At 39.3% G+C, this 72,089-nt stretch overlaps 1 protein-coding gene across 1 annotated transcript; it reads left to right on the forward strand.

The window, feature by feature from the left end:
• The first annotated feature begins 25,272 nt into the window (after positions 1–25,272).
• LOC114892956 (zinc finger protein 474-like) lies at positions 25,273–60,181 on the forward strand. Its single transcript, XM_029218342.1, is given in 4 exon segments — positions 25,273–26,106; positions 26,108–26,296; positions 56,644–56,824; positions 60,015–60,181. Coding segments are annotated over 4 exon segments (1,356 nt in total). The 3' UTR covers positions 60,167–60,181.
• The last annotated feature ends 11,908 nt before the right edge of the window (positions 60,182–72,089 follow it).

Raw genomic sequence — 72,089 nt, forward strand, 5'->3', positions numbered from 1 at the left:
GTAAATATTTTCTCCCATTCTGAGGGTTGTCTATTCGTCTTGTTTATGGTTTCCTTTGCTGTGCAAAAGCTTTGAAGTTTCATTAGGTCCCATTTGTTTATTTTTGTTTTTATTTCCATTACTCTAGGAGGTGGGTCAAAAAGGATCTTGCTGTGATTTATGTCATAGAGTGTTCTTCCTATGTTTTCCTCTAAGAGTTTTATAGTGTCCAGTCTTATATTTAGGTCTCGAATCCATTTTGAGTTTATTGTTGTGTATGGTATTAGGGAGTGTTCTAATTTTATTCTTTTACATATAGCTGTCCAGTTTTCCCAGGACCACTTATTGAAGAGACTATCTTTTCTCCCTTGTATATCCTTGCCTCCTTTGTCATAGATTAGTTGACCATAGGTGTGTGGGTTTATCTCTGGGCTTTCTATCTTGATCCATTGATCTATGTTTCTGTTTTTGTGCCAGTACTATATTGTCTTGATTACTGTGGCCTTGTAGTATACTCTGAAATCAGGGAGTCTGATTCCTCCTGCTCCATTTTTTTCCCTCAAGACTGCTTTGGCTATTCGGAGTCTTTTGTGTCTCTATACAAATTTTAAGATTTTTTGTTCTAGTTCTGTAAAAAATGCCATTGGTAATTTGATAGGGATTGCATTGAATCTGTAGATTGCTTTGGGTAGTATAGTCATTTTCACAATATTGATTCTTCCAATCCAAGAAAATGGTATATCTCTCCATCTGTTTTTATCATCTTTAATTTCTTTCATCAGTGTCTTATAGTTTTCTGCATACAGGTCTTTTGTCTGCCTAGGTAGGTTTATTCCTACGTTTTTTATTCATTTTGTTGTAATGGTAAATGGAAGTGTTTTCGTAATTTCTCTTTCAGATTTTTCATCATCAGTGTATAGGAATGCAAGAGATTTCTGTGCATTAATTTTGTATCCTGCAACTTTACCAGCTTTATTGATTAGCTCTAGTAGTTTTCTGGTGGCATTTTTAGGATTCTCTATGTATAGTATCATGTCATCTGCAAACAGTGACAGTTTTACTTCTTCTTTTCCAATTTGTATTTCTTTTATTTCTTTTTCATCTCTGATTGCCGTGGCTCGGACTTCCAAAACTATGTTGAATAACAGTGGTAAGATTGGACATCCTTGTCTTGTTCCTGATCTTAGAGGAAATGCTTTCAGATTTTCACCATTGAGAATGATGTTTGCTGTGGGTTTGTCATATATGGCCTTTATTATGTTGAGGTAATTTCCCTCTATGCACACTTTCTAGAGAGTTTTTATCATAAGTGGGTGTTGAATTTTGTCGAAAGCTTTCTCTGCATCTATTGAGATGATCATATGGTTTTCATTCTTCAATTTGTTAATATAGTGTATCACATTGATTGATTTGCGTATATTGAAGAATCGTTGCATCCCTGGGATAAATCCCACTTGATCATGCTGTATGATCCTTTTAATGTGCTGTTGGATTCTGTTTGCTAGTACTTTGTTGAGGATTTTTGCATCTATATTCATCAGTAATATTGGTCTGTAATTTTCTTTTTTTGTAGTATCTTTGTCTGGTTTTGGTATCAGGGTGATGGTGGCCTCATAGAATGAGTTTGGGAGTGTTCCTTCCTCTGCAATTTTTTGGAAGAGTTTGAGAAGGATGGGTGTTAACTCTTCTCTAAATGTTTGATAGAATTCACCTGTGAAGCCATCTGGCCCTGGATTTTTGTTTGTTGGAAGATTTTTAATCACAGTTTCAATTTCATTACTTGTGATTGGTCTGTTCATATTTTTCTGTTTCTTCCTGGTTCAGTCTTGGAAGGTTATACCTTTCTAAGAATTTGTCCATTTCTTCCAGGTTATCCATTTTATTGGCATAGAGCTGCTTGTAGTAGTCTCTTAGGATGCTTTGTATTTCTGTGGTGTCTGTTGTAACTTCTCCTTTTTCATTTCTAATTTTATTGATTTGAGTCCTCTCCCTTTTTTTCTTGTTGAGTCTGGCTAATGGTTTATCAATTTTGTTTATATTTTCAAAGACCAGCTTTTAGTTTTACTGAACTTTGCTATTGTTTTCTTTGTTTCTATTTCATTTATTTCTGCTCTGATCTTTATGATTTATTTCCTTCTGCTACTTTGGGTTTTGTTTGTTCTTCTTTCTCTAGTTCCTTTAGGTGTAAGGTTAGATTGTTTATTTGAGGTTTTTATTGGTTCTTGAGGTAGGCTTATATAGCTATAAACTTCCCTCTTAGAATGCTTACACTGCATCCCATAGCTTTTGGATCATCGTGTTTTCATTGTCATCTGTCTCTAGGTATTTTTTCATTTCCTCTTTGATTTCTTCAGTGGTCTCTTGGTTATTTAGTAACGTATTGTTTAGCCTTCATGTGTTTGTGTTTTTTACGGGTTTTTTCCCTGTAATTTATTTCTAATCTCATAGCGTTGTGGTCAGAAAAGATGCTTGATATGATTTCAATTTTCTTAAATTTACTGAGGCTTGATTTGTGACCCAAGATGTGATCTGTCCTGGAGAATGTTCCATGCGCATTTGAGAAGAAAGTGTAATCTGCTGTTTTTGGATGGAATGTCCTCTAAATATCAATTAAATCTATCTGGTCTATTGTGTCATTTAAAGCTTCTGTTTCCTTATTTATTTTCATTTTGGATGATCTGTCCATTGGTGTAAGTGAGGTGTTAATGTCCCCCACTATTATTGTGTTACTGTCGATTTGCTCTTTTATAGCTGTTAGTAGTTGCCTTATGTATCGAGGTGTTCCTGTGTTGGGTGCATATATATTTATAATTGTTATATCTTCTTCTTGGACTGATCCCTTGATCATTATGTAGTGTCCTTCCTTGTCTCTTATAACATTCTTTATTTCAAAGTCTATGTTATCTGATATGAGTATTGCTACTCCAGCTTTCTTTTGATTTCCATTTGCATGGAATATCTTTTCCATCCCCTAATTTTCAGTCTGCATGTGTCCCCAGGTCTGAAGTGGTTCTCTTGTAAACAGCATATAAGTGGTATGTTGTTTTTGTATCCATTCAGCAAGCCTGTGTCTTTTGGTTGGAGCATTTAATCCATTCACATTTAAAGTAATTATCAATATGTATGTTCCTATGACCATTTTCTTAATTGTTTTGGGTTTGTTTTTGTAGGTCCTTTTCTTCTCTTGTGTTTCCCACTTAGAGAAGTTCGTTTAGCATTTGTTGTGGAGCTGATTGGTGGTGCTGAATTCTCTTAGCTTTTGCTTCTCTGTAAAGCTTTTATTTCTCCATCGAATCTGAATGAGATCCTTGCTGGGTAGAGTAATCCTGGTTGTAGGTTCTTCCCTTTCATCACTTTAAGTATATCATGGCACTCCCTTCTGGCTTGTAGAGTTTCTGCTGAGAAATCAGCTGTTAACCTTACGGGGGTTCCTTTGTATGTTATTTGTCGTTTTTCCCTTGCTGCTTTCAATAATTTTTCTTTGTCTTTAATTTTTGCCAATTTGATTCCTATGTGTCTTTACATGTTTCTCCTTGGGTTTATCCTGTATGGGACTCTCTGTGCTCCCTGGACTTGGGTGGTTATTTCCTTTCCCATGTTAGGGAAGTTTTCAACTATAATCTCTCCAAATATTTTCTCGGGTCCTTTCTCTCTCTCTTCTCCTACTGGGACCCCTATAATACTAATGTTGTTGTGTTTAATGTTGTCCCAGAGGTCTCTCGGGCTGTCTTCATTCTTTTTTCTTTATTCTGTTCCGCAGCAGTGAATTCCACCATTCTGTCTTCCAGGTCACTTATCTGTTCTTCTGCCTCAGTTATTCTGCTATTGATTCCTTCTAGTGTAGTTTTCATTTCAGTTATTGTATTTTTCATCTCTGTTTGTTTGTTCTTTAATTCTTCTAGGTCTTTGTTAAACATTTCTTGCATCTTCTCAATCTTTGGCTCCATTCTTTTTCCGAGGTCCTGGATCATCTTCACTATCATTATTCTGAATTCTTTTTCTGGAAGGTTGCCTATCTCCACTTCATTAGTTGTTTTTCTGGGGCTTTATCTTGTTCCTTCATCTGGTATATAGCCCTCTGCCATTTCATCTTGCCTATCTTTCTGTGAATGTAGTTTTTCATCCACAGGCTGCGGGATTGTAGTTCTTCTTGCTTCTGCTGTCTGCCCTCTGGTGGATGAGGCTATCTAAGAGGCTTGTGTAGATTTTCTGATCAGTATTATTTTTTTAAGTAATTTCCCCAAACTCTCTGGTGAATGAAACATTTTCAGGCATATATGCAATTCAAGAAATAAGCTGTGAGTGGTGAAGAATGTGAATGATTCCAGAGCACCCTTCCTGAGGCAGCAGTGGAGATTCCCATGGAGTCTTAAAAACATAGAGAAAGCTTTTCTAAATAGTACAGTATACAAGTACAGCATGAGGCACACACAGTGTTGGGGGCAACAGGAAAGGAAAATGTAAAGGAGGCAAGTTGCTAACAGTTCAAAAGTGATGACAAACTGCAAATAGAATTTCCACAGTGCAGTGCAACCAAACATTTATTTCAGAGAAGCCTCTAAGAGGAGGCTAATGGAGTTCTCTGCAAACAAAATTTAGTAGGATTCTGGTTGCGCTGAGTGCTATTTTGTAGATTCACATTGATTAATAATTGGATGTTTCACTGTTAAAATAAAATGGAGTCTCATTTGTATGCTCTAATTCAGGGGTTAGGAAACTTTTCCTATAAATGGCCACGTAGTAAATAATTTAGCCCTCATAGGCAAAAGCAGTCAAGACAAATACATAAATGAACAAGCATGGCTCTGTTCCAGTAAAACCTGATTTACAAAAAGAGGTGGGCGGCTGGCCAGGTTTGACCAGTGAGCCCTAGTTTGTTGACACTTGTTCTAATCTTCAAGGAATTCTGATAAAATATCTTCCAAAATTATACATTGACATTTAAAGAACTGTGGCCTTGAAACTGTTCTTCCTCAGAGTGCCCAGTACTTTGGGGGGCTCTCTTCAGAAGAAATATGACTTCAAAGGAGAATTAAACTTTGAAAGTAATATGTATTCAAAATGCATGTGGGCAAGAAAGACAATATATGAATAAGCTCAGCTCAGGAAAGCCTAACTCTGTGTTTTTCCTTCAGTTTTCTACCTAGTCATACAGCACCCGATACATGTGTCTACCTAATCATAAGGCTACCTCTGGTGTGCTTGTCTAGCTTTGTTCTTGGGGGGAGCTCTATGCCGTAGATGCTCGTTGCTCATTACTTGATGAGCAGTCTTTACCATAAGGTCCAGGGCTTGGTCCAAGCCAATGACTGGATTCTCTTTTCTCTTAGATTTGGTAAATAGAGAGTCTTCCTTCAGTATCCTTGGGCGTTTGGATCCAGGACCTCCTGTGGGAACCAAAATTCATGGATGCTCAAGTCCCTTATACAAAATGGTGTAATATTTGCATATGGCCTATGCATATCCTCCAGTATACTTTTAAATCCTCTCTAGATTACTTGTTATACCTAATACAAAGTAAATGCTATATAAATAGTTGTAAATACAATGTAAATAATATGTAAATAGTTCCCAGTGTATGGAAAATTCAAGTGTTTTTTTTTTTAACTTTCTGGACATTTAAAAAATATTTTTGATCTGATGTTGGTTGATTCTGCAGATGCAAAACCCACAGATATGAGTGACTGTAGTTATGCTTCTAAATCTAGAATGATAATCCCTTTTTTAAAAATTATTGTAATATAGTTTATTTATAATGTTGTGTTAGTTTCAAGTGTACAGCAACGTGATTCAGTTATACATATATTCATTCTTTTTCAAATTCTTTACCCATATAGGTTATTACAAAATATTGGGTAGAGTTCCCTGTGCTATACAGTAGGTTCTTGTTGGTTATCTATTTCATATATATTAGGTGTATATGTTAATGCCAAGCTCCTAGTTTATTCCTCACCCCACCCCAGCGTTTCCCCTTTGGTAACCGTGACTTTGTTTTCGAAATCTGTTAATCTGTTTCTGTTTTATAAATGAGTGCATTTGTATCATTTTTTAAAATTAGATTCCACATATGAGTGATATATTTGTCTTTCTCTGTCTGACATACTTCACTTAGTATGATAATCACTAGGTCCATCCATGTTGCTGCAAATGGCATTGTCTCATTCTTTTATATGTCTGAGTAATATTCCGTTGTATATATGTACCACATTGGCTTTATCTATTCATCTGTCAATAGTCATTTAGGTTGCTTGCATGTCTTGACTATTGTAAATAGTGCTGCTATGAACATTGGGGTACACGTATCTTTTCAAAGCATGGTTTTCTCCAGATGTGTGCCCAGGGTTGGGATTGCTGTATCATATGGTAACTCTATTTTTAGTTTTTTAAGGAACCTGCATACTGTTCTCTATAGTGGTTGTACCAGTTTACATTCCCACCAATGGTGTAGCTGGAGTCCCTTTTCTCCACACCCTCTCCAGCATTTATTGTTTGTAGACTATTTGATGATGGCCATTCTGACCAGGGTGAGGTGGTACCTCATTGTAGTTTTGATTTGCATTTCTCTGATAATTAGTGATGTTGAGCATCTTTTCATGTGTTTTTTGGCCATCGTATGTCTTCTTTGGAGAAATGTCTATTTAGATCTTCTGCCCATTTTTTGATTGGGTTGTTTGTTTTTTTGATATTGAGCTGCATGAGCTGTTTGTATATTTTGGTGATTAAACCCTTTCACTCACTTCGTTTGCAAATATTTTCTCCCATTCTGTTGGTTGTCTTTTCATTTTGTTTGTTATTTCCTTTGCTGTGCAAAAGCTTTTAATTTCATTAGGTCCCATTTGTTTATTTTTCTTTTAATTTTCATTACTCTAGAAGGTGGATCCAAAAAGATATTGCTGCAGATTACTAATCCCTTGAGTTAATATTGTTAGGAATATTAAACAAGGGTTAGATGGTCAGATATTCCTAAGACTTGAGAAAATACCACAAAACTAGCTTTGAATCCTTTCTTTCCAAAAGTCCTTTTCTGTTTTTATTCATCTATTTAATTAATGAGCTTGATTCTTGTTTAAAAATTTAGGTTAAAATTAAGCTAATCTTACTCAGCTCATTCAACATTCAACATATTTTGTCAGTGCCTACAAAGTGCCTGGCACTGGACTAGGTGCTGGGCATCTAACTATGTAGAGAGCAAATGAGCCCCTAATATTCATGGAGGTTACATCCAAGTGAAGGAAAAGAATACTACACAAGTAAACAAACAAACAAGGTAAAAACATGCTGTAAGAGCTGTGAAGAAAATAAACAGCATTGTCATAACTGTGCACATAACTGTGATAGTGGTGGTGGCAGTGGTACATGTGTGCATGTGTATGTTCATGTGTGTGCATGTGTTCACACACATGTTTCTGTATGTTGCATGTGTATGTGTGTGTTTCTGTGTTTTAGGAAGAAACAAAGAAATTACTTGAGAAAGAGTAGTCAGGAAGGGTCTGTCTGTTTGAGTCAATGATACTTTAACAGAGGTCTGGAAAATGAAATGAGAAAGCTATGCAAAGACGGGGAAGATTCTAGGCAGTGGCAAGAGCATGTGCAAAGCTCCTTTTCATTCACCCCCTTAACCTACCCCAGAGTGAGAACGAGTTCGGTTTATTTGAGGAACCAAAAGGTGAACATGGATGAAGCACAGTACAGGTGGGAGAGAGTAAATGGAGACCAAAGCAGAGGCTTAGGGACACACCAGTTTACAGAAGTTCAAGAGTTTGGATTTTATTTTGAGAATAGTGTAACAACCACGGAACATTTAGTCAGGGGAGGTATGGGATTTGTTTTATAACTTAAGTAGGTGAATATGACTGCTCTGAAAAAAAGAAAGATTAGGCAGTGGGAGTGGTTATTCACCCATTATGCCTGAAACAGCACGTGGATGGCGAGGCACCCCCATTCACCTGCGTGGCAGTACACTTAGGAGGGCAGGCAAAACATCACAAGAAGTTTTCCAACATCACTGGAAGAATGGAGACAGGTGTGAAAGAATATGGGAAAGGAGAGGCATTAAGATGCAAAAAGCAAAAAAGATAGGAGAGGAGAAAGTGAGCAGAAAGAAAATATAAGAAGATGACTAGGGTAAAATAAAATGTTTACTTTTCTGTGAAATCATTCAAATGCACTTATACAGGGATTAAAAAATACTAAATCCTTTTTTTAGACTGTCTACTAGTCCCTTTTACCTTTTGCTCTCCTCTCCCAACCCCACATCTCCCATGCAAGCCCACAAGAAGATCAAGAACTTAGTTGGAGAGCTGGGGCAAAGGAAGGCATCCTCGTGATCATCTCACCTGCCTTCACTATCAGTATGACTTCTCCCAAGTTGAAAGATGTGGTCAAAGTTTATTTTAGTAAAATTACCGTGAAATGAACAAAGAACAAAGTGAAAAGTATTGAGGATTGGAGATAGAAGAAATACATGGCTGGAGAAAGACTCAGAATTCAATGTTTAGCCAACAATTGTCCTTATTAGTACCATCTGACCTAGTTACAATCCAGCATATCATTACCAAATACATGCTAGATGGACTGGAATCTTGGCATGGATTCACTGCCAAATGAAGATTTTGACAATGATTATCAGTCTGTTCTCTTGTCCTAGAAGGAATTTGGAGAGAAATGTATGGAGGGGTGTGTGTGTGCACGCAACTAGAAGCAGAGTGCTCACCAAAGTGATAATAAATATAACTAATAAGATTCCAGCTTCTCGCCAAGTGTATATATTCATTGAAAGGATGGAAATACATATAGTTTGTGAAAAATTATTTATATTGTGGCTCTTTTTAAAATCAGAAATGTGTAGTAAGTAATTAGTTTTCATATTATTTGAATCACTTCAAGGCATTTTCTCTCAAAAATACCAAATGATTGTGCAATATTAAAATAAGATAAATCTTGGATTGCTTTATCTGTTCAGTTCCAAGTGAACCATATTATATATGAAACACATAACATTTCAATCAACAAAAATTAAAATCACATTTTCCTCTTCAGTTAGCCTATTTCCTATGTCAAATACCATGTCAAGTGGAGTTTAATTATTTTAACTATTGGGGTGGTTATGGGTAACAAGAAGTTTCCAAATAAACTTTTCAACAGAGACTCTCAGGAAATGCTTACTGATAAGTAGCACAGGAACACTGTTCTAGCTGTAATTACTGAAATGGACACTATCCATTGTGTGACTAAATAAAATAGGTTAGGTTGTGATTCACCAACAATTTAATAACATATAGTGTAACTGAATCTATTTCAATCTTAATTTTGTAACTGGAATTTTATAATTAATCAAGAGAGACAAAAATTTGTAGCCTAAAATTGTGTCATCCTTCCATATGATATTTACAAGACAGATTTAAAATCTATACATTTTCAAATAGTGATTTCATAATGTCTTAAGATAGTTCAGCTTATTCTACTTCTCCCATATAATTGTGGTATTATAAGATTCTGGTATTCAAAAAATCAGAAAACTAGAAAAGCTATGAACAAATAGTTACAACACTTAAATGGAAGCTTCAGAAGACAGCTGTGAGAAAAGAACAGTGAACAGAAAAAGTGAAAACAAGAAATTTATAAAGCCCACTGAAAGTAAATGCGGACTTACTAAATGCATCTCATCTACACCTTCCCACCCTGGGATCCAAAATAATGAAATAATTCTCAAGACAGAGAGAAAGGAAAAGCCTTTTTAGTCCCCTAGGAGTTAATTGCCATATATGTCTTTTAGTGGAGTAGTAGCCTTTGCAAATGGGACTTCTGGGCCTAAAAGGACAGGAAAGGTAAAGGAGGAGATGAAAGGAAGAGGATGCTCACAATGACTCTTGTTGGTGTCCCATGGACCTTGGCTGATGGCATTCTCTGAAAAGTTCACCTGGAGGCTAGGATAACCACAAACCTTTACAGAAAAACTACAAAGGAAAAGAGCTCTGCTAGACCCTAGGATTGGTCCATCTGTCCTATATAAAGATAGTAGAATCACATAATTCAAATAATGCCATAGTAATAGTACAGTAGTTGCATCCATGAAGGAAAGGCCAAGACCATCACTGAAGCATTGGTATTATTGAGAATCTGATTGCTTCTTTTCAAAAAACACTTCTTACTTTGATAAAAAGATATGCCTCTCTTTCTTTAAGTGACTAGAGTAGGATTCTTTTTATTTGTAGTGACACACAATCCTAACAGATACATACGTGAAGTAAACGTACTGTAATAGCCTATTAACTCATAGATGGAAGGGTTGGATTATTTGGAAATATCTCTAATGGTGGTCGTGGTAATGGGAACTCAAAAATTATGTCCAAAATATCTGTTCCAGGCCCCACTGCCAGAGGCAGCATTCTGGGCTGAATGAATTATTAAATAAATCCAGCTCCAGCCAGGCCTTCTTAGTGGACTCAAGTGTACTTAGGGCATTTATTATAAGGATACTTGTGCATGGAAACACAGGGGAATCAAACAGCCAGGCCTCAGGAAGCTCAAGAACTACCTGTTCCAGGGGAATTCCTAGCCAAAGAGTTGAGTGGACTCTGTTCTCCAGACCAAACACCAAAATAATGAATAGGTAATTTTTATAAAAACTTCAGAATTCTAGAGGGAAATCAAAGGAATTTTCAACCAAGTTCTTTTTATTTCTGCTGATTATTCAGTGTTAATAATCAGGTATTATCCCCACTGGCTTTTCAGTTCTATACTCATTAGGTCTCTTTCTTGAATTGTTTCAAAAGCCTGCATAGAACTAGAGACCCGACCCTGCTTTCCTTTTTAGGAGAGGTGAAGAAAGAGCCCTATCCACAATCAAGCTCTGCAAGCCTGACCTGGTCACTGCTTTTCCACCTGTGAGGTGGCCCACTTCCTCTTTTATATTTGACATTACAGACATTAGTAACATCTGAATATAATTTCTCATTTCTTATTTGGAACATTGTGACAAGCTTCTTCCATTTTCTAATAGAATTATCACAAATCTCCAGGAGTGCAGATATTCTCTAGAAATAGTGCAAGATATAAAGACTAAAGAACATTGTATGTCTTCTGCACCCAGGCAGTAGTGACAGCCCCTCATGGTTGCTCACCTGAGTGTTCCAACATTGGCCTGTTCCCATGCTCTACCCTGTTTCACCCACAGTCACTCCATCTCCTTCTTTACTATCTTCTTTTTTTTCTAATTTTTAAAAATTGAAGTATAGCTGATTTACAATGTTGTGTTAGTTTCAGGTGTACAGCAAGGTGATGTGTGTGTGTGTGTGTGTGTGTGTGTGTGTGTGTATATATATACACACACACACATATATATATATATATACACACAAGTATATATATTCTTTTTCAGATACTTTTCCATTAGGTTATTATAAGATATTGAATATAGTTCTCTGTGCTATGCAGTAGGTCCTTACTGTTTATCTATTTTATATACAGTAGTTTATATCTGTTAATCCCAAACTCCTAATTTATCCACCATCTCCCTCCCCAGCTTTCCCCTTTGGTAACCATAAGTTTGTTTTCTATGTCTGTGGGTCTATTTCTGTTTTGTAAATAAGTTCATTTGTATCATTTTTTTGTAGAATCCACATGCAAGTTATATCATATGATATTTGTCTTTGTCTGACTTACTTCATTTAGTATGCTAATCTCTAGGTCCATCCATGTTGCTGCAAATGGCATTATTTCATTCTTTTTATGGCTGAGTAATATTCCATTGTATATATATTCCACATCTCCTTTTTTATTTTATTTTATTTTATTTTTTATTAATTTTTATTGGAGTATGGTTGCTTTACAATGTTGTGTTAGCCTCCACTACACAACAAAATGAATCAGCCATACACATACAGATATCCCCTCCCTTTTGGACTTCCCTCCTGTTTAGGTTACCACAGTGCATTAGGTAGAGTTCCCTGTGCTATACAGTATGTTCCCATCAGTTGCCTGTTTTATACATAGTATCAATAATGTATACGTGTCAATCCCAGTCTCCCAATTCCTCCCACCCCACCTCTTTCCCCCTTGGTATCCATACAATTGTTCTCTATGTCTTTGTCTCTGTTTCTGCTTTGCAAATAAAATCATCTGTACCATTTTTCTAGATTCTACGTATATGCATTATTATACATTATTAGCTTTTCTCTTTCTGAGGTACTTCACTCTGTATGACACTCTCTAGGTCCATCCACGTCTCTACAAATGACCCAATTTTTTTACTTTTTATGGCTGAGTAATATTCCACTGTATATATGTACCACATCTTCTTTATCCATTCATCTGTCTGTGGACATTTAGGTTGCTTCCATGTCTGGCTATTGTAAATAATGCTGCTATAATCACTGGGGTACACATATCTTTTCAAATTAGAGTTTTCTCCAGGTATATGCTCAGGAGTGGTATTGCAGGATCCTATGGTAACTCTATTTTTATTTTTTTAGAGAACCTCCATACTGTTCTCCACAGTGGCTGCACCAATATACATTCCCACCAATGGTGTAGGAGGGTTCCCTTTTCTCCACACCCTCTTTAGCATTTATTATTTGTGCTCTTTTTGATGATGGCCATTCTTATTTGTGTGAGGTGATACCTCATTGTAGTTTTGATTTGCATTCCTCTAATAATTTGTGATGCTGAGCATCTTTTCATGTGCCTTTTGGCCATCTGTGTATGTCTTCTTTGGAGAAATATTTAGCTCTTCTACATAGTCTTCTTAGGCATAATTTATTTGTTTTGATGTTTCATGCTGCTGTTCTTCAGCTTCACAACTCTTTCTCAGTGTCCTTTCTGCTTTAGCAACCATTGCTGTTATCTTTTCCAAGAGAGGAATTGTGATTGAACCAGTTCATCTGTTCATGTCATAGACTACTGGTGAGCCTATGATGGATAGCCCTTGTCCAATGTCCAAGTTCTGACACAATCAGCTTGGGTTGGGGATCAGGAGTTGAATAATATGCTACAGAACATGACCACCCAGGGCCACCTATCCGCTGAGGGGGTGGGGCAGATTTCCTTAGCAGGGGCTGAGTATGACAAGCACCATAATTATAATATTTCATACTGCTTTGATCTGATAATTTTAAAAAATGTACTCATATTTCCCATAACTTTTCAGTATTTTTTTTTCCTTTTCAGGACTACAGGTCGGATTGTCTTTTAATGAAATATGAATAAACTGTTATTTGAATTAGCTGCAGAATGAAAATTTTGGAATTCATCAGAATATTTTTTAAAAGGAAGAATAATTTTAAAAATCTATAGTTAGTCTTCTAATTACATTTTTCAGCCTGCAGGATTATTTATGAAAATATGGGGCAGAAGACCTATTAGAACCATATAATAACAATTATGATATCATACCACCTACCAGACAGTGTGCTAAGCATTTTATCTTACTTTTAATCCTCATAATAACTCTGCAAGGTATTATCATCCTACCAAACATAAGGTGAAATTGAGGCACAGAGAGGTTACATATCCCAAGATTCTGTAGCTGATAGACATTTTGGAGCAAGTGTTTAAAATAGACCTGAGTTTATTGCAAAAGTACTTTAAAGTGGAGATTAACAGAGTATTACTGGGTTCTTGGTGTAAGCTACTTTTTCTGCTTTTACTTAGCAAATTAGACTGTACCAATGTATTTGAGAGCTTGCTTGAACTTGGACTCTATTTCCCAGACGTGTTAGTGAAATCTTGATTAAGATTTTAATGACCTGAGCCCATGACAGACAGAAAGAGGCATGGGAATTGATTTAGCATCCAAAGGGAAGATGCTGTTGTAAATAAACTCTTTCATTCTTGAAGCTCTGTCTAAATGCAGCAAAATTGTACAGCAGAAGTTCACTTGCTAGTCCAGAAGTATTTGTCAAGATTTTTAGCAAAAATGTTTAGACATATGTCAGCTACTACTAGTAACATAAGATGGAACATGGAGCTAACTGCCTGAAGCAACATTAAACAGAATTTCAGAATTGGAAGGAGCATACAAGTCTGGCTCTGTGTAGTATACATAGTCTCAAGAAGTTAGGTACAAATTGCATTTAATAAACCAGAGGGATCTATTTTCCTACTAAAAGTTTACTTGCAGAGTAAAGTCTGCAATGGATCCTTTTAGGAAACCAAAGAACTTCCTTTGCCTGGTCTTTAGATGTTAAATGTTGATGTTCTCCAGATTTCCTCACTCATGATCTTTTTTCAGTTGTATGTTATATATAAGAAACTCTATAAAAGTTCCCCATTTCCTATAGGGAAATCAAAATTCTTGCGATTCATTATAAGGCTTTTCATAATTTGTTCCCAGTATACCTTCTCAATTACTTATATAAATTATTCACCATTCTTTTCCCTTTCTCACTTTACCCACTACCCACCTTACTGCCCATCTACACACACGCACACACACACAAAACCACTCACATCCATCTACACTCATATATACACATCCATATACATACACACTCACACTCTTCCACTCACACATATTCACACCCCCCCAATCACTGACATCCATGTACATATACACATTCACTTCCATCCATACACATACCACATCTAACAATTCACACCTCTATCCATACACTCATATCACACCCATCCACTCACAGTCATGTACATACCCACACCTAACCACTCACCATCTACACACTCACATATACATACGCTCACACTCGTACACATACATTCATATATATACCTATAATCTCACCCATCTGCCTTCCCATTTGCTCAAAGTAATCCTTATGTCAAAGTGCCATATTCTGATTCCTACAATTCTAAATAGGAAATGACTCTACAAAATGGAAGTGTGTTTTCAGCTCAGACTCGAAACTGGAAGTAAACTTTTCCACCCAGGAAGGGTTTAAACATCCACCTCCAATTGTTAGAGAAGGCTGACTGAGGTCCTGAGGACAGAGTCAAAAGGAGAGAAGGAAAATATTATGCATGCAGCACTTTGACAAGAAATATAGTCAGTTAACCAAGAGCAGAGTGTATTAAAGTCAAGTTTCTGAAGATAATAGTTAATAAAGGCTTTACCAGTTGTAAATATGCAGATACAGAAACAAAGAATACAGTCAAAGAGGACAGGGGAGAGCAAGCTTGAAGTGTGTATGGGAAAGACACATAGACCACACAGAGGAGAATGCAAAATCTGAAGGATTATTTCTTCAGTCACACTGGTTGAGGATTCTCACAAGAGCTAAAGAGAGATACTGGAACCCATTCTATAATGTTATGTGAATATTTATGTTTTCGTTACTATAGAGTAAATTGAATTATAATTCTCATTGTAGAGGGCTGACTGGGGCTTCTCAGCAAGGCCTCTGGGATGGAGTCACCCTGCTGGGGTTTCCAATGGAGACTAGAGCTGGGTGACCCTGAGCTGACTATTAAGATTCTGGGTCACAGGGGGGCCAAAAGTAGTTGAGCAACATTTTTGCAGAAGGCTCCATTCACAATGCTGATCTCTTTCTTTTGGGGTGTTTTAGTCTTCTATTACTGCCTTAGCAAAATACCATAAAATAAGCAGCTTAAAAGAACCCCAATCCATTATCTTATCATTCTATGTCAGAAGTCCAACATGGGTATCCTGGGGTAAAATCAAGGTGTCAGCAGACTGTGTCCCTTTTTGAAGACCCTGTGTTTGTTTCCTTGTCCTTCCCAGCTTCTAGAGCCACCCACATTGCTTGCACACAGCCTCTTCCCTCCACTTCTTTTAAAGTCAGCAATGGCTACTTGAATCCCTTTTTCCTTCAGTTGTCCCATCTCTTTCACTAGATGGGGGAAAGTTTCTCTACTTTTGAGAACTCATGTGATTAGACTGGGCCCGTCACTTCTCATCCTGCTTTCTCCAGAATATAATGGAGTTGAAATATAAGACACACTTTTCTAGTGGTGAGCTTGTCTGTGTCTTCAGAGCAAATTAGCAGTGAGGTCAACCACAGGATGCCACATTCTTCACTCCCTTGCAGATGGCACCTTGTCCTTAATGTGTTGGGTTGTCCTTCTAGACTTAAAGTGGAGACAGACAGACAATGGGAACAATGAAACAAAGAGAAAGAGAGCACAGGCAGCGGGAGAAAAAAAGCCTGCTGAAAACACAAGAAACAGTAAAAAACAGCATTCACAGAATTGATTTTAAATTGAATTCTTCCAATCAAATACTCCCATCTTTCTGATCCTAGGTGTGACTTAAAATACACACAGATCTTCCTTTTGTTTGTTAAAGGAAAAGAGAACAATGCAGTTGATACTCTCACTGACTTCCTTGCTATTTGACACTTATTGGGCATGGGCTGGAAGGAGGTTTTCAGTAAAGTTTAAACTACAAAAAATTTAAAGTACAAACTAAGAACGTTTGCAAATAAAGAGCTGTCACCACATTTTATGTTTGGCCTGGGCTCTGGGGACCTGGAGAATGAACAAGTTTCTCCTAGACACCAAGAGACTCCTTTCAGTGGTTTTCTCCAGCAGGGGATAGCCTTTGTAAGATTTCCTGAGCAATGAGAGGTTGTAGTGGAGGATTCTAACCATCGACAAGTTCAAACCATCTGGCCTGTGAAAGAGTTCCTTGTTCACAAAATTCAGAGATGAATGAATGACAATAGCTTTTTAATGACTTATTTACATAGGAGGATGAGAGATGTGGGGAGAAGAGCAACAGAAAGCCCCTGTTCAGAAACAGCCTTCAGCTGGCGGGTGTACCCAAACGACCGAGACTCCAGGGTCACCACCAGAGAAGACATGCTAAATGTACCAGGAAATAAGAGGCACATTCATTTACACACAGCAGAAACCCAGCCTTGCCTTTTGGGCTCCATCATGGTTTTGACTTTCTTCCCAGGGACTTTCCTCAGAAACAGCTTTGCGTGGAAAGAGCATTATTAACAAAGGGTGTTGATGTCTGTAACGAATGGTAATGATGATCAGTTTAAGTGTTAACCAGGCTTTGGGAGGCACCGACCTCCTGGAGGTGGGTAGAGCTAAGGCACAACTTTGAGGCTCTTGTAGGACAAGTGGGTGATGTGGTTAAAAAAGGTTCCTTCAGAATACAGTGAGGCCCATCTCTCTTATGCCAATCTATCTTGGCCAAGAAGATCCCATCAAAGGCAGCTATATTCTTCATTGTGTTTGTTTTAGCCTGGAGGCACTAGTCTAGTAACTGCACTTCTGACACTAATACTCTGTGGCTTGGAAGTCTTTGCCAAAGATATTGCACTGAGTTAGCTCTCTGAGACAGTAAATCAAGAGTGTGAAGACGGTGGGAACTCTGTGCAAGCATATCACATAGTGGGAACTGGTAAACAATGAATCTATTTGTAATTCTTTTTAAAATTTAACACTGAAACAAGGGTATCTGTAGTTTTTCCCCCCATTGTTTTTTATCATAATACATCAAATTTAGACACTTAATGGATCTTGGATATCTCATTCTTCATGAGAAGGAGTTACTGTGCTGTGCTGGTCTTATACATTTTCAGTTTAAACTAACATAGACGGCACTTGAGAAAATGGTCAGCTTGGCAGAAAGAAAAAGTTCACCAAATTCTATAATCCCCGCAAGGAAGCATAAGTCTCTTAGGAAGTATTTCCAGCCCAAATCTTGGAAATGTAACAATAGTCTATATTATTAATAGCTTATTTATGGTTCTTTTTATTGACTGGTTCTTTCTTAATCTAATAACTTAAGATATCCAACATTCTTCATTTGGGAAATCATTTAATGGTTAATCAAGGGCCCTGACTAAAACAGAAGAGTAGCTCTTATTATATCAATGGATAACTAAATAATTATGGGAATGCTTCCAAAAAGTTCAGATGGTTTCCAAAACACATTTCTTGCCTGTTTGTGTTTTTCTTTCTTTCTTTCTTCCTTTTTTTTTTTTTTCCTTCTATCATCTCTCCTGTGGCTGATCTAAACACAGGCTGCTTGATTTTTTTTTTTTTTCTTTCTGAAATTAGGTTCATCATTTCCTATTACCCTTTAATAATGTATGAAAATTCTTTCTCAGGTCACTGGTTCTTTTCTTTTTTGCCTTGGATATTTCTCTCCTTCCTTGAACGAAGTATTTCATCCTGACTCAACTTTCATTAGGAAGTTTCCCTTCTGAGTTTTTACCAATGAGTACGTCATGTTTTTAGTAGTTGTCTCCCAGAGAAAAGACTTCAACTGGGTTCTCAGTCTTCCGAGGGCAAGTGCTCCTTATAGTGATTTTCAAATATTTAACTGAGGAGAAAAATGGAGGAAAAGGGCATTTTAAAGCTAGAATCACAAAAGGTCACAAACTCAATTGAGTTTGAGAATCAAGCATGAATTTTTTTTTTTTTTCTTTCGGTACGCGGGCCTCTCACTGTTGTGGCCTCACCCGTTGCGGAGCACAGGCTCCGGACGCACAGGCTCAGCGGCCATGGCTCACGGGCCCAGCCGCTCCGCGGCATGTGGGATCTTTCCAGACCGGGGTACGAACCCGTGTCCCCTACATCGGCAGGCGGACTCTCAACCACTGCGCCACCAGGGAAGCCCCAAGCATGAATTTTGAATTGAACAAGGGGCTGATGAGAAACTTTGCAAGAGTGCAGATTGGCTGTCCGATCTATAGGTTCAGCCCTTACTCAATATCCCAGCTTATGTTCGATGTTGCCACGTTGGAAGATGGGCTCTAGGCCTGATCTTCCAATTTTTCAAAAGAAACCAAAAATCCCAATTTTGTGTCACATCTCTCAATTTTAAAATAATGGCAACTAATTCAAACATTTTTAACTCTATGCAGGCCAAAAGGGGCATATCTCTGAGCCAGGTCTGGCTTATGAAACATTTCTTTAAAGTCTTAAAAAAGAGCTATTGGAATAGAGTTATTTTATTGGAATCGAACTATCCCAGATGTCAGAAAATATGGCATGTAGATTCGTTTGTTATGCAATGGCTGACTCTCCCAGTTTTTTGTCTATCCTTTGAATTTCTATACATTAGAGGCCTCTAACGCGACTATCCTGGTGGTTTCCATAACCAGTTCTCCATCACTCCAAATGTCAATATTACAATTACACAGTCATACCTGTGTGGCATTTATGACTCTTGAGTACTCTGTGATTTGGATACTCAATATAGAGTGAAAATTACAGGCTCGGTCTAATAATAGTTTTCATAGGGTGATATTATGAGCCTTAACATAAAATGCCCTTGCAGAAGGCTCTACTTAGAAGCATAAAGGTGCATTTCTCCCATTTTTGGTTTTCATAGCTTTCCTAACACCATAGACTATTATGTCTACACCTGACAATTAGATGGAATAAAAGTGAAAGAACTTATATCTTGGTTTAAAATTCTTCACAGTGAAGGAGAGACAAGGAAGGGGAAATTTTTCATTAGCTATTCAAAATCAGCCTGGGAATGTCAGTATGGACACCCAGCTTCCCTAGAAGTCATGCCTCAGGCTAAATGGCTTTTCTGAAAGTGTTTCCATTTTTTACCTTTCAAACACTGCTCCTGTCTTTCCCAAGCCCAACCACCTCCAGTTCCCAGTTGCTCTTTTGTCCATGCATATCAGAATTACTGAGGACTGCAAATGCTACTGGCCCAGGAGCTACCCAGAAGGGAGTGAGAGAACCAACCAGGGTGACTGGACCAGCTCCCCTCAACACTTCCTGGTCATCTCTTATCTATGAATGGGATTACCTTACTCTGACTCCCTCTGTGGCTGCGGTGACCATATGGCTGGGTAGTCAGTACAGGAAGAGTATCATGTAAAATTAAGAAGAATATGAATATGCCTAAAATGGCAGGTTTCCCCTTATGATATAATTCAGTTGATCACAATGGAAGAGCAACATTTTCTAGCTCTTGAAGGCTAGTGATGGTGTAAACATTTATAAAGATATGTTTTCAGTGGTCTGAATGAGTTGGGGGTTGAATATTAAGCATCATATTATTTTCTAAGTTGCTATGAAATAATTCATTTGAGTTTATTGCAATAGTAAGGTAATATGCAGCTTGAATATCACAGATTTTTATTGCTTATATTCTGAGAGTGGCTGTATCAGTCAAGAGACGGAAACCATACCAGTTATTTAAACAGAGAGAATATAAAAAGTTGTTAACCAGGAATGAAGTTGTTACCTAGGTAACTAGCAAAGTAAAAAGAGAGAACTATTGTATAAGGGAGGTGGCAGCTACCATTCCTAGGGCTGAAGGATCAGAGGGAAAAGGTTTGAATTATTACGACTTAGCAATTTAGAAGAAGCACCCTGTGGAGCTGAAAATCCGATTTCCAAAGAGGAAGAGCAGACTGGCTGATGGTGCTTTCTGCTGGGGGAGGGGAAATCAATCTGATTTGCAAATGTTGCAAAAACTGTAAACTGGTTTCAGCTACTGCTACAGGAAAGAACCGCTTTTGCTGAGATAAAGAAGTATTGCTGGGGTGATACTCACAAGAACCAAAAGCAGGCAGGAAACCCTTTAAAAAGACACAAGTCTTCTCTCTCCTCTAACCTCACATTCTTCCCCCATTACCAGTATTGGTAAATCATAATGCAAGGCTGGCTGGCAAAGCAGAAATGGGGTGTGCAGAGTCTCAGTGCCAGCATCACAAAGATGGATATAGGAAAGAGAGTATGGAATACAGAGACAATGCATTAATAACTGGCACAACAATGATGCCTCCTAGCTCTTTCAAAATCTCATGGAAAAAATAGGATTCTATCCTTCTGAAGCAAAATGTCGATTAATTTTTTTCTTAAAAAAAAAAAAAAATTCCAGGAAAGGAGGTATTGTGAATCAGTTTCTTAAGAACCATTGGCTCAGTATTTAAAGTTTCAAGCTTTTTTATTTCTGATTTTTAGGAAAAACTGTATATTTAATAAGTCAGTTTTGCCTCATAAAACCTCTCAATTTTTTTCCTCATCAAAAAAAGGTCCTGAAATTTGAAATGTCACTATTAGAATTCATTTTGTGCCTAGATAATGACAACTATTAAACTATAACTCAGTGTTAGGTTTTCACATGAGTAAAAGACTCTTGAAAATTGGCTAAGATACAAATAAACATTTATTTCTCTTATGTAAATAAGGCCCAAGGAAGACACTCCAGAGCTTCTATGATGGCTCTAATATTATCAGGGACCGAAGTTCATCAGCATCTCTACTCTGTCATGTCAAGGGTTACATGAATGTAATCTGGCCCAAGATGGCTGCTAGAGCTCCAGCCATCAGTTATCAGTATGAAGGAAGGGCAGAGGAGCAGGTTGTGTCCCCTACTTTTCAATAGGAGTTTTTACAAGTGCCACATAATATTTCCACTAGCTACAAAGAAACCTGTAGACTTTTGGCTGGGTAATCATGTGCCCAGCTAGAAAGTGGGGCTCTGTTAACTTGAGAGAACTTGCACAGAGTAACTATTGGTAGGGAACTAGCTGTCTCTGCCAGACTCTGGGAGGGATATTACCTCATCAATCATAATTCTTGGTGTAAAAGAGTCTATCAGCTCTTTTCTGAAAGCAAGATTTCATTGGTAAGGAAGACTGGAGTGTGTATGAGGGTACCAGGCAGGGGAGGCTACTGAATGGGATGGATGGAAGATATTGAAGACAAACCTCCTCTATTTTATAATTTTACTCAGAGCCAGCATAAGTCCCAACTCCACCTTTTCTTATTTATTCATTTGTCCATTTAAAGAATTTGGATTCTATACTAACAGAGAAAATGTCATGTATCCATGTTTATTTTGTTTTAAAGAGCTAAATTATTTTTCAAAAGACTTCATCACACTTCTGCTTGTGTTCTTTCCCCTCTTTTATAGAGAAACACCTCCTAATGCTAAGATGAGTTTTGGATTTTCATGGTTATTATATTCATCTTTGTGAGTTTGTCTCTCCCTTCCCATGAACACCAAAGGGCATGGAAAAATGGCATCATATTGATAAAACGTGATGCCTTCCAAGACATTCTTTAAACAGCCTATTTGCAAATATGGTCAAAATGAATAATTCAGGCCAGTTGGAGTGAACATTTCTCCATGGATGCTTGGGGTGAAACTGGCTGGCTTTGCAAAGTGGTTCTCTTTATAAACTAGCAACATTGCTTTACGATGTATCTGGGTGACAGGCCAAATTCTTAAGTGATTTAAGTATATGTATTTAGTATTTTCCAGCACTCTCACTTTTAGAACTAACTTATAGGATAGAGCAGCTGACTGTGCTGTGCCTTGTCACATTGCCTTAGCAGAATCACTGGCAGAAACATCATAAATTTCTCCAGTTCCCCAAAACTTCACTGGCTTCTAGCTACCTCATCTTCCATACATTGATACATTTAATCACAATAAGACAATTTTCAGGAGGACACTGGAGGAAGAAAGAGGATGATTAAAAAAGAAAAGATGAAGATTCAATGGGAATTTTATGATGCTTTGTCATTTTTGCTGCAGAGAAAATATTTGTAGTGCACAAGCACCTGCATGCATAAAGATCCATCCCTAATCAAAATAGTGACAGGGCTGCAAACTGAATGCCCTCTGACCTCTTTGGGAAGCCTTCACTTTCACCCTGCAGCCAATTCCTCTCACCCACCACCTGCAGGTAGTAGTGTAGATTTTTATTAAGGATACTGGTGAGATCAGGAAAGGGTTATGTATTGCACACCACACAGGGAAAAACTTCATCTAGAAAACCATTCACAGCAAAATAAAGTGATCCCTATCGCTTAAGGAAAAACGCTGTCTTCAGTAACCTGTTTCTCACCTGCTTTTTCCATCTTGGAGATTTCTCTTCTTCTGTGCCCTATTCCCCTCCTCCCTTTCACCTCTTCCTTCTTCTAAAAGGGAGCATAAAAGCAGGTGAGAGCTTAGTTACCTTCCCATGGGGCATATGAATCGTACATTAAAACAGGGATAAAAAACTTAAGAGAAGCAGCTCTGCCGGTGGAATTTTAGGCAGAATGAATAATGGAAAGAGTCGAGCATTGGAGCCAAAGAGAGCTGGAATTGATTCCCAGTTCTGTCATTTAGAAACTGACTGTCTTGGGCAAGTTACTTGTCTCTTCTGAGTCACAGTTTCTTCATTTGTAAAAAGAAAATAATAATACCTGCCTCATAATCATTTGAGAATTAAATGAAATTATGTAAATAAAAATTAGTACAATATCTGATGCATAGTTGGCACTCAGTAAATATTAGTTCTCTTACTTTATGATTAGGGAAAGATGCAGGAGGTGTTGGAGCAAGTCATGGGGCTTTCTCAGAATTCTCACCTCCAGGGAGCAGTGTGGGGAGGGGGGGAGACTGCAAGCAAGTCTAGGGAAATAAGCTCATTTGATCGCATTGATTTTTCCAATCTGTCTCCTTAAGTACTTTTGCTGTCTGCAACTTCCTGGTATCAAGGAAAATGGGAAACTGAACCAGGAGATCCTTGGTGAACAAGAAATCAGAACCAAAAAAGCAGAGTGGTTTGGAGGATTATTTCAGTCATGTGCTGTTTAAAACCTGATGAAATAATTTTACTGGATTCTTTGTGTTCTCTAGAGCCATTTTCTCTTTGGATGGTGATGATCAAGTGATAAATTTTGTTCCTTCAAGCTTCATTTTCTGTGTTGGTCATTCTGTTTGGGGCCAACACATTCTTTTGTCACATGTGTTAATATCACTGTCCTAGGATCTGTCAAAATGAAGAATAACTTCCTTTTCTGTGCCAGACCTGATTTGATAGCCTTAATTGCAAAGATGTAGACCTTTCTTGGCACCAAAATACGGGAACTGGGTGCATATCTCACAGCTCTTTTTGTCCCTTGTCAACCGCAATGCCCAAACAGTGTTTTGATATTACCAGTACGGCTGTCCTTGCTGTGCCTGAAGCCATGTCTGCTGTGGTCTGCAGGGTCCAGCCTCAGATCAGGTGCTTCTCCCTCTGTGAATAGGAACCTCTAATCCGGAGTGAGGTCATCCTTCAGGAAATGAAGAAGGTCCTAAGACTTTTGAAAATTACCTTTCTTGAGCTAGATTGTAGACCTGGGATAAAACTGACTCATGCCTTTACCCAAGGTAAAAACTCCTTTGGCTTCTGACCATAATGAGATCTTATCAGCCCTTTCTTCTGGTTTAATAAAATTGTTGGCCATGTTTTTTACAAAGGGTATTTTGAAAATACATAGATAGATAGATAATATCTATATAGAGATATATCTATATAAAACAAGAATGTGAACACAATAGCTATAAAAAGAGCATCAAGTGAAGTCTGAGCATCTTCATCCCAGGAAAGATGTACAGATACACTGCCAGGAAGAGTATAGCCCTGGGCTTGACATCTTGGCTTGACAGTTACGGCCACAGTTTAATAATACTCCCGTCCCATGATGAAGAAGAGTGGATACCTGGTAGGTTACAAGAAGTTTACCTCTCTCTGATGGTTTCCCTGATAATCCTCCTATTCACTATTGAATTACTTCTTCTGCCAGTTCTTAACCCTAGGCCCATGGACACTCAAAAATTCTAGCATATTACTATAGCTCAAGTAAAAGATAAATCACAACTAAAAATATTTGATAAATTATTTCAATAAAATTAGTTTCACTTGTACTAGTAAGAATTTTATTTTTTGCTTTTAAAATTATTATTCTGGGAAGAGGTCCCTAGGCTTCAAAGAACTGACAGAGGAATCCATGGCACTAAAAAGAATCCCTAAGGTAGTAGAAGGAGGTCTTTTTACATGATCTGCAGTTTCATTAATCTAATTTTCAGAGGCCTTGGTTCTCTCCTCCACGATCTCACCACCATGCCTCTTGGTTTGTGCCATATATGTCTGTGATGTGCTATTAATGTCCATCTTCCTTTGGGCAGAACACTACTTTCAACACAGTAACAGTGCAATTCATAATGGAATTTTTTTTCGTACTTATTTCAACATTTACTGAACAAATCCTAAGTGCTAGTTACTATGCTAGCCAAAGAGGATACTAGGTCAAAAAAAAAAAAAAAAAAAACTGTTCTTTATCAACTTAAAATCTAAGTGTGTGTCTGTGTGTGTGTATGTAATAACTTCTTGATTTATGTTTCCCCTGCAGATCTTGGAGGCATCTGAGGTTTCATGGGGACTTTCCAGCATTCCAGACTGCTGCCTTGCAATGAAGCTCTGAGTCACTGTCTTTGGGTCTAAGGTACTGGCTACAATGTGGAACCCCAGAACAGCCAACCTGACTAACCTTCTCTCTAAGCAGAAGCCCAAAATATGTCTGGCCTGAAATCAGAGCAAGCACTAGAGAAAGACTTCTTTGTTAATGGAAAGAGGAAAGGAGAAAACGGTTTCCAACACGTTGCAACAATCTTTCCACCATTCTAAAGAGCCTACCTTCCTTATAAACCAAGCTGTTCTATCTAGTACATCCCTTTCTAGCTTTTTGCCAGAAATTGAGCATGTCAATCCTGGTGAAAAAATAAAGACGGACCCTCAGAAAAATAGACCTGGAACTGTAATACTCCTAAAACGGTCCAGTAGGAGGATTATGTCGGAAAGTCAGCCCAGCCCCTCTGTGATCCCATCCCGCAGGCCCGGGTTCCAGGTGTGCCATATCTGTGGCCGAGAATTTGGGTCCCAATCGCTTGGCATTCACGAGCCCCAGTGCTTGGAGAAGTGGCGTACTGAAAACAGCAAGTTGCCCAAGCATCTGAGGAGGCCAGAACCTTCCAAACCACTGCCTCTCAGTGGAAGTGGATCCTACAATCTTCAGGCAGCATTCCAGAGTTCCCAGGCTCAGCTGCTGCCCTGTGAATCCTGTGGTCGCAAGTTCTTGCCAGATCCGCTTCTTGTTCATCAGAGAAGCTGCAAGCCGAAGGGTGAGGGGCCCAGGGCACCAAACCCCAACAGTTCTGATAATCTTGCTGCTCTCAAGAAAGCTTCTGGTGGCATCACAACCCGACCAAGGGCTCTCATCTGCTACGTCTGTGGTAGGGAATTTGGCACTCTGTCCCTTCCTATACATCAGCCCAAATGCCTGGAAAAGTGGAAAATAGAAAATGACCGGCTCCCCAGCGAGTTCTGCCAGGCACTACCGCGGAAGCCTCAGCCCCTTCCACCTGGACAGTCCAACCAAGAGGGGCCGAGTCAAGCTCAAGCTCGTACCCTGCCCAAATTGTAGCCGGACCTTTGCCCCTGACAGCTTTCTGGTGCACCAGAGAAGTTGTACAGCTCAACCTAGTGGGCCAGAAGTTCAAGATTTGACATTATGGAGTAAAGGTGGCCTCAAAGAGTCCACTAATTCCAAGCAGCAAAGGAGCATGGCAGTACCCACTGTGACTGATAAGGTAATTCGTGCCACATGATATGCACTGGGTGGGACTAGGGGTACATTCTGCCTCCAGGGGAATGAGAGAAAAATGTCCCCAGCATCAGCTCCCTCAACTCTTAGGATGGTTTCTTTCAATGCCTTATTTCTGCCTCAGTGCAGCCTAAGTTGACCCCCCGTCAGACTGCAGGGCTATATCTCTGTTGGCAAAGTAGATTTAAAAACACCCTTGCCTGGTGGATTCATAGTCTCCTTCCATTCTGCTGCCTGAAAGAGAGATGGACTTCTTTCTTCCTTGATCCCTCATACCAATAATCCTTGGGAGAGACTGGTATTTGAAAATGAGTCAGTAATGCTGTGTCTACATTACAGAGAAATAATTCCCATTCCAACAGCCAATATTTATTACTGGTTTATTTTAGTCATCTACCTTAGGAATTCATTTTTGGCCATGCTGGTTATACTGAGTTTATCGTACTAAAATAAAATCTGTGTCAAAAACCCCAAATGACTTTAGCATAATTAAACACTGGAGCACTTGCAGAAATAAACATGCTTTAAAATGCAGCATGTTTTCTTTTAACACTTATATGGTTGTAGTATCTGGGGGATTAACCCCAGTGCAGACCCAAAGCCAACTAAGTGTGTTCATGGATCTAGGAAGTGCTCAGTTTCTGCTGCTGCTCTGTACCCTGTGTTTGGGTCAGACACCAGGCCATGACTTGGGCAGTTGTAAATAAGCATGACCCCAGGGATCCCCAACCTGTATGGTTAAATGTTGTTGGGCCTTCACCTGAAATTTCATCATCAACCAGGACGGGGGAAGGATGCAAGATAGAGTGTGGTCCATGTGTTTTGTCCTTCCATGAAGCCAGGGAAGGGGTTGTGCTGCCATGTGTCACACCTTACAGAACATCAAGTCGTGAGAAATAGGAGGTGGTCAAAGGCTTTTCTCTGTGACTTGCTACTTGAAATGTCCCACCTGCAGGAGTTTTTTAAACGAACTGTTCTCAGGAAACTAAGGTTACCCAAGCTATTGCAAAAATTAAACCAGAGGGATTGGGGGATGGGTAGCCATACTTCATTTTTTACCTAGTTTTTCTTCGTTACTTCTTTTATTGCATTACTTTGGCAAATGTCGGGTACTTTTTCCTAACTTCTATGTTTAAAATGAAATCTTTAAGTGAGATCTTTCACTTACTGGTTTAGAAGGTTCCAAGACAGTGATCTTAAAGCTGAAGAGTCAGACGAATGGGCATATTTTCCGATGAAATTGAAAAAGAACAGCTAGTTTCTTTGCCGAATGAAAACCCAAACTCGTAAGTGTGGCATGGGCTTCAGGCTGGTCTCATAAACATGAACTGTTTTTCTCATCTTCTGGCTGTTGCTTTTCTTCCAAAACGTGTGGGGTCTGGATCCAGTGAGAAAAAGAATCCATGTCTTAGAGCCACAAATCTGAAACTCCGTTAGTGTTCTGACTTTCTGCCCTGTTTCCTGATTGTATGCATTTGCTTTAAGTGTTCTCATTACAGATCTCAAGATAGGAAAGAGTGTGGTCAGAATTCTCGTGCTTGTTGCTGTAACACATACTTTGTGCTCCCAAGAGTGGAGCCAGCAGGCTGAGCATAGCGTGTTCTCACTCAGTCACGACTGCTGAGAGAGGCTGGCCTGGGCCCCTGGCTTCACAAGAGGACACCCCTGACTCACTCAGTCATCTGGAGGGGAGAATGTCAGGAGGAGAGGCCAGTGAGGGCTGTCGGTGACTTGCGCTTTGAGATCAGAGTAGAGGGAGTCCTTTGGAACAGGGGCATCTAGAGGACACGGCTCTGTCAGAGTATGACCAACTCTGCTCCCGACCTGAAAAGGTGCGTGTCAGTGAGAAACTGGCACCCACTGCCATCAGATGTGTGCTGGCCCTTTTGGGGACCACACAGGCTTTAGTGGAGGGCATAGAAATGTCATCCAACATAGGGTCCCTTTAGCTGCCAGATTTGGAGCAAGCTTGGGTTCATTAAAATGGAGAAAACTCCTAGTCTTCTGAGAGGCATAAGATCTCTTGAACCAACAGACTTTATCCCTTCCCTTGAAAAGACATTTGCCACTGCATTGTGCTTTCAGCAGAAAGCCTCTCCTGGGTAGTGTAATTTTCTCCTTTGGTTGCATTTTGACCCTGTCTATTGCTGTTTTTCTATCTTTGTATCATTTAAGATTTAGATAGTGCAGTGAATCATTCATTTCCATAAAGATCACTGCCTTGTGCATTATTAGAGTTCAGAATTTCATCTGCCTGTGGCGGCCAGCTTTTGGCTGACTGTGAGACACATGCATTGTTTTTTTCAATTCAGATGTTTGCTTCCTCTCTTCTCATGTCAATCAGAACAATTTCCCTCTAGAATCCTTGTTCTGACTTCAGATTAGAATCAGCGATCTTGCCCAATGTTCTCAGGGAGCTCAATCTTGTAGTGAACTCAGGTGAGAAAAATATTTTCAGAATCATGATCACAGAACTTGGAAACAACTCATTGCAGTTGGGCAACAGTGACTGTTCCGCTGGCAGAGTGGATTACCCTCCGCTCGGAATGTTCCTCCTACATAGATTGGCTCAGTTCTCTGATGACACAGATGCTCCTGTTACCCGTCAATCAAATCTAAACAAACAAACGCCGCTAAGACGGTCCTCCTCCAAGTCGTCGATGGGCATTCTGTGCCACCTCTGCTTTGCCCTCTCACCACTGAATGGGCTTGAATTGTTCCGTTGCTTCTCATCCAAAACGTAGGGCTGAATTCACTCTCTCTGATCTCACAGTGAAGTTGTGAAGGATCCCAAGCAGCATTGTAAGAGGAATAAAACCGTTGATGTGGATTTTTGTTTAAAAGGACCTAGAGTCTGTCATACAGAGTGAAGTAAGTCAGAAAGAGAAAAACAAATACCGTGTGCTAACACATATATATGGAATCTAAAATAAATAAATAAATAAATGGTTCTGAAGGACCTAGGAGCAGGACAGGAATAAAGATGCAGATGTAGAGAATGGGCTTGAGGACACGGGGAGGGGGAAGGGTAAGCTGGGACGAAGTGAGAGAGTGGCATGGACATATATACACTCCCAAATGTAAAATAGATAGCTAGTGGGAAGCAGCCGCATAGCACAGGGAGATCAGCTCAGTGCTTTGTGACCACCTAGAGGGATGGGATAGGGAGGGTGGGAGGGAGACGGAAGAGTGAGGAGATATGGGGATATATGTATACGTATGGCTGATTCACTGTTATACAGCAGAAACTAACACACCATTGTAAAGCAATTATACTCAAAGATGTTTAAAAATAAAAAAATTAAAAAATAAATAAAAGGTGTGACTGCCTGGGGTGTTGCTCTCCCATTATATGGTGTCAGAGCAACATCAAACTCCCCTTTTTGCCTCTAAAAGAAGGAAAGCCTGAACAAGCAATATCCAATTTAGCAAGGTTTTAAAAGTAGTGTTAATTCCAGATGAAATTTGACGCATAATATGGGAAACTATAGATTATCATTTTAAATTTTAATATTGCATTTATTTAATGCAACAATTTGATGTCTGTTTTAGCAAGCAATGGTCTAAGTAATGCTAAAAGTATACAAGAATAGAGGTCACTATTGCCTCTTACTTTAATATGAGTGAATACATTTTAATATTTGCATTTAATATTTGGGAAAATTTTCCCTTTTCTATAAGCTGATAGTATTTCATTCTTTGACTTAAGGCCTTTCTGGCTAATTGGAACACAGATTGACAGAGTTAATTAAATATAACTACAACCTAAAATGAAGCATTTGTTTAATTACCTTTTATTAGTTACATAATGCTTAGGGTTAGTTTCTTAGTATGTTTCTGGTAACATGTGAAACACTGTTTCTAAAAACCCTATACTATATTACAAAATAGGCATTATTTTTCTTTAGGGAATGTCTTTTTTTTTTTTAATAAAAGATTCTCTCTCTGAATGTAGTTTTAAGCTACCTTTGGCATCCTTGATGCTCAGGGTTGAACTAAAATCCCATCAGACACATCTCTAGCATCAGGTGCTGCCATCTGGTGTTTTCTTTTAATGTAATGTCTTCTGCACTCAAAAATATTATTGCCTTTCTCTTTGTGTTACCTTCATATTTGAGAATGTGCCCTTATAATACAAACTCAAATTATTTAGGGCTACAGTTTTATATTTGGTTTAATATCATCAGTGCTGTTCCATAGCTAAATATCTCATTCTCTAAAGGCAAACCCCTCAGTGGGAAGGTCACAATCAGAAAGACTCAGAAGGGTAGGATGGATGTTCTCACATTGTCAAATGGTGTGTGTGTGTGTGTGTGTGTGTGTCTATTAGGTAAAAAGTATTTGGATTTTATTAGGAGGAATGGAATAAAGGGAAGTAACTTTTATTAAATATCTTTATGATCAGTACTTCATATACATGTTCTCATTTTAATCGTCGTAATATTACTATATGACAGATATTGCTTCCCTACTTTCCAGGTGGGGAAACTGAGATTAAGCAAGTAGCCCAAAGTCACACAGTGGGCTCGGTAATGGTGTCAGAGCCAGATCTGTCTAATTCCAAAGAACAATACCTTTTTATGTCACTAAAGAGAGAGGCATATGTGTGGTACAAAAAGGGTATGGCTATGCTGCCAAGCTTATAAGTGTTAATTAAGCAGCACAAAGAGGACAGAAGTTTGTTCATTCAATAAATATTTATTGTTAGGCATTGGACTAAGTACTAAATATAGAGTCATAAAAAAGGTAGACACAGTCCTTGATCTCCTGGAGTTTTTAGTCTTATGGAGGAAATGATAGGAAATAAATAAAAATAAATATAAACATTCAAATTGTAATGTGACAGTGTCTAATGGTGGGAGGTGGACATTTAGGTTCTTGGTTAGAGACAACCTCGTGACATTTCAGCTGAGACATGAAAGGTACGAAAGCATTAGCCAATAGTCAGGATGTGAGGGGATGGGAACGACAGGAGGAGGAGATATGCTGGCTAAAGGTAGCACGTATGAAGGCCTTGAGGTAAGAGAGATCTTAAAATGGAGCTAAAAAGTCCACATGTGGCCAGAGTGTGATGAAGGGAGGGGACAGGCACACAAGATAAAGCTGTGGAAACAGCACAGTTTCCGCCAGCTGCCCAGTGGACATAGAGACCTCAGTTATTTGGCTACTGCAGGAATCCAGGTGAAAGCAGATGAGAGCTTGGCCTAGGGTGTTGGTAGCAGAGATGGAGATGAGGAATAATGGGCAGAACCTGGTAATAGGTGGGATGTGGAGGAGTAAGGAAGGGGGTCAAGGATGACTAAGATTTCTAGCTTGAGCAACTGCACTGCTTGTGTCACTTTCTAAAATGGGAAAAACTTGAGAAATGGGTAGGCTCTTGGGGATAAAGACCAATTGTTTCCTTCTGGACATAGCAAATTCAAAATGCTTGTGAGATATCTAAGTAGGTCAGTCAGGCTGAAAATATAAGTCTGGATCTCCAAAGTGGAATTGGGCTGGGGTATACATTTGTGCATTGTTAATATATATTAAAGTCGTCAGAATGAGTATAGGGCTAGAAAAATCAACCCAGGGCTGAGCCCTGAAGCATTGCAGTATTTAGGGGTTAGAGGAGAAGGAGCTGGAGAATAAGGGACTGGAAACACTGGAGGAACGACTTGAGAGCATGGTGCCCTGAAAGTTGTGACGGGAGAAAATGTGAAGAATAAGGGTGTGGAAAACAGTATGCAACGCACAGAGGTAGGATGAAGGATGGAGTAGGATGAAGGCCAAAAAATCTATTTGATTTGGCAATGTGGATTTAGTTTGACACACTTGGAGAGAACACATTCAGAGTCGTGACGGGGGCTGCAGACTGTATGGATGATAAAGATAGGATGTGTTTTGAGAAGTTTGGCTTAGAGACTAGAAGAGAAATAATGGGTAGGCTAGAAATAGAGATCTTAGCTTAAGAGAGGTTCCCTTAGAAGATGGAAACTTGTAGACTACATTTGAATATTCTAGATATTGATCCAGTAGAGAGCAGGAGAGGTGATAAGAGCAAATGTAAAACCTGGAGGAGAAATGGGCACCAAGGTGGGATCCCAGCCTTTGCAAAGGGAGAGGATTAACAAGAGGGGACATTTCTCCATTTCAGGAGGAGGTTGAATGCAGGTGGAGGTAAGATTGTAGGTTGTTAGTGGGAAGATGAAGGAGCTACAGTCTGTTAGCTTAGATTTGATATTTTCTCAGTGAAATATCAGGTAAGCTTATCAGGCCTATCAGATGAGAAAGAGAGACATATAAAGAGAGAGGGAAAAGTGAATCTTAAGGGTCTACTTAGTCCTTTGTCTCTTCATGCCTTCAGTTAAACTGAGTTTCTGAAATAAAGACAGACTCCTAGAACCGTTTGCCTCTTTAATTCCCAAACACAAGCACGACTTGGAACTCTTTGGAGGTGGTAGATAAAAAGTTCAGTGTGATCCTTCTGCGGATTCTTATCCTTTTAGCCATCTTCAGTGGCCCTAGTTCACCTCTGAACTAGCACTCATCAGTGCTGATGTCATAAAAACCAGGCTCGACCTCACAAACCAGCCCCTGATGATGCTGCCAGCTGGGCCACTAACATCCAGCTCCATGTGCCATTTCTTCATCTTTCCTTGGTGCCAACCATGCCTGAGTATCAGGGCAGCATTCTAGGATCCCACGGCTCTCAGGTGTACCAAGCGCAACTTCAAGGTAACAAGAGCATTCCCTTCTGCCCTGTTGGCTCCAGGAACCAACCCAAAGGAATCTGTGTGTATATAGCGTGTGTGAAATACGTGTTGAGGGTGAGAGAGAGTTGCACATCTGATGTGAGAGCAACAGCATCACTGATGAAATTGATATATGTTACTTCCTAATATAAAAATTTGAATAATATTCATCTGTACAAATTACACTCTAACATATTCAGTTTTAAAAATCAGCCTCAAATTATAATTATACATATGTCCTACATATCCATAATGAGAGAGACCATAATAGATATAGCTACCTCTCTCAGAGCCCAAAGATGAAAGCAAAAATAGGTGGTCCTTGCATTGGTACTCCAATATGTGGATTTCTGCTTCTCTGAAAAGAAGAATACTGATGGTAACCTCTGTGATAAGAGAGGATCACATATTATAAATTCAGGTATTATTCAAGCCTAAAATGAACAGAACTACAACATGCTGTACCCTCAGATAATTTTTCTAGCTTAAATGATTTCATGTGTCTTCCTAAGCCTGCTTCTCCATGTCACCCCCATCTCGCTCCTTCCAGCCCCAGACACAAAGACATCCACATTTTCTAGTGATAGACGCTTAGGAAATCTTTATGTAATGACTGAATGGATATACATAGTTCTTAGAAACCTAAATTCCAAGGTCAACAATTAAAATATCTCCCAAAATTCTTAGACCTCCACCAAAGGCAGTGCAACACAACCTTGAAAAAGTTCCTCTTGAAATGGAGGTGATTGTCCTATGAACAGACTCTCACTGCTAGATGTGAGGACAAGTTCAGCTTTATGAATAGGTGGAAATTGAGAGAATTTGACTTAGGACTCACCTCTTGCTTTCCCTTTATATTATGTAATTCATCTCCTTCTTACATCCATTGTCTCTTTCACATATTTACCTCTGTGAGGCTGTCTTATAGGAAGAGAGATGTCCTACAAATTGAAGAAGGGTCTAATAAATGGAGGAAATCAATAAATTTCCAATAATCCTGCTCCAAGCACCAACTCTAATGCCATAATGCTGTCATTAAAAGTCCCCAAGCAGCTCTCACATCCAGGCTACCTTTGTTTAAGCAGAAAAGGTAAAAACATAAAGATATCACTGGTCCCAACCTAAAGCTTCAGGAAATCAGAGGCAGAGGGTAGAGAGACAGAGAGGAAAGGGAGAGATTGGGACCAAAAACTCTGATAAGAAAAGAAAACGAAAAGACAACAACCAAAGAACAAAACTATCTCCTAAGGTTAGAATCCTTTCTGTCCTATATCCAAGATGATATCTTTCTTCTTTTCATTGGAAAACTTCTTTCCTGGGCCTTCCCCCGGAGCTGGGGGCCCTTTAGCATACAAGTTATAGACAAACCAGTCATGGGAAATAACCCATCTTCCAAGTTCCAGGTCAGATAGTGCCTATGCTTTACTCTTTTTCTCTCTAACTATAGCAGCTGGAAAAACTGTGTCTGCCACAATTTTTAGGTTTTTCCTTTCTTGTCCCCATTGCTTCATTTTACCCTGTGACCCGGAGGCATCTGACCATGAAGGTCAGGCCTGGTGCTAAACTGAGGATCACAGGAACCAGACACCAGGGACACATCCATTTTCTTCAAGGAAAGTCATTCTTACAAGAATTTGCCAAGAGGTTGAATCAATATCTCAAACACCTCACTTTCTAACCAATATCCTTCCAAGGGATCAGAAAAGAACGCTTCTATCTCAAATGTGAAAAGAAAAAAGAAAAAGAAAAACCTTCAGCTAAGAAACTGTATTCCTTTCATAAACAAAAACTAATTTGGAATTCGTTCTTTGACTTAGATTTTTCAGCCTTTGTATGTCAGGACAAGGAAGTAAATAGCTAAAATGCCAAACATATATTCAAAATACCAATAGTTTGTTTTAAAAAATCAGGAACATGAAAATACTTTAATGTTAACAGCATTTCCAAATGAATGACCAAGTCTTTCTTATTGTTAAAAGGAGCAAAACAAAACTCCAAATCACAAATAGCAGACTCTCTAATAGTTGGCCAATAGACAGGCTGGATTGGAAAATTCCTTTACGTGGCATCCAGTGATTTCCAAAAACAATTTAATTTCAAACAACGATCCTTCCAGATGTGACATTTGGGTAGGATTGTTTGAAAACACCAGAAATGTGAAATACCAGTGGTTTTGAGACAAACTCTGTGATTGTTGAGGTTTGAGACTGAACTACACAGTTACTCCTATATATTAGAATGCTATTAGTACTTTGCGTGTGTAGGACATGCCTGGGAGAATGGAAACTTAATTATACACTTTCAGTCTCAGTCAAGTTTGTTGAAATTGTGTTTTAAATGGCCACAGGCAAAACTCTGACTTTGGGAATGGCTTTGGGTGACCTGGATCTCCTTTCCCTTTCAACACCTTCTGCATCTTCCCTGCTCCTACCAACCCCCATCTTTTGATACTGTTGGAAGGGGGTCGGGAAAATCTGATAAAATGCTTCATGGAAAAATCTCTCATAGGACTATTTGCATTTTGAAAGAGGATCTGGGGAGAAAGGATTTTAATCCAAAGGAATGAGCTTTTGAGGTAGTCGAGAGAGCAGAAGTAGGAATTTTACAGGTTTCTCTCAAATCCCATGCGACGGCTGACTGTGGACACATAAGGCAGAGCATGATACTCTGCCGACGACGGACGACATGACGCCCCATGTTTCTAGAAGCCGCTGAAATCAGACAGACCTGGAATCAGTTGACAGATGCACAACAAAATCACATATCTCTGAACAAATTTCTTCCCTCAGCCTCAGTTTGGCAGGCAAGAGCTTAAATGTGAGAATACCCGCAAAAGACCTGGGATCGTGTCTGAGAAACTGCCACCTGTCATCTCCTCCGTGCTCCCTTCACAGTGGCGGTGCAGTGACAGGCAGTCTGCAGATCCACTGTCTGGGTGGAAAGCAACTTCACCGTTTACTAACAGCTCTGTACCTCAGTTTCCTGGTTTGTAAAATGGGGGTATTACATTTTATCCAGGGGATTATTATGAGAAGTATTGAGATAAAGCATGTTAAGTGCTTAGTACAGGGCCTGGCACATAGAAAGTGCCTCGTAATTGTTAGCTGCTACTTGGTCAGACATTTTCAATATTGGAATACGCACATGGATTTCTAAAAGAGGTTTTACTCTTTTTTCCACAAGTACAGGGAAGAAAAATTTTCCCTCATATTTCCCCATCTAACCTTACTGCATTCTACGACATGCCTTGTGCACTTACCACAGACATTTCAATTATTTGGCCTAATAGAAGAGATCAAGAGTGTGGAAAATCTAAAACAGCAGCTATGGCCCAAATTCTTTATGTTTAATTTTGTCATGCAGAAAGAGGAACACTATTGATGGAATGATACCCATTCAAAAGCTGCACAGTCACATAACAATTCCCTCAGACCCTGGCAGGATTGGCCCTGTTTTTGACAACCTGGGATCCAGCTAGAAGTGAGGGAAGCAAAAAATCCTCTAGCAAGTAAATGACTTAAGGATTATGCACAGTTACTGTGTGGAAGTGCTGTTGGACCCTCCTCCCTTCATGGAGGGTTTTCTTTTGCCTAAGGATAGGTTTCCAGCCTCCTGTCAAGTTCAAAGTGCCTAAGTGCTTATACTCAAAGGGAGCAGGTAATTTTCAGTGTGACAATTGCTAATGTACCACTGCACATTTGTTTTCTAAAATACCTCCCCTACTTTTTAAATTCCAGAGCCAGAGATTCAGTCCTTTGACTCAAAGCACTGACTCCATAGGAAATCCCAGCTAAAATGCAAAGATTCCCTAGCTAGGTAGCAAACCATGTCTAGCTATTGGCATATTAATACAGATTAACCATAAGTTTAGCTCATTTCTTAAAAATGAGTTGTAAGGCAAATACCTTTTATTGGGGAGATAAGTGGGGAGACGGAGTGAAAGAACAGCTTCTCTAAGTCACAAGCTCATATGCTTTCAGGGTTTGGGCAGCTGCATGTAGGGCCATAGGGAATGGTGGAGCCTGTGGTATGCTGGAGAGTAAGTCCCACCTAAGGATATTCACACTGGAAACTTTTAAGAACTTTGTGCCAGTCAAATAAAACATGGAAGTCCATTGGCTGAAATGGAGGCGAGTCCATCAGTTTACAATCTGAGATCCAGAGTGTAAAACAGAGGGGACATAGTTCCACGGGGTAGCCTGGGTGAGATGCTGTAAAGAGGACAGCCTGGGTCATGAAGGACCCATGAGGGGACCCACATAGTTGTGTAGTAGTTGAGTACAGGGTCCACTGGCACACACGCTTCGTGCCGGGGCAAAGGGTAGCTCACCCTAGCTGCCAAACACCATTTGGATCACGTGTGGGAGACTCCAGAACAATGAGGCGATTCTCGTGGGTCAGATATCTGGGAGCCAAAGCTTCTAAGAATTTTACAAGGCCACAAAAAGTCCAGGACCCTAGAGATGTTTCCCATCTGGAGAGTAGTCTTCAGAACTAATCAGTCTGATTGAGTTCAAACATATCAATGGGCAAAGGAGTCAAGAATGCTTACTCCACTCAGCAAGCCCCTTTCTCCCCCGGCCCCTGTTTCTTGACTAATTTCATGGGGAATGGGCTCTGTGCACACCAAATAGGGATCTGTCAACTACACTTATTGCCTCAGGCAGAGAGCTTAGGAAAAAATAAAAAATGTTCCCAAATAAAGGTGGTGAATTTAAATACGATCATTCCCACAGTTAGGGCCAATTCCCAGTTCTGTCCCTAGCATAGTGCCTTGCACATTGCCTGTAATCAGAACATTCTTCTGAGCAACAGCATCTGGGCTACACTTGAACCACCTCCTGAGAGACAGCCCTTTCCTCCAAACGCATTTCCATTTAGTGCCATTCTCATCTGCCGAATCAGTCTCAGCTGTGTTTTCAGCCGATGTCTCTGGTTTCTTTCCACTCACAGTGCAACTTCAGTGTCAATATTTAGAATCCAAGTGCTTTATTGGCTTTCACAAAGTTGAAAAATCTCTGATTCAACTCAGATATTTACAGACTGGCTCCTTACCAGTCATGCTCCATCTGAGAAACAAAGTACACATCAACCTATAGGGCCAATTCTAGGCCATGTCCTGAGACAGGGCAAGGATTGTCCTGTGTATTCTTTTCCACGGCCACCATATTTAAATTTTGTTATCTTGTGACTTGTGTCATTACAGATGATAGATCACAACAAGATGGTTTGAAAATGTGTTAAGGTGGGACATCTTTTTCTAATTTACTCAAAGTGGTGGTGCAGGCCACGGGGACAGTTTCCCTTTCAAGACATTTTCACACCTCTGAGTTCTTTGATTTCTCTTTGACTCTTAGGTTAATGAATGTCCCCAAATGAACACAGGGCATGTGGCTGTTTTGTTGCAGGGATGTTATGGTGCAACCTAAAAGGAAGAAAAAGGACCATTAAACTTTTAGCAGTGTTTGTTGGTTTCTAAGTAACGTGTGAAGCATGTTACCTGGGGGAAAGAGCGAGGCATTTTATTTACATACATAATTTGGTAATAAAAAAGACATCTTTTACATTTTGATATAGCTGCTTTGGCCCAGCCCCACTAAAATAGCCTCTTCGAAAAGAACAGGCCAACTGCTTCAATGACAGCAAATAAATCCAGGTAACTATGGCCTTACAATGTGCAAATGTGCGAGGCTTCCTTTGTTCCCTGGTAGCAGGGAGGTAATTGTACGTGTGACCTTTTAGAGGCAAAGCTCTCAGCTCTCTTTCTTCCTGAGGGGATTGAGTCTGGAAATGATCATTGGAGGCTGAAAGGAGGGCGAAGGCAAAGCCAGGGAAAATGTAGTGGAATGACTAGTGCGATACAAAGGGAGCCTTAGAGTACCCCTGAGATTAACTGAGGAAAACGACTAACTTAACTTACTTGTCTTTTGTGCACACATACTCATGCTCGTGCATGTGTGCGCGCGCGCACACACACACACACACACACACACTCTCATATACTAAAGGACCTTGAACTTTCTCTTACTAGAAGATGAGAAACTGGTGTCAGTTATGTTTCAAATGCCAGATGCCATACACATGGGCACAGAGGGCTAGCCCTGCTTTTAATCTATCCATCCCTGGTGCAGGGGCTCAGGCCCTGACGTTCTAAAACTGTATTTTCTGGATGAAATTGTATGTGAATGGAATTGTTACCCACTGCACTTACTCTGGCAAAAATGTTAATGTCCTGGAAAAGAAACTCAATAAAACACTTTATAATTTTCTCTAGTTCTTTTTTTTTTTTTTTTTTTCCTCCCATGGTATTTTTTTTTTTCTTTTTTCAACTGGAGAATTTCTTGGGTGACAAATTAAAGGGTTTAGAATTTAGATCACTTAAAAATATTCTCCAGTTTCTGGCAAAAGTAACCCTAAAACACATTATTTGATTTTGGAATTTCATCTGACAATGTGTATTGCTGACTTTGAACTGACTGCATTGCGTGAGCAGGGAGATGCAAAAATACTCCACTAAGCTAGGTCTGCATGAGTGGTGTTTAATCAGCTTTACTGAGGAATGATATACAAACGATAAACTCCATCCATTAAACACATACAATACAATGAGTTTTGAAAGTTTTATATACCTGTCACCACCATAACCCCTGATTTGATTTTTAGCCATTACAGCTTAGTTTGGATGTTATATAAATGAAATCAGGCAGAAATGTAGTCTTTTATGTCTGACTTCTTTCAGCATAATGATTCTGAGTTTCATCCATGTTGGTGTGGGTAGCAGTAGTTATTTTTTATTGCCGAGTAATAGTCCATTGAAGGGTGGAATTACACTTTGTTTATCTGTTCATGGATGTTTCCAGTTGCATTTGTTTTTATTATCACTTAGGAGTGCTGTCTACTTCAGTGCAGACAGAGCCAGTTTACATTTCTTCAATATGGAAGAATCAAGGTGTTTTAATATGTGAAAAGTATAAATTGCCTCATCTGGCCCATTCCTTGATCTGATTCTGTCTCAAAGGTCCTCATCTTTGAACTCAGGTCTCAACACAGTCAAGACAGTTTCCATTACTGTTTTTCATTGCCCAGTCTCTGCCTGACTCCCAAATAATACAATGCCTTCACATGGCCAAGGCAGCCCTCTTGGTGTGGGAAGTACTTGCTTCTAGTACTGTCTGTCAAATCCCTCCCCAGCTACTGAAGCATGGCTACCTTCTAATGACAGGAGGATGGAGTCTGGGGTCAGGACCAAGGTGGGAAGCCAGGGAGACCCTTAGAAAAGGTGCTGATCTTTGACTGCATTCTTGAGGTCTGATACTCATGTTTTAGTCCTGTATTGAATAGCCCGATTCCTGCTTTCACACTTCCTCTGGTCAGTTATTCCACTATGGACTTTAAAGCTTTCATATTAGCGTACTACAGCACTGTTAAGCAGTTTTTGAATAGGTCATGTTGTTGGGCAATTTGTTTGAGGGAGTTCTGCCCACATCAGTACAATTCTACCCATTCAACAAACCCATTTCAATTATCACCCTCTTCACTGGTTTCTGGTCAAGACTCTTCCCTTTCTTCCTACTTCAGGCTCCTATAGCATTCTGTCTCTGTATCATGACACATAAATTTTGCCTTCTAATTTAATTTACATGCTTGTCTCCATTACTAAGGAAAGCTAAGGATTGGGGTTCCCCATAACCTCCAGCAGGGTGAAGGTGTATACTCAATTTAAATGCTTGTTGTTGGAAGGAACAGATGAATAAATCCATGGAGGCAATAAAATAGAGGACTGTGGTCTCTACCTTGGGGAATAATGTTGAGTTTGGTGTGGCTAGCAGACCTGTTTCATGGGGCTTAGGCTGGGCCTGAATGAAATCAGTCTGAAGTGTTTGGATTTTATTCTGTAGTCATAGAGAACCACAGAAATTCCTGATATCAAATCAGACCAGTCAAGTTTGTACAAAACTTAGTCAAGTGCACAGGGTGAGGAAGCAGTCGGGAGGCTGAATATCATACGATGATTTGTCAGTCCAGCCACAGTGGGTGACACAGGACCCAAGGGGGTGGTTCAGTCCATCCATCTCCCAAATCATCTTTTCAACGTAAGATGGCTCATACCCTACAATCCCATCTAGTTATTTGTGAATTCACTTTTTGGTGAATGCAACCAAGCTAGGGAAACAAGCCTGAATAAAATGAAAATATTAGGAAGAGCTATACTTAGATCATCTTATGGTGGAAACAGACTCGTGCTAAATCCTGTCCTCAGATTATTTTTCCAGGCCTTTGTTACTGCTTTCTAAAGTAATAGAGCTGAATTCTAGGACTTCAGTTGAGTTACATCATGCAAGCATTTAACTAATGTATTTTCAACTATAAACCATTGACAGAAGAAAGTAGTATTGGCATAATGTAATTTAAGATATTGTCAATATTTTCATTTTGCATTGTAGTTTTATGCTATGCAGAGGTGTATTCATTCTTAACGTTATTTTAATCCCAGTTACTAATTGGTTGCATTACTAAACTGTAATATATACAATACCTTGAATATCACCTTTTATCAGTTATTTAAGGAATTTTCAGAAAGTAATTGGGGCTCCACTTGATTTTTCCTTTTAGGACTGAGTTTATTACCTAATCTCTGCTTAAGTTTTGACTCGGGAGTTGACATTCTTTTTTATTACTTTATTATTATTATAAAAATGACACAAGTTCATTATAAAAGTTCAAGCTGTCATAAAAGTATAAAATTAGCATAACAGTTACCCCAGCTTAGTTTGACCTTAGTAAGTGAGTATATTCCAGACATCTATGTAAATAACATATAAATAAATAGACATGCAGGTTTTCATAGAAATGAGATCATCACATTCAAGTTATTATTGATAGAGGTAATATATTTAATTTTACTTGAATTCAACAAAAAGAAACCAAAGTGAAACTGATATTGCTGAACTTCAGAAAAATATTTCTTCACTAAAAGAATGTTAGTTTCTAAAGGACCCACTAATGCTAAAAAACAAAGATACGTTATTAAAGAATATGAAAAAAAAATTAACTCCATGTTTCAATTTTATACTGCTTTAATTGACTGTTTGCCATGAAAGGTGGAGAATTTAGTACCATTAACATCTTTGTACCTACCTCTCCTTCTGTGACCAATTTTTGTAAGTAAAGTATTTTTATTTGTCAAGGTGTGTTGCTTTTCTGTTCTCTTCCCTAACCATAATTTCTATAGTCATTTTACCTTAGTTCTGTGTTTAAATGGATTCATTGCCATTCTTATAAATCTATATTTCTCCATGTGGATTACAGCTTCAATATTTCTGAGCTTTTTTTTGTTTGCTGTTTTTGTTTCATCTCTTGATTGCTTATATTTTATGGATTGATGTTTTTCAAAAGTGTGTAATTTATTGACGAAACGGGGACATTTTAGAGAGTAAAAGAAGGGACTATTAATACTTAGTCAAGACAACAGGTACATTAGGAACTGTTTTACACAAAGCAGAACTTAAGATCTTCCTAAAGCCAGAGGTGGTATATTTCATAAGTTCTTGCAGGCTTCAGTTCAGTACTTTTAGAGGCATTTAAATGGTGCCAAATGGCTCCTTACACAAAGGAGCATCTATTTGAATGAAAAGGTTTGACTCTGACTAAAGGCCCAACATCTCACTTCCTGGGGTTAATGGATGGGTTTTAGGGAGTCCCCCAGTCATTCCAAATCATATCCACAGTTCTCTGTACATGTGCATTTTTCTGAGGAGATGGCCTTTGCAACCATTAGATTTTCAAAGGGGCTTATGGCTCCATATATATTACTAATTGATATTTCACAACATAGCTCCCAAAAGCTACATCACTGGTGCATGTTCTCCTAAAAATAATATCACACAACTATAATTTCACACTATTATTACTTAGTATTTATTGTGGGATTAATATAAGAAATGACCAAATGTACTAGTCATAACTTCCACTTTAGTTTTTAATGTCTCTTTCATTAAGGTTCATGCAATAGTATTTAATGTTAGGAATATCTTTTCCTTCTGACCAATTACTATACTTCCTTCTATAAGCTCTGTTACCTATTGAGTTGTGTGGTTCACTATGGTTTTCTTTCTACCTGAGCACTCAGGGAGGTCATCAAAAGCTATGTGAAGCTATTTGAAATAGGTATCCTAGTCTAGGTTTTCTGGAACTATGTCCATTCCTCTTCAATCAACATCTCTCTTAAGGCTCTCCACTAAACCACCCTCTTTCCTTGGTCCTTATTCTTTTCCCTTTGATTCAGTGGTGATATTACAAATTGTAAAAAAGAATGGATGGATGACAGGTCATCTACACTGATTAGGAGAAAAGTTGTTAAATGTCCACTTCCCTTTGCATTGCACAGTCCTGGCCTAAAAGATTGAACATGAGGCATTCCTGACAAAGAAGAGACATTAACAGAAAGAAAAAAAAAATGCTGTGTGGAAAATAGAATAATAATTCCAATGGTGGCCAGAAAAATGATTGAAAACATATGAAAGTTAGTGGATTCAACTTGAAAGAAATATACACATATGAAAACTTCCCCTGAAGTGTTCAAGTGCCTCTGGCTACATCCAACCTAAACAGACTTTCCCAGGAAACTGAAAGAACAAAGGCAAAATATGATGAGCCCTAATAAACTTTCTGTGTAGGGGCATTTAGCTGCCCCCCTAAAACAGTTCACATCAGAAATAGTGCTTATGTAGTGCTTATGTAGATCAAAACTGTTGATCTAATCCTTTGCTTTGAAGAAACTTTAGACTGACTGGCTTCCTCTTTGCCCTCCTTTGATTACACTTCCTGGAGTTGGCTTGCCCTGGCAGGCCCCGTGTAGACAAGCCCCCTGGGCACACCTTCCGCCACCCGCCTTGCTCAGTTATGTGAGCCCCAGTAGCACACTAGCCAAGAAGCGGCCGTCTACCCTTTCCACCTGGAACATGGTCTCTTCTTCCTGTTCATACTCTCCATCCCCCACTCATCCACTTCCATCTGAAAACACTGAAAATGCTAAAGAGTAAAACCTTGGCAGTGGCCGTAACCACAAGTTGGAGATTGTTCAACTTTCTCTGGAAGTTTCAGACTGACAGTTGTGAAATTAATGAACAATAAAAGAGGTTCTCTTATCTCTGTTCAGACCCATGGGGATGCATTTTTCTCTTCAGCTGTGTGTCTGGGTTGCTTGTACTTCCCTAGAGCGTGGCTTAGGAGCGAGATGCTCAAAACCTAAGAATATGGAGTATATTGCAAGTTCAACTGCAGTTCACCCACAAATATAGAGCATGGGGCAGGCTTTGGAAAATATAATATAGAATATCTTAGCCTTTTTATGGTATTAATTTTCTCCCACATCCCTGTAAGTTATTTTGTGCCTGTCTTCTAGCCTCTGTGTCTGCCTATTTTCTTCTAATTTTTCCTTCCAGAAGAAGCCTTATGACAATGTGACATGAAATGTCTTCATTTGTGACCCATACCAATTATTTTGCTTACACGCTTGGTTAAATACTACATTTGGCTCATACTTTCCATATGGAGTTTTAAGAAATTCATTATTCTCAAAGTAAAAAGAATAACTTCTTATTTTCAAACTTCAAAAACCTGCATCTAATTAATCTTTCAAGTAAATAAACGTATAAAAATAAGAAGGAACTTTTGGATACTTTGAAGATTATTACTTCTGCTTTACTCTTTCTCTTAGGTCTTGAATTCCCTAAATATTTATAAAGTCACTTTTCAAGTGTTAGACATTGCTACATGGCTAATAAGAAGGAAGGATAAAGAACTATTTCATTATTTTGATTAAGGTAGTATATTGACATAGGTCAGTATAGAAAAATAGAATAAAAATATTTTTCCTCAAACAATGTGCTTTTTTAAAGACTTGGCTCATCCCGGAAGTAACTCCACTTTCCATTTTGCTTGGTCTGCATTAATTGTGGATTTACTCATCTAGAATCTGTTATTTCTGCTCAGGCATGCAGAAATCATAAAACTGTTTCCTTCTGATTTTGATCTTTCCCTGTGCTTTTTCCACTGCAGATGTAACCCCTAAGAGTCTTAGTTAAAAGCAAGCTGATTCTAAAACATGCACACATTTCACCATGTTTTATTTCCCCAATGGAGACCACACGACCAACTTAATTTGGTTCTGCTTTCATGCCACCCCAGTGCTACTTCAGAAATATTGAAAAAGGTCATTTAATTCCACTGCAATTTCTTGCAGCTCAACTTAACTGGGCCTCTTCCATTATTCTGTGAGTATTCTTCCCTAATTGAATCACTATTTCCCACAGTGCTTAATCCCAGTATTTTTCACTATTCTATTTCCCAGAATCAGAATCTCTTCATTCTCTAAAGATCACTTTGCCTCATACTTAGAAGACTAAATTCATTTTATATTAGCTTCACTAGCGCCTCGCTTCTCTACAGTAATCTTTCTCTAACTCCACCTATTTTATTTTTCTTCCTTTTCCCCTTCCCATTTCCAGTTACACCCTTGACCCAATCTTCTCTTGCCTCCTCAGAGACCTTTTTCTATTGATTATCCCTTTTCGCTTATCTTAGTTCCCCAGCCAGGTATTGAACCCAGGCCCTCGGCAGTGGAGGCTCGGAGTCCTAACCACTGGACTGCCCGGGAATTCCCAGACCTACAGTTTCTTAATCTCCATCCCAAACACTCCTATCCCCAAAACAGCAAAGAAACAAATCTTTCTTAACTCTACTTATCTCTCAGATTTTCTTTCTGCAAACTTTTGGAAAGTGTATTCCTCTTCTTATTGACCTAATCTTTAACTCCTAACAATTTAGTTTTTATTCTTATCACTCCTTTGGAACTAAACTATCCAACGTCACTGGCTTATAACCTACTGGTAACCAGATCTACCTGCCTTCCTCAGCCACCCATTACTCTCTGTAGCATTTGACAGAGTTGATAACACCAACTTTCTGGAACCAGAAGTGTTTCCAGAATTCTGAAGGGAGTCTTTTTTCCTCCATGCCCAAGTTTCTTTAACTTCAAACTTGAACCTTTATCTTTTTAGGCTGCAATTTCCCTTGCTCGATCTCCTTATTGTAGATATTCTCCTGGGAATTTTTCTCCATACACTCTCTATATATGCCTCTTCTAGAATTTTTATGGTTTTAAACCTCTTTTCTGTGCAAACAGTTCTGAATCCCACTAATCCTGAATTACAGGCCTCTGTTTCTTATTTTGCCTGGACTAATTTGTGTTTAAATTCCACTAATACATCGAACTCAACAGGTCCAGAACAGAATCCCTTTTTTCTCCTTCCCCAACCTGTCTTTCCAGATTTCTCCCTTTCTGAAAGTGACATCACCATCTTCCCTGTTATTTAGAATAAAACATTGGTGTTCTCTTGGACCCATGATTTACTTACCCCCCAGAGCCGTGAATGCTCAAGCTCTCAAAGATACGCTGCCCTGCTACTCCTTTTATATACAGCCAAACAGACTTTCCTGCAGTGAAGTTATAGGTTATTTCCCTGCCTAACAGCTTCCTATCACTTACAAAACAAAATCCAGATCTTAGCCTGGCATTCATGGTTGTTCACAGCATGGCCACCACCTACCTATTTGATTCTAGTTCTCAGTGCTACACTGAGCATCAGGCAAGCTGAATTATTTGCTATTCTCTGTACTAACCTTCAGATTCCTGTCCATGGGGCTTTGCTCATGCTGTCTTTGCTCAGCCTCCAAAATCTTTCTCCATCCTTCCCAGCCCTTGTGGTCTAAATTTTACCCATTCTTCTAATGCTACCTCCTTAAAGCTTTCCCTGATCTTCACAACTGGAAGAAACATTTCCAACCTCTGAATTTAATTAGATTTTAATAATATAACCATACTATTTTCTTTGGCTTCATGTTTATATGAATTTTTTCCCTTCCTTTTACTTGTAGTCTTTTACTTGTGTCTTTATGTTCATAAAATGTGTTTCTTATAAGCAACATATAATTGGGTCTTGCTTTTTTTTTTTTATCTAGTCTGTCAATCCATGCCTTTTAATTGTGTTCTTTGGTCCATTTATATTTACCCCAATTATAAATATACATAGAATAAAGTCTACCACCTTGGTGTATTAATCATACTTATTCCTCCTGCCTTTATTTTCCTTATTTTAATTTTTTAAATATTTTTCAGTTTTATTTTATTTTTTAAAATTGTATTGAAGTATAGTTGATTTATAATGTGTTAATGTCTGCTGTATAGCAAAGTGATTTAGTTATACATATATATATTATTTTTCATATCCTTTTCCACTATGGTTTATCAAAGGATACTGAATATAGTGTGTTATACAGCAGGACCTTGTTGTTTATCCACCTTATATATGATAATTTACATCTGCTAATCCCAAACTCCCAACCCTTCCCTCCTCTACTCCCTCTCCCCCTTGGCAAACACAAGTCTGTTCTCTGTGTCTGTGAGTCTGTTTCTGTTTCATAGATAAGGTCATTTGTGTTGTATTTTAGATTCCACATATAACTGATATCATATGGTATTTGTCTTTCTCTTTCTGACTTACTTCGCTTACTACAATAATATCTAGGTCCATCCATGTTGCTGCAAATGGCATTATTTCATTCTTCTTTATGGCTGAGTGATATTCCATTGTGTGTGTGTGTGTGTGGGTGGGTGGGTGCGCACGCACGCATGCATGTGTGTGTGTGTATATATATGTATATATATATATATATATATACATATATATACCACATCTTCTTTATCCATTCTTCTGTCAATGGACATTAAGGTAGTTTCTGTGTCTTGGCTATTGAAAATAGTGCTGTTATGAACATAGGGGTGCATGTATCTTTTCAAATTATGGAGGTTTTTTTCTGGATATATGACGAGGAGTGGGATTACTGGATTATATGGCAACTATATTTTTAGCTTTTTGAGGAACCTCCATACTGTTCTCCATAGTGGCTGCACCAATTTACATTCCCACCAACAGGGTAGGAGGGTTCCTATTCTCCACACCCTCTTCAGCATTTGTTATTTGTAGACTTTTTAATGATGGCCATTTTTAATGGTGTAAGGTGTGGTACCTCATTGTGGGGTTTTATTTTTTTTAAATCTGGAGTATAATTGCTTTACAATGGTGTGTTAGTTTCTGCTGTATAACAAAGTTAGTCAGCTATACATATACATATATCCCCATATACACTCCCTCTTGCGTCTCCCTCCCTCCCACCCTCCCTATCCCACCCCTCTAGGTGAACAGAAAGCACTGAGCTGACCTCCCTACGCTATGTGGCTGCTTCCCACTAGCTATCTGTTTTACATTTCGTAGTGTGTATATGCCACTCTCTCACTTCATTCCAGATCACCCTTCCCCCTCCCCATGTCCTCAAGTCTATTCTCTACATCTGCGTCTTTATTCCTGTCCTGTCCCCTAGGTTCTTCAGAACTTTTTTATCTTTTTTTTTTTTTGATTCTATATATATGTGTTAGCATGTGGTATTTGTTTTTCTCCTTCTGACTTACTTCACTCTGTATGACAGACTCTAGTTCCATCCACTTCAATACAAATAACTCAATTTTGTTTCTTTTTATGGCTGAGTAATATTCCATTGTATATATGGAATATTGAATATATATACAATATTCCATTGTATATATGTTTATATAAGATATATAAACATCTTCTTTATCCATGCATCTGTCAGTGGACACTTAGGTTGCTTCCATGTCCTGGCTATTGTAAATAGAGCTGTAATGAACATTATGGTGCATGATGCTTTTTGAATTATGGTTTTTTCAGGGAATATGCCCACTAGTGGGATTGCTGGGTCATATGGTAGTTGTATTTTTAGCTTTTTAAGGAACCTCCATACTGTTCTCCATAGTGGCTATATCAATTTACATTCCCACCAACAGTGCAAGAGGGTTCCCTTTTCTCCACACCCTCTCCAGCATTTATTGTTTGTAGATTTTTTGATGATGGCCATTATGACCGGTGTGAGGTGATACCGCGTTGTAGTTTTGATTTGCATTTCTGTAATGATTAGTGATGTTGAGCATCCTTTCATGTGTTTGTTGGCAATCTGTATATCTTCTTTGGAGAAATGTCTGTTTAGGTCTTCTGCCCATTTTTGCATTGGATTGTTTGTGTTTTTGTTATTGAGCTGCATGTGGTGCTTATATATTTTGTAGATTAATCCTTTGTCAGTTGCTTCATTAGCAAATATTTTCTCCCATTCTAAGGGTTGTCTTTTGTCTTGCTTATGGTTTCCTTTGCTGTTCCAAAGCTTTTAAGTTTCATTAGGTCCCATTTATTTATTTTTATTTTTATTTCCATTTCTCTAGGAGGTGGGTCAAAATGGATCTTGCTGTGATTTATGCCATAGAGTGTTCTGCCTATGCTTTCCTCTAAGAGTTTTATAGTATCTGGCCTTACACATAGGTCTTTAATCCATTTTAAGTTTATTTTTGTGTATGGTGTTAGGGAGTGTTCTAATTTCATTCTCTTACATGTAGCTCTCCAGTTTTCCCAGCACCACTTATCGAAGAGACTGTCTTTTCTCCATTGTATATTCTTGCCTTTATCAAAGATAAGGTGACCATATGTGCATGGTTGATCTCTGGGCTTTATATCCTGTTCCACTGATTGATATTTCTGTTTTTGTGCCAGTACTACACTGTCGTGATTATTGTAGCTTTGAATTATAGTCTGAAGTCAGGGAGCCTGATTCCTCCAGCTCAGTTTTTCTTTCTCAAGATTGCATGGCTATTCGGGGTCTTTTGTGTTTCCATACAAATTGTGAAATTTTTTGTTCTAGTTCTGTGAAAAATGCCATTGGTAATTTGATAGGGATTGTGTTGAATCTGTAGATTGCTTTGGGTAGTAGAGTCATTTTCACAATGTTGATTCTTCCAATCCAAGAATATGGTATATCTATCTGTTTGTATCATCTCTAATTTCTTTCATCAGTGTCTTATAGTTTTCTGCATGCAGGTCTTTTGTCTCCTTAGGTAGGTTTTTTCCTAGGTATTTTATTCTTTTTGTTGCAATGGTAAATGGGAGTGTTTCCTTAATTTCTCTTTCAAATAGTGTATAGGAATGCAAGAGGTTTCTGTGCATTAATTCTGTGTCCTGTTACTTTACCAAATTCACTGATTAGCTCTAGTAGTTTTCTGGTAGCATCTTTAGGATTCTCTGTGTATAGTATCATGTCATCTGCAAACAGTGACAGCTTTACTTCTTCTTTACCGATTTTGATGCCTTTTATTTCTTTTTCTTCTCTGATTGCTCTCGCTAAAAGTTCCAAAACTATGTTGAATAATACTGGTGAGGGTAGGTAACCTTGTCTTTTTCCTGATCTCAGGGAAAATGGTTTCAGTTTTTCACCATTGAGAACAATGTTGGCTGTGGGTTTGTCATATATGGCCTTTATTATGTTGAGGTAAGTTCCCTCTATGCCTACTTTCTGGATAGTTTTTATCATAAATGGGTGTTGAATTTTATTGAACACTTTTTCTGCATCTATTGAGATGATCTTATACTTTTTATTCTTCTGTTTGTCAATATGGTGTATCACACTGATTGATTTGCATATGTTGAAGAATCCTTGCATTCCTGGGATAAACCCCACTTGATCATGGTGTATGATCCTTTTAATGTCTGTTGGATTTTGTTTGATAGTATATTTTTAGGATTTTTGCATCTATGTTCATCAGTGATATTGGCCTGTAGTTTTCATTTTTTGTGACATCTTTGTCTGGTTTGGTATCAGGGTGAAGGTGGCCTTGTAGAATGAGTTTGGGAATGTTCCTCCAAACTTTTGGAAGAATTTGAGAAAGATAGGTGTTAGCTCTTCTCTAAATGTTTGATAGAAGTTGCCTGTAAAGCCATCTGGTCCTGGGCTTTTGTTTGTTGGAAGAGTTTTAACCACAGTTTCAATTTCAATGCTTGTGATTGGTCTGTTTATATTTTCTATTTCTTCCTGGATCAGGCTCGGAAGGTTGTGCTTTTCTAAGAATTTGTCCATTTCTTCCAGGTTTTCCATTTTATTGGCATACAGTTGCTTGTAGTTGTCTCTCATGAACCTTTGTATTTCTGCACTGACAGTTGTTGCTTCTCCTTTTTCATTTCTAATTCTATTGATTTAAGTCTTTTCCCTTTTTTTCTTAGTGAGCCTGGCTAATGGTTTATCAATATTTTTTTATGTCCTCAAAAACCAGCTTTTAGTTTTATTGATCTTTGCTATCGTTCCTTCATTTCTTTTTCATTTATTTCTGATCTGATCTTCATGATTTCTTTCCTTCTGCTAACTTTGGGGTTCTTTTGTTCTTCTTTCTCTAATTGCTTTAGGTGTAAGGTTAGGTTGTTTATTTGAGATGTTTCTTGTTTCTTGAGGTGGGATGTATTACTATAAACTTCCCTCTTAGAACTGCTTTTGCTGCATCCCATCCTAAGTTTTGAGCCGTTGTGTTTTCATTGTCATTTGTTTGTAGGTATTTTTTATTTCCTCTTTGATTTCTTCAGTGATCTCTTGTTATTTATTAGTGTATTGGTTAGCCTCCATGTGTTTGTATTTTTTACAGTTTTTTTTTTCCTGTAATTGATATCTAGTCTCATAGCACTGTGGTCGGAAAAGATACTTGTTACAGTTTCAGTGTTCTTAAATTTACCAAGGCTTGGGCTTCCCTGGTGGCGCAGTGGTTGAGAGTCCACCTGCCGATGCAGGGGACATGGGTTTTTGCCCCAGTCCAGGAAGATCCCACATGCCGTGGAGCGGCTAGGCCCATGATCCATGGCCACTGAGCCTGTGCGTCTGGAGCCTGTGCTCTGCAATGGGAGAGGCCACAACAGTGAGAGGCCCGCATACTGCAAAAAACAAAAAAAAATTTACCAAGGCTTGATTTGTGACCCAAGGTATGATCTATCCTGGAGAATGTTCCATGACAACTTGAGAAGAAAGTGTATTCTGTTGTTTTTGAATGGAATGTCCTATAACTATCAATTAAACCCATCTTGTTAATATATCATTTGAAGCTTGTGTTTCCTTATTTTCATTTTGGATGATCTGTCCATTGGTGAAAGTGGGGTGTTAAAAGTCCCCTACTATGATTGTGTCATTGTTGATTTCCCCTTTTATGGCCATTAGCATTTGCCTTACATATGGAGATGCTCCTATGTTGGGTGCATAAATATTTACAATTGTTATATCTTCTTGGATTGATCCCTTGATCATTATATAGCGTCCTTCTTTGTCTCTTGTAATAGTCTTTATTTTAAAGTCTATTTTGTGTGATATGAGAATTGCTACTTCAGCTTTCTTTTGATTTCCATTTGCATGGAATATCTTTTTCTATCCCCTCACTTTCAGTCTGTATGTGTCCCTAGGTCTGAAGTGGGTCTCTTGTAGACAGCATATATACTGGTCTTCTTCTTGTATCCATTCATCCAGTCTATGTCTTTTGGCTGGAGCATTTAATCCATTTGCATTTAAGGTAATTATCGATATGTATGTTTTTATTACCATATTCTTAATTGTTTGGGGTTTGTTTTTGTAGGTCTTTTCCTTCTCTTGTGTTTCCTGCCTAGAGAAGATCCTTTAGCATTTGTTGTAAAGCTGGTTTGGTGGTGCTGAATTCTTTTAACTTTTGCTTCTCTGTAAAGGTTTTAATTTCTCCGTCGAATTTGAATGAGATCCTTGCTTGGTAGAGTCACCTTGGTTGTAGATTTTTCCCTTTCATCACTTTAAATATATCCTGCCACTCCCTTCTGGCTTGCAGAGTTTCTGCTGAAAGATCAGCTGTTAACCTTATGGGGATTCCCTTGTATGTTATTTGTTGTTTTTCCCTTGCTGTTTTTAATATTTTTTCTTTGTATTTAATTTTTGATACCTTGATTAATATGTGTCTTGGTGTGTTTCTCCTTGGATTTATCCTGGATGGGACTCTCTGTGCTTCCTGGACTTGACTGACTATTTCCTTTCCCATATTAGGGAAGTTTTCAACTATAGTCTCTTCAAATATTTTCTCATCCCTTTCTTTTTCTCTCCTTCTGGGACCCCTATAATTCAAATATTGGTGTGTTTAATGTTGTCCCAGATGTCACTGAGACTGTCCTCAATTCTTTTCATTCTTTTTTCTTTATTCTTCTCTGTTGTAGTTATTTCCACTATTTTATCTTCCAGGTCACTTATCCGTTCTTCTGCCTCAGTTATTCTGCTATTGATTCCTTCTAGAGAATTTTTAATTTCATTTATTGTGTTGTTCATCATTGTTTGTTTGCTCTTTAGTTCTTCTAGGTCCTTGTTAAGCGTTCATTTTCTCTATTCTATTTCCAAGATTTTGGCTCATCCTTACTATCATTACTCTGAATTCTTTTTCAGGTAAACTGCCCATTTCCTCTTCATTTGTTAGGTCTGGTGGGTTTTTATCTTGCTCCTTCATCTGCTCTGTGTTTCTCTGTCTTCTCTTTTTGCTTAGCTTACTGTGTTCGGGGTCTCATTTTCACATGCTACAGGTTCGTAGTTGCCGTTGTTTTTGGTGTCTGCTCTCAGGGGATAAGGTTGGTTCAGTGGGTTTTGTAGGCTTCCTGGTGGAGGGGACTGGTGCATGTGTTCTGGTGGATGAGGCTGGATCTTGTCTTTCTAGTGGGCAGACCTCGTCCAGTGGTGTGTTTTAGGCTGTCTGTGAACTTATTATGATTTTAGGCAGCCTCTCTGCTAATGGGTTGGGTTGTGTTCCTGTCTTGCTAGTTGTTTGGCATGGGATGTCCAGCACTGGAGCTTGCTGGTCATTGAGTGAAGCTGGGTCTTAGCATTGAGATGGAGATCTCTGGGAGAACTCTCACTGATTGACATTACAAGGGGCTTGGAGGTCTCTGGTGGAACAATGTCCTGAACTTGGCTTCCCCACCTCAGAGGCTCAGGCCTGACACCTGCCCAGAGTACCAAGACCCTGTCAGCCACACAGCCATGTACGTGGGGAGCTTATTGCCTTTTGGGAAGTCTGATTTCTTCTGCCAGCGTTCAGTAGGTGTTCTGTAGGAGTTATTCCACATGTAGATGTATTTTTGATGTATTTGTGAGGAGGAAGGTGATCTCCACGTCATACTCCTCCACCATCTTGAAGGTCCTCTCCTTGCCTTTTCTTTTAATCCTCTGTTCCTCTTTTCCTATATTTCTTTGGGGGACGGTTAACTCATCAATTTTTAAAAATTATTCTCTCTTCTCATTGACTTTTTAGTTATTCCTCTTGGCATGACTTTATACTTTAGTGGTTATTATAGAGGGTAAAACATGCATCTTTAGCATATCACATTCTATGTTTAAAAATTACTTCAAGAAAAATATAAGAATTCTATGACAATCTATTTCCAGTTTTTAGTCCCTACAATTTATGCTCTTGTTTACTATAACTTTACACATTAGAGAATATAAACTCCATTTTCTTTTGTTATTATTTTTCTTTAAAGAGCCCATGGTCTAAAGTGATTTTGTCATATATATGTACAAAAATTAGAAACATTTTTTAAAAGAGTGTTTTAATTTATTGACCTATTTGCATTTTATAGTGTTTTTCCATTCCTTCTTGCAGAACCAGATTTCTAGCTGATATTTTCCTACAGCATTTATAATGTCTTTTAACATTTCTTGTAAATCAACTCTGCTGAGGAAATTCTTTCACCTTTTGTCTAGATAAAGACATCTTTAGGACTTCCCTGGTGGTCCAGTGGTTAAGACTCTGTGCTTCCACTGCACGGGGCATGGATTGGATCCCTGGTCAGGGAAGTTCTGCATGCATGCCACACGGTGCAGCCAAAAAAAAAAAAAAAAAAAAAAAGTCTTTATTTCACCTTCATTTTTGAAAGGTATTCTTACTGACTATGGAATTTTGAAATGACTTGATAATTTTTCCCTTTAAGCATTTTTAAAATGTCATTCTCTTGTTTCCTGTTCTTCATTTTTTTTTTTTTTCTGATGAGAAGTCACCTGAAATTCTTATTGTTTCCTTATTCCCTTGTATGTATTGTATCTGTTTGAGAGCTTTCAAGCTTATCTTTGGTTCTTAGCAGTTTTACTAGTACATATCTAGTTCTGTTTTTTTGTTTATCGTGCTTGGATTTCTCTGAGCTTCTCAGATATGTCATTTTTAGTTATGTTCAATGCATTATAGGCTTTAAATTCCTCCATGGTAAACTGCCCGTGCTTTGTACTTAGTGTAAGGCCTGGAGCCAAAGGTCTCCTCCTGGTTCTTCTACTACACCTTTAGACTCCTGTGGACTCTACATGCCTGCAGCAAAGGGGGGTTCCCTCTTAGTGCTCCCAAGCCTCCCCAGCAGTACACTGCTTTTATCTGGGACTAGCACATGGCCTAATTCTCCAGCTTTACCGTCACATTTAGGCAGGCCCTATGTTCCTGAATTGGTGAGCGTTGATCTCAATGCTGCTGACTCTCTCCAGTGTTGGACTGTCACCCTCTGTTACTAGGTGCAAGACCCAGTGGGTGGGAAAGTTTCTATAGACAGGACCTGTATGCTCACACTCAGCTGTCCTGCCCTTATCTCTGTGGCAGACAAATGTTGTTTCTAATTCATGTAAAGTTGGAGGGTGGGAGTTGTTCTCTTGTTTCTGCTGATCCACCCTCAAACTGAGGCACTCCTTTTAGTTCATTAGTTTACCTTGCAACTTTGAGTATCTAATAGGCTCAAAAATTATGTTTCTGCAGGCTATCTGATTTGTTCTCATTGTTTAGGTGGGAAAAATGTTTCTTGTAATGTTCTATATCCTAGACAGAAGGGTTATATCCTTAACTCTTCTTTAGATTTGGTTCTCTCAGAAACAAACGTTAAGAAAAGGATTTGAGTGCAAGTAGTCTGGGAGGAGGTGATCCCAGGAACTCCAATAAAAGTAGTGGGAGGAGAGACAGGGAAAGAAGGAAGTCTACATAGTGTGTTAATGAGTAACTGTGATACAGTCCCACTGGGGACTTCTGGAGCACTGTATGGAAACAGCCTAAGTGAGCAAGCTGGGTCTTTATCCACCAACTCCCAAGTGTAATTGATTAGTTGTCCTGCCTATAAGCGGAGTCTACTGGAGATCAAAAAAGGCTGAGACTCGCAGGTGCAGCAGAAATTTTATACATGAAGGAATGCGAGAGGGCACAACAGTGTCTGTTAAAAACTCTCTCTGTGCCAGTTAGGACATTAATTACTTTATTCCTCAGTCATATTGATGTACTGAGAGGATGATTCATACCTGATGTATCTTTGTATTCTCCCAGCATGGAGAATAGTCAGAAGACAATCAATCACTATTTATTCAATGAGAAAATAACTTTTATAAAGTACCAATATGTAAAATTCTGGTTAGCTCTTCTTCATTTCCTGTCCTCCTCCCAAACCAACATCCTTACCCCCCACCTCAATCACCCAGGTAGTATAGTTTATTCTCTTAACTGCCAAAAAGGTTAAATTCACCAGAATGGTTAGACTCTTTTAAAAAATTACTGATTTTTCTAGCTAATTTAAATGTATTATAATTTAAAAGTATAATTTCCAAACCTGAACTTTATCTAACAGATATTTTGTATTACTTGCAGCCAACAATGATAAGGCATCCACCAACAGTTGTTTGCTACATTTGTGGTCGTGAATATGGAACAAAATCAATTTTCATCCATGAGCCACAATGTCTGAAAAAATGGCATAATGAAAACAACTTGTTGCCTAAAGAGCTAAGGAGACCAGAACCGAAAAAGCCAGAAGTCAGGACCATTACTGGTAAGTTTTTGGAAAAAAAGACTTGAGTGTATAAGGGAAGACTTTTCCCTCTAAACTTAAAAGAGTAGAGGTATTCTTTTATTACTTGTTCAAGTAACTGAAATCAGCAACATTTACTGTCTTGGCTATAGCCAAATAGAAAAAACAGTTCCAGAATACCTGACCAAAGTGTTGTCTTCAGATGCTGAGACATAAAGATACTATATCCTGGCAAACTGTACAAGGAGAGGGACTCACTGGTATTTGCTATATTTCCCAAAAGTTGCTTTCATATATTATCAAACACAAATCTTTAAAACTTTGTAGCTTAAAAAACCTTTGGGGACATCTGGAAACATGTTTTCAAATATGAATGTGTTTTAGTGTTCAAAGAGCGGGGGTACAAAAGTGAAATTCTTATAGGGTCTGCTAGTCAGGATACACAATTGAATAAATTTGTCCATGTGTGGAAAAAGGGAAGGTGGAGACTATGAGTGGGAGAGCACTGCCTTTCTTTTTTTTTTTTTTTTTTTTTTTTTTGCGGTACGCGGACCTCTCACTGTTGTGGCCTCTCCCGTTGCAGAGCACAGGCTCCGGACGCACAGGCTCAGCAGCCATGGCTCACGGGCCCAACCTCTCCGCAGCATGTGGCATCCTCCCGGACCGGGGCATGAACCCGTGTCCCCTGCATCGGCAGGCGGACTCTCAACCATTGCGCCACCAGGGAAGCCCAACACTGCCTTTCTAAAGGAGACAGCTGCTATCCAGTTCCAGCTGGTGTTACACTTAAGAAATTTAGCCTTAAATTTACTGTGATGTGTCTTTCAATAATACAAAAGAAACTGGAAATCTAGACTTCTATATGAAATGTCCAGATTTTAAAAATTTTGCAGTGAATACTTTGTAAAACACTGCACAGGTTGACACTGGAGCTTCACAAACTGCCATGTGTGGTCGCATTACAGAGCCTTATACTTACTCATTTAGGGTGAGAAAGAAGTAGTTCAGAGAGTGTGTTTGCCATACAAGCTCAGACTTGCTCATCATCTGCCATTGTCATTTTCTCAGTTGATCTCCTGATTCCCCTCAAAGGAAAACTATTCTTGGTTTTAAGAGAATCATTCAATTAATTGATTTTCTTTATGTAACCATAGGTACCTTGGAGGTCATTTAGTATCAGTTAGCCCAAAGTACTCTTGTGAGAGATGTGACCCAAAGAGACTTTTTTTTAACAACCCACAGAGTGGAATCTAGATTGCCATGATAAAGTTCTAAAGGCTGCTAGAACCCAACTATTCACAGTCCTTGCCTAAAGGAAGGCTCTGCATGAAAAAGGTGGGAAAAGAGCTCAAGATGCAAATATCCATCTACTGAAATTAGAACATTTGCTCACAAAGAAATTGTTCACCTCTTTGAGACTGTCTTCCCATCAGTTCTCATTTGGTGTCAAAAATCTATTTCCTTCACTTCTGATCTTTATCACTTTCTCTGCTTGAGCATGCTTATCACAATTCTAGAAGAGGTGAGAGAAACGACTGGTTTGGAAACCCTGGAGTGTTCGCCATTCTGTTATTGGCTACAGATGGAAAAGGCAGGTCCTATAATTGCACTTTCTGCAATTGTTCTCTTGGCTCCATGCTTTTGTTATTTCCGAGGTTGCCCTTCCTCTCTAGGCAAAGAGAATTCGCATGAACATTTCCATCCCGTGGACTTACTGTAGTCATAGGATTCAAATAGCCCTTCCTCCAGATCCAAAGTACAAGCCCTAAAACTTTTAGAAATGTGATGAATCATCTTCAACTGAGAATCAGTGAATACTCTGGAATTTTTGAGTCCATATTAAAACTCATATGAGTAAGGAGAAAGTCAGTGCCATTCCTTTTTAAACTGCTTTTAAAGCACTCAAAATATACATTCAGGGCTTCCCTGGTGGCGCAGTGGTTGAGAGTCTGCCTGCCGATGCAGGGGACACGGGTTCATGCCCCGGTCCGGGAAGATCCCACATGCCGCGGAGCAGCTGGGCCCGTGAGCCATGGCCGTTGAGCCTGCGTGTCCGGAGCCTGTGCTCCGCAATGGGAGAGGCCACGACTGTGAGAGGCCCACGTACCGAAAAAAAAAAAATATATATATATATATATATATATATATATACATTCATATCCTGCATGGAAAGTGACACTTCCTTTATCCAAGGGAGAAATACTAGGTTGTCCTGTTGTGCTGGAGTTTAATTTCCCACGGAGAAAAAAATAAAAGAAAATGAACATGAGTAAGCTTGTTAAAGAATCTAAGGTTTGCTATGTTTGTGTGAACCACTAGACAGAAGTCATATGGGTATTGCCTGGGCTTTAATGAAGAAATATATGCTGTGAAAATAATTTTTTAAAAACTATGTGATATATTTTTGCATGCCTGACTACATTTTGGGGGGCCTATTTTGGGCTTCTAAGACATAGTCAATTTAATGTACTAAAGCCATTCTATTTAAATAAGGTTTATTAAAGTTAAATCCCACACTGTTTCTCTAAAATAAACCCATATGCCTTTTTTCCTGTACTCTGCCAATGGAGATTATATATCTCTCAGCTGCCTTTGTTGTTTCCTTAAGGACGCTTTTTTTTCATCAGATGAACTATTCTGTTTGCATTCTTCACTTTAATTACTTAAAGAATCTCTGAGTTTACGGCCATAAAGAGATGATAAAGTTTTAGGATATAATTCATCTTAAATTCACTCTCAACTGTCAGTTATGTCCTCTAAAAACATTCCACTGAAGGATTACAGGAGAAGAAAATTCAAATAAATGTTCTTTTCCTTTTGTAAGCTTATATTTAGAGTCAACTGAAAGAAAGCCAAAAGTTATATTTGCAAGATAATAATGTGTAAGCAAAGATGTTAATAATTAGTGAAGAATGCATATCACAACACATAAAACAATGTCTTCCCCTTTTTAAAATCTGAAGACTGAAAAACCTCTAGTTCAGAGCTAACGGTTCTCAACCCTTAAAAGACCGAGCAGCACTTTTTTTTTTTGGCAAAAGTAATACGATTTGTTTAAAAGCCTCAGTCAACAGGTATTTCCTGAAAATACTTTCCATAAAAAGTAGAGCATGGTTCTCCAGAATGAAAACTGATCCATTTTCCCATTTTCTTTTTCTTTTATTTTTTGTTCTTCTCTTTTTTTCTCCTCTGTTTTTCTTTAACTTTTCAGCCAAGGGTTTCTATGATCTTGATGCCTTAAACGAAGCTGCTTGGACAAGTGCCCAGAGCCAGTTGGTTCCCTGTAATATTTGTGGGCGTACCTTCCTGCCAGACAGACTGATTGTTCACCAACGATCCTGTAAACCAAAAGTCGCCAAGTAAAGCTCTTTCCCCCTACGAAATAGTTGCAGGAATTAAATCCTTTGGAAAGAGCTGGGATATGACGGGGAGGAGGAAAAGGAGGGGAGGAGAGGAAACAAGGAAAAGTGGAATTGACCAAAGGCCATCGAGCACGAGACGCCCAGCTCAGTGCTTTGGGGGCCTGGTGTGACCACTGTGTCACTGCTTTTAGCGTGCAGCTGCGTGTGTGTGCCTTGGCATGCCAGGGCCTCGCATGTCACACGGTTGTCAGGCAGAATTACACGTGGCCGCCCCTCATCAGAGCTGGCATTTTTATCTCCAGGAAATTTCAGAGCCAGTTGTTGCTGTTTTTCTTCTGGTCTGATTTCCTGAACAAGATTCTGAACCTCACACTTAGGACTATTATTCAGTGAACAGAGACTTTGGGTGGTGACTTCAGGCAACTCTTTAGTTCCCGAGAAAAACTGGATTCCCTCCCATCCCTGTGCTTTCTGAAATAATGTGCCACTCCCTGCTATTTCTGATCCAGGGAAATGTTTTTAATTGAGTTAGTGACCAGGAATCTTCTTTTCTCTATAAAATTGTTCAACAGGAGACACATACAAAAGAAGAGCTAAGGACTTAAAGTACTAGAAGCACACAGAACTCATGCTCCCTTACTAATAGTGAAAAATGCTACAAGGAAAATTCAGCATCTGTGCCTGCCTCATATGTTGGGAGATTGCTGTGATGTGATTCATCACATGGGTGGAAGCTAGCTCCCTCCTCCTATAGAAGAGGTCCAGCAAGAGTTCTCTCTGCCCTCCTAGGGGCTTATAGGTGTTTTATTGTGGAGATCTAAAAGCCTGCCTGGAAGTCCTGTGCCTCCCAAACCAAGGGCCACACACAGTACATGGGTTGTGAAGCTGCTCTGGATTTGAGTCCTTGAATGTGTATTCAGAGAGGCGGGACTCCTGGGAGGAGGCCAGGGCCAGGGAGGTGCTCTGCCCGGGAAATTCTGCTCCCCCGGGGCAGTGCTGCTTTGCCTGGACTCCCAGCGGTTTTGCTTGAGATCTTTGCTCATTTTATGGCTGACTTTCAGCGCCATTTTGGATCCACCAGGTAGGTTCCTGCAAACCTTGCATTCATGACCTTACACAGCACAATTAAGTCCAAATTATACAAGCAAATTTATTTGACCTAATAATTTGGTCATAATCTACAGGTTATAAAAGTTTAGGTTAGGATAACGGTGCTAATTATTTGGGTTTTCCTGCCTGTTCCAAAGGAAGCAAGAGATGAACTTCTTAAAAAGTCTTTTAGATATCCCCAAATAAGATTAGCATCTTGTAAAGGATAGCCTTTAATGACTCATACCTGATGGTTTGTTCTTTTCTTTTGTTAAAAAAAATGACAACAGCATCTAATGTGTAGTGAGTGTACTGTGGGTCAGGCACTATGCCTAGTGCTTCCTATATATCAGTTTATATAAATCTCACATCAACCCTACAAGTAGATAGTATACTTATTTTATACATGAGGAAACTAATACTTAGACTAAAGTAGCAAATTCAAGGTCACACTGGACTTGGGTTAAGGGTTGGAGTCAGGAAGCAAACTCAGGACTGTTGGACTTCCAAGCCCATAATCTTATCCATTGCCATTTGTGTGCTAGATACCACCATTAATAAGATTAACTCCAACATAAATGATCTGACAAATGTCAATTTTGTACAATGTTTAGTAACTAAGGCAAATGGGAATTTTAGCATGCTTGCAGTTTGGCTGCTGGTCTGGGTTTATCTTAAACCGAGGTGAAAACAAAAGTTTGAACTGCATTGTGTGTTATTTATTTATTTATTTGCATTATGCGGGCCTCTCACTGTTGTGGCCTCTCCCGTTGTGGAGCACAGGCGTGGGACACACAGGCTCAGAGGCCATGGCTCACGGGCCCAGCCGCTCTGCGGCATGTGGGATCTTCCTGGACCGGGTCACGAACCCATGTCCCCTGCATCGGCAGGAGGACTCTCAACCACTGCGCCACCAGGGAAGCCCTGCGTTGTGTTTTAAAAGCCACTTCTGTATTCTGCTGATGTTCAGAAGCCAGACAGCAAGGGAAATAAAGCAAGAGTTCTGGCCTCAACTTTGAAATGAGTGGCCATTTAGGGTCATAAAGAGAGATTCGTGGGCCTTCGCTTTCAAAGCATGAGAAAAACAAGACAAAACTACTTTATCTGTAGGAATTATTAAATCTGAGTTCTTGAAGCGGTTGAAAAAGATGAGCTCTTGTAAGAACTGTGCTTCCACAGGGAACAGCTTGAGGAATGTCAAGGTGCCGACCGTGGGACTTCCACTTCTGGCTCCAGCTCCAGCTCCATCTGAGCTGGCCTGGAAACGTTACAGGGGATCAAATCTGAAGCAAGTTCAGTCACAATGACATCAATCCAAGGGCTCCCATCTTTCATCAAGGCAAGTCACTGAAGTCTCACCATTAATAGGACAGAGCTCACCTGCTGTCTGCCGACTGCCCTCCCCCCAATTTGTTCACATCTGTGCAGATTTTTTACTCTAAAAAGGAAAATGATTTTTTTAACAATGGTTGGCACATCCATGAGCTTTGAATCTGAATCTTGTAATGGTTCCCATAGATAGTCTCCTAGGTGATGAAGAGCAGATACTAGATGAAGGTACTTGGAGCTCTTACACTGGCTCAGGTAGGTATCGGCTTGGGATGCAATGTTATTAGAGGCATCGGCAACAATACAATTCCCTCTCTGCTCTGGCAACTGGCGCTGCACGATCTTTTATTGAATTCCCCTTTAGTTGAGGTTATGGGAAGAATTCCAGGATTTCTTGATGCTCATTTGCACATTAAATTCACATCAAAGTTGCGGGGCATGTCTTATCAGAAGGGAACCCTGGAGACAGAACAAGCCTGTCCTACTAAGGGATGTGGATGGGGAGACTCTCCTCTGGTGAGTAAGCATGGAGATCTGTTCGAGCTCCGTTGTGGGAGCTCCTCAGGTTGTGGGAGCTTCTCCTCATCTGGCAGCCTTGGATGTATTTCCAAGTAGGGTCCCAGTATTTCCAAGGATGGCTCCCAGATGACACTGCTTCAGCTTGGGGAATATTGGCCTGAGTCTCTTCACAGAAAAAGAAGCTTCTACTGACAAGCAGACCCATTTGTGAGCAGGGAAGAGAAAGAGGGCAGATATCCAAAGCCTTCCATCTCCTGAAAACCTGAAAACAGCCCTTGGTCTCTCTGTACTTCTGACATTAGCAGCATCTCTTCTTTACACCCTCATCTAAACCAACTCATATGGCTTTAATCCCATACCAGGTCAGGTCAGGAAGTTCAGCCCTTTCCTTCCCCAACCCTGTGGGGACCTTTCCCTGCTCTGGCAATGGACAACCTTCCTTTATCATTTATTACTTCCCTCCTGACTCTCTGTCTGGTGCACATGAACGGCTGTGCCTGTTTCAGCTGGCCCTGCCCACTCTCTGTGAGCACTGTGGCCAGAGATGGAAATGAGGTTTTCCTGCATTTGGAAGAAACAGCACACATGAGAGGCAGTTGAGTTTCCGGCGGGGGCCAAACTGGATGGTGTAGAGAGAATTACACCAGGAAAAACACTGTTAATTTAGCATAGGATGGTACACTTTTGTGCTTAGTTCTTTTAAATTTTTGTTATAAAAATATTCAATAGATAACACCTGTACAGTAAAGGATAATGAAGTCTTATGTCCTCCACACCCAGACAAACTTAGCTGAAACCCCACTAAGGTTGAATCTGAATGGTCTAAATTTCAACTACTATTCTTTTGGGTATAAGAGGATGAAGGATGTGGGGAGAGGTGCTGGGAGCACAAGATTGCAGAGTATCTCTGATAATGCCTTTTATTTCTACTTCTGGAAACATGAGATTAAGCCAGCATGGATATAAACCAACTGCAAGTAAGAAAGTGAAACCTGGCCTAGGCATCATGGGGGCTAAGTCCTATCATTGATTCATATTGATCACCTATAGACCAATGTTTTCAGATAATACTTAATTGAGAGTGTGTTTGGCAAAATAATGTCCCCAAAGATGTTGATACCCTAGTTCTCCAAACTTACGAATATGTTACCTTGCATGTTATGCTACCTTTGCAGATTGTGGTTAAGGTTTTGGGCCTTGTAATGGGGAGAGTATCTCGGATTATCTGGGTGGGCCCAGTATAATCATGAGTCCTTAGTAGTGGAATAAGAAGAAAAAAGGGTGCTTGAGAGAGATGGCAGCATAAGAAGGATTCAACAGTCTGTTGCTTGCTCTGAGATGTAGGAAACTATGTGCAATGACCAGAGAAAAACCTCTCCGAGTTAAGGGCATCCCCAGCAGACAGCCAGCAAAGAAACTGGAACCTCAGTCCTTTAACCACAGGAACTGGATTCTGCCAACAACCTGAATGAGCAAGGAAACAGATTCTCCCCTGGAACCTCCAGAAAGGAACACAGCCTGCCAACAACTTGTTTTTATCCCGTGAGTCCAGGGTTGAACTTCTGACCTACAAAACTGTAAGAAAATAAATGTGTGTTGTTTAACCCATTGTTTATAATAATTTGTTATGGCAGCATCAGGCAACAAATAGAAGAAGCATCCACAGGCAGACCTCAGAGATACTGTGAGCTCATTTCCAGATGACCTCAATAAAGTGAATATCACAATAAAGCAAATCACAGAAATTTTTTGGTTTCCTCATGCATAGAAAAGTTATGTTTACACTGTAGTCTATAAGTGGACAGTAGCATTATATCTAAAAAAGCAATACACATACCTTAATTTAAAAAATGCTTTATTGCTAAAAACTGCCAAAACAATTGCAATGGCAACATCAAAGATCATTGAATGCAGATCACTATAACAAATATAATAATAATAAAAAAGTTTGAAATATTGAAAGAATTATCAAAATGTGACAGAGAGACATGAAATGAGCAAGTGTTGTTGGAAAAATGGTGCTGACAGATTTACTTGATGCAGTGTTGCCACAAACTTTTGTCAAACAAAACAAAACAAAAACTCATCAGCAAAGTACAGTAAAGCAAAGCACAATAAAATAAGGTGTACCTGTATGTGGCATAGGGTAGGACCCCCAGACCTTCTACTGATCAGAGAGATAGGGTCTTCAACTCCACGTGGGACACTGGCCACCTCCACTGCTTGCATTAGTGAGAAGGCACCATAATCAAATTCAGTAGGGCCAGATAGCCCAACAAAAATTGGCTCCAATATTTGCTACCCGCAAAATACCCAGCTATTTTACAATATGCACAAAATATGGATGCAAATTTTTAATGTTCTGTTAATATTTTTAATCATAAAACGGATTCTGTTACATGTACACACTTGTTTAAAAACTAATAAATGGACAAATGCAGTTGAATTACTTGGCAGTTGACTTTTCATGCCAATGACCCCATGACCTTGTCCTACCCACCTGTCTGTCTTTTCCACGAGCGGCAGAAAGAAAATAACTGTATAATCTGAAATGGTAGAAGGTTATTGTTATGGGAATCTCTAAATAAGGTACTAGCTGAAAAACAGTGAAAATATCCAAGCACTGAAAATGCAGATATGGCTTAAACAAATCTCATCGTTCTCTTATGATCTTCAGCAGGGCTTTTCTGAGGGGCCATGTGTGGATCTAAAAAGTAGGCTGGACCATCAAAGAACCGTGCTCAAAGTGTAGGGGAAGGGTAGAAAAAGCACCTGATTTGAGGACCGTCATTCAGCCGAATTATCAAGCAAGAAGTTTCCCTTCAATGCCTTCATCTCCCATCTTTGAACCTTCTGAACTCTTTCCTCCCAACCCCCATGAAGGTTTCTCCAGGATCCTGCTGTCCTGTCTTCTATCTATGACTGTCCAGACTTCTGTTTCTGTTGGAGAAGAAACTCAGGTGCTCCACCTTCCAGATATCCCTCCATCTCTCCTAGTCTGCTCATCCACATTTCTCTTCCTGTGTCCCTTTCTGGACTTTTCACTAGCTATTTCATTAGAAAGAAACTTGAGAAAGTCTTCCATGCTAAGGGGTTCATGGAAGTTGATGGTTTGATGCTCTATCTCTCTCAGATGGTATGGTTATTTTAAAAAAGTTTCTTAGAAGTATTATGTCTATATCCAAAGTAATGAAGTCCATGTGGTGGAATTTTAGACAAAATGTTGGGATGGAAGTCAATGGGCATGGGAAGCAGGTCTCTCCTTGACCTTTAGTGACCCTCATCACACCACATAGACCTCTGTTAACTCCACACCTGAGCAGAGACACCTCTGACAGGGTTTCTACGGACAGCTTGTATTAAGGTAGGCTAAGTGCTGTAACAAATAGACCAAAATATTCTAAGGGCTTGAATAAGACAGAATTTTATTTCTTGCCCTGGGCAAGTGAGCAGTATAGTGAGGCGTCCCTCCTTTGTGACATCATTCAGGGCCCCAGGCTGATGAAATCTCTGCCACTTTCAACATGTGACACACAAGTTGCCCTGGTAGGTCCTCTCCTGTCAGCTCATCCACGAGGAGAAAAGAGCATGGAGTTACCTATTCGGCCTAGAAGAAATGCTCATCAGTCCACTCACATTCATGGGCTAATTGACTGTACCTGAGTGCAAGGAGGTCTGGACATTGTGTTCTCACTGCCACAGCAGGAGGAAGAGGTGACCAGGGATTTGGGGGAATAATTAGGATTTTCTGGCATGAGCTCAAATCTCTTCCTGGCTTCTTGTTAGGGGACCACTTTCCCTTTTGTGGGAAATTGACAATATTTGGGCATAAACCTCAGAGGACGAGAAATTATTCTTGCCATCAAGGCAGGCAAGGTTGGTAAATTAGGCCCCCCAAAAGATAAAACTTTAAAAAATTATAGCCATTTTCATATATCAGAAATAGCAACATTCAATATTTGAAGGAAAGATTGCCCTTTTTTTATTATTTGAGGAAACGCTTTAAAAGGCATTTTTGATATGCAAAGTTTAGTCCTGAGTTTAGTCTCACAAGGGTAGCTGGGGCAAAGAAGAGCAGTCTTGCAAAAGAATGTGAATGGCCACCTTTACAGTGGACAAAGCTCCAACTTTGAGGAAGTATTATTGAGTACACTGGTTTTTCATCCTCTTGTTAGAGACTGACAAAATAATTGGAGTTTGGGGCTCAGAACTAGGTCAAGGGGAACTCCCACCTATGTGACGAGGGACTGAAACCACAGCAACACCTCAGCAAGACAGCAGGTAGGGGGCGCCCTACATTGGGACAAGGCTAGTGGACTTAGGAGCAGCAGTCACTGCTGCCGAATTTTAAATGTCCCTTTCCTGCACTCTTAATGCTGTATGTTATCTTCGAGCCTTCACTTTGCCTTATTGTTAGCTGTGCTGGGGTGTGGGGTGGAGCTGTGAAATAAGAGAGGAGCCAATGTCTACACATGGAGAGCCAGACCAAGGAAGCCCTTGAAGCTACAAGGAGCCCCCAAGCAGCAGTCAGGAGCAACAGATGGCAAGCAACAGCCAAGGCAGGTGCAGAGTCTCCAGGAATCCTCAGAATCACCTGAGGAGAGGACTGGGATTCCTGACATCATCTATGAGCAACTTAGATCCTGGTTTTTCAGCTAGCAAACCCTGGAATGCCAGAGACCGTAGGTATATGGTTAAATGTGCTTCAGTAAAGCATCAGTGAACAACACAGCACTGCATGTAACTGACAAGTGGTGGTACACAGGTTCTGACTCCTGCAGCCAAAGCAGATGGGGGAAATGACATCTTTATGAAGACCTCAAGGCAGAGGGAGTTCGGAGCTGGCCCTGAAACGATGAACAGGTAGAGGCAGCAGGGGTACTAAAGGACACACGGGGGAAGAAGCTTACAGAAACTGTGGTCTACTCCATATCCCTGTAAGCAGCCTCAGGGATGAACACTCTGTATAATACCAGTATCAGCATTTTCCAGGTGAAGCACAGCGGGAAGCTCTATATCCTTTATGGGTGTTTCTAAATTTAATTTTTATTTTATATTAGAGTATAGCTGATTTACAATGTTGTTATATTCTTTATGTTGATGGGTGACTTGACCACAGGAAAGACAAGTACAGAGCTTTTAGACTATGAGATCAATTCATACAAGAAGTTTTCGAAGTTAACAGCTGAGTTACTTGTTCTGGATAAAGGTATTTCTCTTTCTCTTTTTAAACATGCTTCCTGCCCAACTTCTGTCACCAATTTGGTATTTTCCAGAGATGAAGAACCCAGATCCAGAAGGTGGTAAAGCATTAGTACAGAGGGTTAGAAGCAGTCCCCATATATAGCTGGGCAAACAGGCAGGCTTGGGAGGGGCTCAAGAGCAGCCCTGCTGTGTGTGGAAATTATCTAGGAGAGCAACAGTGGACAGCAAGTGAGAGGAACAGCTGAGCAAGGACAAAGGGCATGTGCAGGATTTGTGTGCAAGGAAGATGAGGGGCAATGACAAGACAGAGGCCAGGGTGGTCATGGATTTATTCTTCCAACCCTGCAACTTGAGGTAGGTGCAAAGCAAATCTGAAGAGGTGTACAATTTTCTGTTTTTGTTCAGGAGGGCACTGGACAAGATGACATCTAAAGGAAAAATGAGGGTGAGTGAACACAAAGGGTAGGAGGGGTATAAATCTGCTTTTCCCATTTTGTTCCCACATTTGCCTTTTCCTCCTTTTCGTCCTCTCATAGTATCACTGTCTCTGGCCCCTAGTTCCCTTTCTCTTTCCAAGCACGCTCATTTCGCACAGCTCTAGCAATGAGCACGCTCTGCCAGAAGAGGACAGCATTGGGAAGCAATGAGCAGAGGCATCCTCACTGTACAGGCACAAGTCCCGCCAGGCAGAGACAGGGTCTGGTTTTCTGTTTATTCTAGCAGCAAACTCTGAAATAAACATGAATTTATCCCTGAAGTCATATCAAGTGACTCCTTCATCTCCCCCGCTCCCAGCTTCTTAAAGGAATAATCATAAATATTCAGGGTATAGATACCAACTTGGCTTCATAACAGGCGATGTTTCAGCCAGTTTTCTGACAAAACTTACATAGAATATTGAATGCAAATATCTAGATATTGTGAGTAATTCAGGCCAAAGAGGCACTTTGTTTAAAGTATGCTGGCTCTTATTATGCAGTTGGCAGGGTTGAATTTGTATTCTACCGGGTATTTTGTTGTTTTTTTTAATGATTGCACAAGTCACTTATTAATTATTCTCAACACATATTTCTTGAGCACCTGTGAGGTGTCATGGGTTGCCTGGACAAGGGGGAGGTATGTAAACAACCAGGTGGTATAGATGGATGATGTGGGATTGAAAGAAACTGGATTTTTGAAGAAGGAAAAGAAAGTTCTAAAAAGGGAAAGCAATGGTGAGTACAGATGACACCTGCCCCATCCCCAGGCATTATGTTATATGGGATATGGGGATCTGACAGTGTCCATGGGGGACAGAATAGACTTAGTTAGAGTAAGAAGAATTTTTTTGAATATTAAGAGAAGAAATTGGGGCTAGAGGTAAATTACAGATAAACTGCTGATAACGGAGTATTAAGGAATAAAGAAAGGGTTTGAGGTAGGAAACATAGGCGGCCTCATAAGTGTATAATCGGGGTATCACATGGAGCACCACGCTTAGAAGGCCCCATGCTTGATTTAATGTCTTGATTTTACAAGCAGGAAATTCTTACTAATTTTTGAACAGGAGATCCCCATTTTCATTTTACATTAGGCTCTGTAATTTGTGTACCTGAAGGTCGGGGATATGTGGAAGTTTGGATAAAACAAGACTAGGGAATTTCCAGATCTGTCTGTGGATAAGAGTTTCCCTGATGCTCTGGGAAGCTGGAATTTCTGTTGGTGTTGGAAGCACACAAGGGTGTAATTCCCAATGATATAAATACTGATGGTCTTTTATTTATTAATTTTTAACATATTTATTGGAGTATAATTGCTCTACAATGGTGTGTTAGTTTCTGCTTTATAACAAAGTGAATCAGCCATACAAATACATATACCCCCACATCTCCTCCTTCTTGTGTCTCCCTCCCACCTCCCTATCCCATCCCTCTAGGTGGTTAAAAAGCACTGAGCTGATCTCCCTCTACTATTTGGCTGCTTCCCACTAGCTATCGATTTTACATTAGGTAGTGTATATATGTGCATTGCCACTCTCTCACTTCATCCCAGCTTACCCTTCCCCCTCCCCGTGTCCTCAAGTCCATTCTCTACATCTGCCTCTTTATTCCTGCCCTGCCCCTAGGTTCTTCAGAACCATTTTTTTTTTCAGATTCCATACATATGTGTTAGCATACGGTATTTGTTTTCCTCTTTCTGACTTATTTCACTCTGTATGACAGACTCTAGGTCCATCCACCTCACTACAAATAACTCAATTTCGTTTCCTTTTATGGCTGAGTAATATTCCATTGTATATATGTGCCACATCTTCCTTATCCATTTGTCTGTTGCTGGACACGTAGTTGCTTCCGTGTCCTGGCTATTGTAAATAGAGCTGCAAAGAACATTGTGGTACATGACGCTTTTTGAATTATAGTTTTCTCAGTGTATGTGCACAGTAGTGGGATTGCTGGGTCATACAGTAGTTCTAGTTTTAGTTTTTTAAGGAACCTCCATACTGTTCTCCATAGTGGCTGTATCAATTTTCATTCCCACCATCTGTGCAAGAGGGTTCCCCTTTCTCTACACCCTCTCCAGTGTTTATTATTTGTAGAATTTTTGATGATGGCCATTCTGACTGGTGTGAGGTGATACCTCATTATAGTTTTGATTTACATTTCTCTAATTATTAGTGATGTTGAGCATCCTTTCACGTGTTTGTTGGCAATCTGTATATCTTCTCTGGATATCTACTTAGGTCTTCTGCACATTTTTGGATTGTGTTTTTTTGATACTGAGCTGCATGAGCTGCTTGTAAATTATGGAGATTAATCCTTTGTCACTTGCTTCATTTGGAAATATTTCTTCCCTTTCTGAAGGTTATCTTTTCACCTTCGCCTTTATGGTTTCCTTCGCTGTGCAAAAGCTTTTAAGTTTCATTAGGTCCCATTTGTATATTTTTATTCTTATTTCCATTTCTCTAGGAGGTGGGACAAAAAGGATCTTGCTGTGATTTATGTCATAGAGTTTTCTGCCTATGTTTTCCTCTAAGAGTTTTATAGTGTCTGGCCTTACATTTAGGTCTTTAATCCATTTCGAGTTTATTTTTGTATATGTTGTTAGGGAGTGTTCTAGTTTCATTCTCTTACATGTAGCTGTCCAGTTTTCCCAGTACCACTTATTGAAGAGGCTGTCTTTTCTCCATTGTATATTCTTGCCTCCTTTATCAAAAATAAGGTGACCACATGTGCGTGGGTTTATCTCTGGGCTTTCTATGCTGTTCCATTGATCTATATTTCTATTTTTGTGCCAGTAACATACTGTCTTGATTACTGTACCTTTGTAGTATAGTCTGAAGATTGGGAGCCTGATTCCTCCAGCTCCATTTTTCTTTCTCAAGATTGCTTGGGTTATTCGGGATCCTTTGTGTTTCCATACAAATTGTGAATTTTTTTGTTCTACTTCTGTGAAAAATGCCATTGGTAGTTTGATAGGAATTGCATTGAATCTGTAGATTGCTTTGGGTAGTATAGTCATTCTCACAGTGTTGATTCTTCCAATCCAAGAACATGATATATCTCTCCATCTGTTTGTATCATCTTTAATTTCTTTCATCAGTGTCTTATAGTGTTCTGCATACAGGTCTTTTGTCTCCTTAGGTAGGTTTATTCCTAGATATTTTACTCTTTTTGGTGCAATAGTAAAATGGTAAATTGGAGTCGTTCCTTGATTTCTCTTCCAGATTTTTCACTTTTAGTGTATAGGAATGCAAGAGATATCTGTGCATTAATTTTGTATCCTGCTACTTTACCAAATTCATT

This window comes from Monodon monoceros, unplaced genomic scaffold (assembly GCF_005190385.1).
Source record: "Monodon monoceros isolate NGI ecotype Baffin Bay Population unplaced genomic scaffold, NGI_Narwhal_1 Super_Scaffold_12, whole genome shotgun sequence".
Lineage (NCBI taxonomy): Eukaryota > Metazoa > Chordata > Mammalia > Artiodactyla > Monodontidae > Monodon > Monodon monoceros.